At 41.2% G+C, this 72089-nt stretch overlaps 2 protein-coding genes across 2 annotated transcripts; one reads left to right on the top strand and one right to left on the bottom strand.

The window, feature by feature from the left end:
• Positions 1-22093: 22093 nt before the first annotated feature.
• trhra (thyrotropin-releasing hormone receptor a) lies at positions 22094-31676 on the bottom strand. The gene is made up of 2 exons (XM_040012655.1): positions 30134-31676; positions 22094-25917 (listed from the first exon to the last, which is right to left on the bottom strand). The coding sequence occupies exons 1-2, from the start codon at positions 30938-30940 to the stop codon at positions 25477-25479; spliced, it is 1248 nt and encodes a 415-aa protein (XP_039868589.1). The 5' UTR covers positions 30941-31676; the 3' UTR covers positions 22094-25476.
• A 14375-nt stretch (positions 31677-46051) lies between these two features.
• LOC120721983 (transmembrane protein 74) lies at positions 46052-49510 on the top strand. Its single transcript, XM_040012671.1, has 2 exons — positions 46052-46685; positions 47326-49510. Exon 2 carries the CDS (start codon positions 47393-47395, stop codon positions 48236-48238), a length of 846 nt encoding a protein of 281 aa, XP_039868605.1. The 5' UTR covers positions 46052-46685; positions 47326-47392; the 3' UTR covers positions 48239-49510.
• The last annotated feature ends 22579 nt before the right edge of the window (positions 49511-72089 follow it).

Here is a 72089-nt window from a genome sequence, read left to right as displayed (position 1 = left end):
AGCTTATATCAAAATCACCACTTGGAACAGTCAGATCTAGGAAGAACCTGCTTGTCATTTGAAAAACAAAGAAGCTTCCTTAATGAGAAAATAAATAATATCATAGTACAGTCTCACATTTTAAAAATGAAAATGAAAAGGATATTTATTTCATATCTTAGCTGTCAGTCTTCTCTATCTATAGCCCAGATGGGCTACCTGTACCGACTAGTAACCAGGCTGTCAAATCTGCTATGCTGCTCAGAAATATAAAGTATTGGATCCAGATCCTAAAATAGTTGTATATGGTGGACAGAAAAAAAAACCAACCTGAATTTAAACTGGTTATAGATTTGGTGACCTGTTGCTTCAGGCTCCAGCTCATTTGTTTAATTATAGGTGACTAGAGATTTTCTTTATTGGTGTGAGTGAGAACTATCAAGCAGATGGTAAATTTGTTATCCTTTAAGCACAGATCTACTTTCTTCAGGTAATGTTCAAGCCTGGATGTGCTATTTTTTATGTAACTGTTCATAAAATACTGCTATAAAAGCGTACTTTGTTCAGAGTACATTGGCCAATATGAGTGAGGAAATGCATGTCTTTAGTTCAGGCTGCACCACTGTATTTAAGACTTTTTTTCCCTTCATGTTGTAACTTTACTGCAGTTTGAAGAAAAAGTCCAAATCTGATCATTTATGTAATCTAATGTTTTTCCCACATTTAAATTATACAAAACAATAAAACCCCCGACATTTACCTGTGTTAATTTAAAATGCTTGAAATGTGCTTTCACCATTGTGCTTTTATGTAAAAGCACACATAAACAAGCACACATATCTATAAAATGATTTGATTATACGATGAATTCTTTCCTTATGCCACATAAAAGTGAAAGAGAATTTAAGCTTTTTGTTTTGTGCAAAATAGCTTTTTTGACATAGGATGATTTACAGTGTAGCTTTAACTGAACTGTGTGGTTTTTAAAATTCCTCTAAAAAAACCACAGTTACTGTGCTATCAAATGACTTCCCTACCCCCATCCAGATACTGAAAAAGAGCCAGTGCTGAGCAGCTGACAGGCGACTCCTCTGGGAAGCTGGAACAGAGAGAAAAGCGGTGATGCAGTGGCTGAATCCTTAAATTGAAAGGATTGCATTTTGCTTGTGTGAGAAGCTCTTAATCATTTCAAATGAAGTTTGGTAAAAAGGCGTGAATGCCTCATTTATCAAACAAAGAACTTCCGATGTCTCGGAGAAAGACAGTAACATAAAATGCCAGACGGTAAGTCACGAACTGAGGAGCACCATTTAAGACAGAAAAGCAATGTAAATAAGAGGCATTAAAAAAGTCAAAATAAAATGAAAAGGTTGTTAGAAAACAAAAAATGTAAATAAAAATAACTGAAATTAAAATAGCATATTGATGAGTTACGGCTGAATTAAGACACTTATGTTTGCCTGTTTTCCAGAAAAACATAGAAATTGGTGAGTATCTATTGTCCCCAGGCATCACCATAGTGATGGGGTGATGAGTATCATTAAATAAATTAGCTTTTGAAATAATAAAAAAGAGGAAAACGACTCCAAAGTTGCCTTGGCCAACCCACAGAAAAGCAGCGTGATTAGGAGAATCGTGTCCGGAGCTGCATACTTATATGACCTTTCCTCTGGCTTCTCCTTAGGTAATTATTACTTTGATGTCATTGAAAAAAAAAGGTCCTTAACACCAAAGGAAATGGCAGGGCCATATTCAGACATGGTAATAAGCCTACACCGGGCATGATTTTGTAGTGACACCATGCTGAATACGTAAATGCTATTGGAAGAATTGTTGGCAATTATTGTAATGTTGCGTAACATGTTTGTGAAATTACATTTTCAGTTACACATCATCTGTGAGGTTCAGTACAATGTTAGATGTTACACCTAATGTTTACAAAGTGACCACACAGGCCTTATGACTCATAAGGCTGCCCTAAAGGCAATGTTTGTAATAAAATTGCTCCTATTTACCATCAACGCGTAATTTTGGACCAAATTTGTTTTCTAATTAACTGCAGTTCTACACTCACTGGCCGCTTCATTAAGTATACCCTGTTAGTATCAGGTTGATCCCATTTACCAGTTGCCAGGGCTGTCTTGCTTCCTCATGGCACAGATTCCAAAAAGGTGATAGAAATATTTCTCAGTGATCCATATTGACATGACAAGATCATAGAGTTGGTGCACATTTGGCTAATATACAGCAACCCAAAGGCCTTTTGGTCTATTGGATTGATATGTGGTGACTGTAGAGGCTATCTGAGAACAAAGTGTAATGTGTACGAAACAAGCTTGAGATGATTTGAACTTCGTGACATGGCATCCTGCTGGAAACAGATATCAGAAGATTTGTATACTGTGGATATAATGGATAAAGGTCAGCACTGTGGAAGCTCGATGGTAAAGTGACACAAAGTTTTAATTAACCACAATATGAGATTATCTACTCTCAGTTTCCTGTTCTTAGCTAACAAGACTGGCATCTGGTGTGGTCTTCTACTTCTGTAGTCCATACGCTTCATGGCTTGGCATGCAGAGATGCTCTTCTGCATACCTTGGTTGTTGCCTTCCTGTCAAATCAAATCAAATCAAATCACTTTTATTGTCACATCACATGTGCAGGCACACTGGCACAGCACATGCGAGTGAAATTCTTGTGTGCGAGCCCCACAAGCAACAGAGATGTGCCAAACACAACAACACAAACGAGCAAAATACAAGAATGGCCGACCTGAAACTAATAAATATATGTACAATATATAATAGTGTATGCATTTCTGGATGTGTATACTAAATATTTTCGTGTGTGTGTGTGTGTGTGTGTGTGTGTGTGTGTGTGTGTGTGTGTGTGTGTATACACATTTTTACAAATTAAATAGTAAAAAAAAAAAAAAAACAATAATAATAATAATAATAATAATAAAATATATGAAATATACAGAGTTGAATATGTGCAAAACAAGTGGCATTTATATACAGTGTGGAGTGCATAATGTTGAAGTTCCAGTAGTGAAGCTGAGGTGTCTATGACGTGTTCAGCAGTCTGATGGCCTGGTGGAAGAAGCTGTCTCTCAGTCTGCTGGTACGGGACCGGATGCTGCAGAACCTCCTTCCTGATGGAAGCAGTCTGAACAGTTTATGGCTGGGGTGACTGGAGTCCTTGATGATCCTCCCCGCTTTCCTCAGGCACCGCTTCCTGTAGATGTCTTGGAGGGAGGGAAGCTCACCTCCAATTATCCGTTCAGAGCACCGCACTACTCGCTGGAGAGCTTTGCAGTTGTAGGCGGTGCTGTTGCCATACCAGGTGGTGATGCATCCAGTGAGGATGCTCTCAATGGCACAGTGATAGAAGGTCCTGAGGATGCGGGGGCTCATGCCGAATCTTTTCAGTCTCCTGAGAAAGAAGAGGCGCTGCTGCGCCTTCTTCACTGTTTTGTTTGTGTGTACTGACCATGTAAGATCCTCAGCCAGATGTACTCCAAGGAACCGGAAGCTGCTCACTCTCTCCACAGCAGCGCTGTTGATGGTGATGGGGGTGTGTACTTCTCTGCACCTCCGGAAGTCCACTATCAACTCCTTTGTCTTTGCGACGTTGAGGGTGAGATGGTTGTCTTGACACCAGTGGGTCAGGGCGCTGACCTCCTCCCTGTAAGCCGTCTCATCACCGTTGGTGATAAGACCCACCACTGTAGTGTCGTCCGCAAACTTCACAATGATGTTGGAGCTGTTAGTGGCTGTGCAGTCGTAGGTGTAGAGTGAGTACAGGAGAGGGCTCAGTACACACCCCTGTGGAGCACCAGTGTTCAGTGTGATGGGGGATGAGGTGATGCTGCCCAGTCTGACCACCTGGCGTCTGTCAGACAGGAAGCTAAGGATCCAGCTGCAGAGGGAGCTGCTCAGTCCTAGATCCTGCAGTTTCCTGTCCAGCTTCGAGGGAACGATGGTATTGAATGCTGAGCTGTAATCTACAAACAGCATCCTCACATACGTGTCTCTCTTCTCCAGGTGTGACAGGGCAGTGTGTAGTGTCAGGGCTATGGCATCATCAGTGGACCTGTTGTGGCGGTATGCAAACTGTAGAGGATCCAGTGAGTCGGGTAGTGCAGAGCAGATGAAGTCCCTGACCAGCTTCTCGAAGCATTTGCTTACGATGGGGGTCAGGGCTACAGGTCGCCAGTCGTTCAATGAGGAGATGGTGGAGGATTTGGGTACAGGGACGCAGGGACGATGGTGGCCATTTTGAAGCAGGCTGGGACTACAGACAGAGAGAGGGAAAGGTTGAAGATGTGCGTGAACACTCCAGCCAGCTGAGCCGCGCATGACCTGAGGACGCGGCCGGGAATCCCGTCCGGACCAGTAGCTTTGCATGCGTTCACCTTCCTGAAGCACTTCCGCACATCCTCCTCAGACACAGTGTACGCACTGACGTCATCCGCGGTGCGCACACTGTCCGGTCTCATGGTGTTCGCTGCGTCGAATCTAGCGTAGAATACGTTTAGATCCTCACACAGAGAGGCCGTGGTCTGCGGTGTGCTGGTTTTCCCTCTAAAGTCTGTGATCGTGTTTAGTCCCTGCCACATACTCCGAGGGTTGTCAAACTGTTGCTCCACCCTGTCCCTGTACTCACGTTTGGCTGCTTTGATCATCTTCCGGAGTTGGTAATGTGCGTGTTTGTAGTCCGATGTGTTCGCGGAGGCAAAGGCGGTGTTCCGTGCCGCCAGTGCCGCGCGAACATCTCCGTTAATCCAGGGTTTTTGATTTGGGAAGGATTTGACTGTTCTGGATGGGACGACATCTTCCACGCATTTCCTGATAAATCCACAGACTGAGTCTGTGTATTCATCAATGTCTCTGGCGGCCACGTGAAACATTTCCCAGTCCGCGTGATCAAAACAGTCCCGCAGCGCAGACTCCGATTGGTCCGTCCAACAGTGCACCGCCCTCCGGGTTGGAGCTTCCTGTTTCAGCTTCTGCCTGTAGGCGGGCAGGAGCAGGATGGAGCAGTGATCTGATTGGCCGAATGGGGCGCGGGGGAGGGCTTTGTACGCATCCCGGAAAGAGGTGTAACAGTGGTCGAGTAGCCGATCTCCACGTGTGTTAAAAAGGATATGTTGATGGAGTTTTGGTGAGACTTTCTTCAGGTTTCCCTTATTAAAGTCCCCGGCTGTGATAAACGCTGCCTCTGGGTGTGCGGTTTCCTCGCTGCTGATCGCGCTGTACAGTTCCCTGAGTGCACGGTCAGTGTCGGCTTGTGGGGGAATGTAAACAGCCGTAATAATCACTGCTGTAAATTCCCTCGGTAGCCAGAATGGCCGGCACTTAATCATCAGGTACTCCAGGTCCGGTGAGCAGAAGGATTTGACCGGGTGCACGTTCGCATAATCACACCAGCTGTTGTTGATCATGAAACACACACCACCGCCTCTGCTTTTCCCAGTAAGATCCCGTGACCTGTCCGCGCGATGCACGGAGAACCCCGGTAGTTGTATTGCGGAGTCCGGTACTTTGTCCGATAGCCAGGTTTCTGTGAGGCAGATCACGCAGCAGTCCCGCATCTCTCGCTGGAATGAGATCCGTGCCCGAAGCTCGCACAGCTTGTTCTCCAGAGACTGCATATTAGCCAGTAATAAACTGGGTAACGGTGGTCTGTAAGTGCGCCGTCTCAGTCGAACCAGAACGCCAGATCTTCTCCCTCTGCGTCGGCGTTTGCGGCCTCCAGGGCCAGAGAACAAAGGCGTCTCAGGTGAGATGAATGGGGGGTCTGCAAACGGAGCGTCCGTGTTGCAAAACTTGAACTCCGGAAAGTTATAAGAAAGACCGTCTTTTATGTCCAGTAAGGTTTGTCGGTCGTACACAAGGAGACAAGTGCTGCTCGTGAAAAAATAAAGGAAAAGTAAAATTAAACACAGAAGAAAGCCGTTGCTTGGGGGAGCTCGCGACGAGGCTGCCATACTCGGCGCCATCTTGGAGCAGAAGACAGCTCAACGCAGTCTGGCTATTCTTCTCTGACCTCTGACTTCAACAAGGCATTTTCGGCCTGAGAACTTCCGTTTCTTGGGTGTTTTTATTAGACCATTCTCTGTAAACCCATCAGTTGGTTGTTTGGAAAAATTCCAGTATATCAGCAGTTTCTGAAACACTCAGACCAGCCCATCTGCCAGCAACATCATGGCACATTCAAAGGCACTTAAATCACTATTCTTCCTGATTCTGATTCTCGGTTTGGACTTCATCAGGTCATCTGGACCATGTCTATTTGCAAAAATGCTGCCATGTGGCTGATTAGCTATTTGTCTAGCAAGTAGTACACTATTTTTTTTTTTTTTTTGGCAAACATTTTTAAAATTTTAAACAGATGTTTCAGGCCATGAGATGGATCCAAATCCTTTACACCCTCTCCTCTGTGCTCTATTTTAGACTTAAGAAACCTTACAGGGTATTTCCAGCTTGTGTTTTATTTAAAACATCTATTGGTGCAACTTTAAAGATCCATTGACTGTGCGAGTAGTTGAGTCCATGAGAATCCTATTAAAACAAATAGTTATTACAGCGTCTCCGTTGAAGCTGTCTAATTCATAATACTATGCAGAAAGCATGCAGTCTGCATTGGTAATGTATGCAATTATACAAGATATAGTTTGTGATTTATGGGCAAAGCCAGTTAGACAGACCAGTTCTCCCTTCAGCTTTAATTGCGCTCCATGGCAGGCAGAAGCTGCTACCCGCCAACTGTAACAAGGCTCACAAATCAGCCACTATTTCCCTTCACATCCTGTTTTACTGCTGAATAAGAAGGCAGCAGCTTATGGGAGAAGTGAATCTCTCCACAGACTAAGAGATGCCAGCTCTTTTATAAAGGTAATCAATTGTAGTCAAGGAAGAACTGTAAGTACTTTCTGAACAGATCGTGCTATAAATCCTATAAAAAAATGACAAAGATTTCAGCCAAAGTTCATGTTGGGAGCGTGACTAGGTCATTTCTGAGATGAGATTTCATCTGTTATGATGGTCCAACTACTGTAAATGTAATATTAGTGTTTAATAAGTTTTGCCTTACTCATGGCTCAGAGTGTGTTTTCTTTAAATTAACTCTATGTAGAGTACTGCTATGATAGTGTAAGGCTGATTCAATCACATATTAAAAATAGGGGATGGCTGTAGCTCAGGAGGTGGTGCAGGTCATCTTCTCATCATTATGTTGGTAGTTTGACTCCTGGATGCTCCAGTGGGCATGCCTTCAGCAAGATACTAACCCCAAGTTACTCTCTGATTCATGTATAGAACTGTGGATGTTAGATAGAAAGCACTTAAGCATAGAAAAAGTTCTTGCGATTGGGTGAATAAGCCATGCTGTAGAAGAGTACTATATACGACCAACTCCATTTACCATTTACATCTCACATGCAATGACAAACACTATGTGAATATCATGAAGTAACCCTATCAATGATTTGGTTTCAGGAGAGCTAGCCAAATTCACTTCTCAGTGCTATTTACATTACTCTGGATGAGACACCACCTGCCTGACTTCCAGGCATCCATGCAATTATCTGCCAATTCAGTGCATGATTGGAAGCTATTCTGGAAGTGTGTGTGTGTGTGTGTGTGTGCTTGCTGGTGGTGATGGTATATCAGGTTTAGTTTGTGTTGGACAGCATTCAGCATTTTAAAGGCTTGATCCAGCTCCTGTCCTTTTTAATAAAGTGTCCAGCGTGCAGGTTTTAGAAGATTTATGAAGAAACAAGTCTTTGTTTGACCATTAAGTACTACTGTTTGTGTTGTTACACACATACAGATATCAGGGTTTTGATAATGTTACAGCCTTGTAGAAGTATTGCAAATACTCCAAATGTCAGCTCAAATGTATTTGTGAAGAGGGAAAGGTAACAGTTTAACTGGTTTATACAAAATCAGGTTAAAATACACACACGTACAAATCATGAAAATTAGGTCTGTTTTCTGTCTGAAAACAGAAATGTTCTTTGGAAAAATGTTAATTTTAATTTCTGTATTAAAACTGAAAAAAAGAGAAGACTTTTGTATTCACTGAAATAAGATGTCCTGTAGCATTTGAATCCACCATTTGGCTGGGTTTTTTCTGCGTGGGCAGTTTGTGGGGTTAGATTAATATAGCGATTGTAAATTGCTCATGAGTGTGAGTGTGAATGGTTCTCTGTCTGTTTGGGTCAGCCCTGTGACAGACACATGACCTGTTCAGGGTTTACTCTTCCTCTTACTCTATGGTAGCTGGGATAGTCTCACAGCCACACACCTTGACCCTGAATTGGACAGATGGATGGATGGATGGATGGATGGATGGATGACTTTAAGTAGTGGGCTTGTGGGTGGAAGTTTTAACTGGATAATAATTTGCAGCTTTTAGCTGCTCCCTTGTCACAACGGTTGCCACAGCAGGTAGGCCCACATGTTTTGACTTGGCAGAGTTTTACATCAGATGCCCTTCCATATATAGGCCTCAAGGGATTTGTGTCTTCAGCAAAAACCCAACCAGCATCTCTTTGCTTGCCAAGCAAATGTGTAAGCTACTACACAATGAGCCACCTATTAGACCAACTTCCCAACTAAGTCTTAAAATGCTAAAGGCATGACCTTAGGACTTTCAGTTCTAGCCTCTGACCTGAAAGGTTTTCTATTCTTGATATTCAGTAGAATCCAAATATAAAACATAATCTCTTTTTTTCTTTTTCTTTTTTTTAGACAAGATTACCCTGAAAACAGTGGTAATACCACTTTCTACAATTGCAACGCATTTCCGACATTGTAATTGTAACCAGGATGGGGCTTTGCGTAGTCTTTATAATCTGCTTAGATGTGTGAGGCGCTTAGAAAAATCTACTGGTTTTGACTGTGAGGTTGTGTGAAGGTTGTCTCTTTGTTTTAAAAAGAAGCACTGCCTGACAACATTTTGGCTTCTTGATCATTTTTACTGACAGCGCCTAGATTTGAAGCACACTCTCTACTCCAAAGTTGATAAAAAAAAATACAATCCTACCAACACAAGTAGTGTAAAAATTAACCACAAAAAGGAAATGTCCCTCTCTTCCATAAATCCGTATGTCCAGGAGTGACTTCAAACCTTATCTTTAAAGTCCTTTTTATGTCAGCATGCACAAAAAGGTTTATTGAACCTGGTATGTGGTTTTGAATCTATAAAGATGCAGGGTGGAGGTCATATCTGTGTACCTGTTATTGGTCCAAGTTTTTTTTTCTTTCTTCCTTCAGCTCAGTGCTGGTGCTCTTCTGTGAAGGTGAGCCATGACAGGGTCATGATTCTCCTGTTGGTACTTTGATTCAGGCATGGACCGTAAACAACTGCTGTCTTTTCATTTTAAGAACCTATGCTGCTTGAAGTGGCTTCAACAACAGGGCAACTCAATATTATGGAAAAGTTTGTCTCTATCTGAGCTTTTACTGTGAATTTCACGAGGTAAGAATACAACAGAAATTAATCTGGAATATTTTAGACAACCTTGACTAATGAAATTACATTCCCTTTCCTTTTCTGTACACTCACTTAATTTTCACTCCTTTGGGGATACAATTTAACAGTGCTAGCTCAAGAGATATGCATAGTATGCAAACCTTCAGCTGGAACTGTAAACAAAATGCCATGCACAATCATCATAATTTATAAAAGAGATAGAAGCAATATGCTATAAATTTACAAAAACATTTACTGTTAGTTTCTGAATACTGGACGGTGCTTTGGAAAAAAGATGAAATAACCTTTGGATTAAATGGAAAGTTTATAAATAAGTTAGGGTAAATGTAATCTGCTTTATGCATTCACTGAGTTGGGATTCACAAAAAGTTATTCTGACAAGTTTAGAAAAAAATGTGTTCTTCATTAGCACGGTGTATAGGATATGAATACAAAGTTCAACAAAATGGTCATTTAAATTCCTAAAATCAGTTTTATGTCCTGGCTGGAAGGTACAGCTAGCCATTGTTGCTCAGCAACGTTGCTATCATCTGTCAGAAGAAGAAAGGCAGGACCAAGGTCAGCAAGGCTACATGTTGCTCACCTCGTCAGCAATGTGACGGGAATGCGAACTGGAAATTAAATGTGCTGCGCTTTACACACACACCTGACCTTGTTCCCATCAACTGACCAAAATATTTTCTCAGACTTTTTTTCTGTTCACATTGCTTTTTAAATCATTTATTCTTTGCCTTTCTTATGTTCAGTGATTGCTACAAAAAGTTAAATCAATTATCTTTCTTTGTTTAGCAAACTGGCTGATTTCCTTCAAACACTGTGTCTGTTAACACACAGTGTTAGCAACAATTTGAGCAAATAACTACAAAGCACTACATTCAGGTCTGTGGTGTTTGAATTGTACAACCCCCCACCCCACAGCAAACATGAGCTAAATGACCCTAAGCTCAATACGCATCCATATGGAACTTTTCACACACAAGAAAGAAGCTGGAGCACCAGCTGAGGAAACACTTCAGCCCTCTTTGTAAAAGAAAACCCATTTTAAAAAGCCAAAAATATAAGCATCTTATCTGCTGATTCATGCTGACTGTAAACATAATGTTGATGCATGTTGTCCAGCTATTGTTTAATTAGCACTCTGAGCTTTTCAGTATTTTGCATCACTGAAGATTGAATATATCCTTAAAAACACACACACACACACACGCACACGCACGCACGCACGCACGCACGCACACACACACACACACACACACACACACACACACACAGAGGGACAGGGATTTGGCTAAAAAGTTTGGCTAAAACAGACATCCCACCACCAGTTCCTGCAAGTCGCTTTGCAACCCACTTCCAACCCAACTCATCCTTTCATGCTTTTTCAGACTTAGCAAATATCACGTCTGGGTTCTCTGGTCACCAGCTCTGATGTTCCAAGTTTGCACATGGAAGTGCAGGAAGGTCTGTAACAGTGCAGTGCATATTAAAGCCATACAAATTATTGCACAACATATACATTTTCTTTTGACAATAGAGGCACTGACTGAAATGATGTTTTAGCCCTTGATGTTCAAACTGCAGACACTTCAGATGCCCTTCTTTCCATGATTCTTTTGATGGAAAAGTTTTGAGAGTCTTGCTGTATTGCTTTAATCCATTCCTTCCACAGTTTTGAATGTCTGGAGGTCACTGGCAATCACTTTAGCAAGCTCTCCATCTATCTTCTCCTCTCTCTCTCGGCGGGTTTATGATAATCGTGAGAAGATTTAGGCCTTATCATAGTGGCTCCATGAGATCTTGGTGCCTGGCGAGGTAATGATAGCAGTGATGTATGCTTGTTGCTAGTTCCACAGGTGGAGATTGACAGTGGATGGGAATGATCATTATTTAGTAAGTTGCTGGTTCAGTCCCAAGCTCCTTATTTAAATGTCGTAGTATCCATCTATCCATTTTGAACCCTAGATTACAATGTCTGTGATTAAAGAAAATTGCTAAAGAGCTGTATGAAAGCCTAAATGACTGAACGTGGCTCACAGTGTGTAGCTTGTCCAGTGATTAATCAGGCTAGAAATGTGTAATATAAATGCCATCAAACTGGAAATATTAGTACATTTCCAATTTAATGATGTGATGGTGAATTAGGCAGATTTTAGTCATCATTACTGCAATACTGTCATCTGTTATACAATTGGATTGTATGTTTTTACATGGCAGGAAACACTGTCAGTTGATCATGCTTGACAAACTGTATTTTGATTTGTAAATACTACACACACCTGTATGTTTTTGTTGTTAAAGTGTAACTTTTAGTCTAACAAATGCAGCTTTCTGTTCAAGTTTGGCTAACACGGTTTGTGTGTATGCCAGAAACAGCCCAATGGCAGGTCACAGCTGGCCCCAAAAACAGCTAATGCACACAAACAGGTGGCAGAAAGCACTATGTAGGGTCATCTCTGTAGAATTTCATTATAAAATAATAATTTAAATTGTAAAAAATATAGGAGGCCCCGGGGCCGACCTAGGACACACTGGAGAGATTATATCTCTCAGCTGGTCTGGGAATACCTTACCTTAGCTTTTAATCAATGCTCAGGTGGTACTAAGGGGCCCAAAGTGTGCTCAGAGCAGTCTAGCCATTTCGCTCTGACTTCTAGCTTCAACAAGACATTGTCATCCATGAACTGAATAGTTTCTCTCTTTTTTGGCTCATTCTCTCTACAGGGAGTGCAGAATTATTAGGCAAGTTGTATTTTTGAGGAATAATTTTATTATTGAACAACAACCATGTTCTCAATGAACCCAAAAAAACGCATTAATATCAAAGCTGAATGTTTTTGGAAGTAGTTTTTAGTTTGTTTTTAGTTTTAGCTATTTTAGGGGGATATCTGTGTGTGCAGGTGACTATTACTGTGCATAATTATTAGGCAACTTAACAAAAAACAAATATATACCCATTTCAATTATTTATTTTTACCAGTGAAACCAATATAACATCTCCACATTCACAAATATACATTTCTGACATTCAAAAACAAAACAAAAACAAATCAGCGACCAATATAGCCACCTTTCTTTGCAAGGACACTCAAAAGCCTGCCATCCATGGATTCTGTCAGTGTTTTGATCTGTTCACCATCAACATTGCGTGCAGCAGCAACCACAGCCTCCCAGACACTGTTCAGAGAGGTGTACTGTTTTCCCTCCTTGTAAATCTCACATTTGATGATGGACCACAGGTTCTCAATGGGGTTCAGATCAGGTGAACAAGGTGGCCATGTCATTAGTTTTTCTTCTTTTACACCCTTTCTTGCCAGCCACGCTGTGGAGTACTTGGACGCGTGTGATGGAGCATTGTCCTGCATGGAAATCATGTTTTTCTTGAAGGATGCAGACTTCTTCCTGTACCACTGCTTGAAGAAGGTGTCTTCCAGAAACTGGCAGTAGGACTGGGAGTTGAGCTTGACTCCATCCTTAACCCGAAAAGGCCCCACAAGCTCATCTTTGATGATACCAGCCCAAACCAGTACTCCACCTCCACCTTGCTGGCGTCTGAGTCGGACTGGAGCTCTCTGCCCTTTACCAATCCAGCCACGGGCCCATCCATCTGGCCCATCAAGACTCACTCTCATCTCATCAGTCCATAAAACCTTAGAAAAATCAGTCTTGAGATATTTCTTGGCCCAGTCTTGACGTTTCAGCTTGTGTGTCTTGTTCAGTGGTGGTCGTCTTTCAGCCTTTCTTACCTTGGCCATGTCTCTGAGTATTGCACACCTTGTGCTTTTGGGCACTCCGGTGATGTTGCAGCTCTGAAATATGGCCAAACTGGTGGCAAGTGGCATCTTATTTTGCGCCTTGGTTTTTCCACACGCTTCTTGCGACCCTGTTGACTATTTTGAATGAAACGCTTGATTGTTCGATGATCACGCTTCAGAAGCTTTGCAGTTTTGAGACTGCTGCATCCCTCTGCAAGATATCTCACTATTTTTGACTTTTCTGAGCCTGTCAAGTCCTTCTTTTGACCCATTTTGCCAAAGGAAAGGACGTTGCCTAATAATTATGCACACCTGATATAGAGTGTTGATGTCATTAGACCACACCCCTTCTCATTACAGAGTTGCACATCACCTAATATATGCTTAATTGGTAGTAGGCTTTCGAGCCTATACAGCTTGGAGTAAGACAACATGCATGAAGAGGATGATGTGGACAAAATACTCATTTGCCTAATAATTCTGCACTCCCTGTAGAGTCTAGAGAGGTTCTCTATGGTCTAGAGTCTAGACCATAGAGAACCTGATTGTGAAGGAAAATCCTAGTAGATAGCAGCAGCAGGTCAGCCCATCTGGCATCAACAACCATGCCATGTTCAAAGTCACTGAAATCACTTCTTGTCCACTCTTGAGGCTCATTTTGAACTTCAGGATGTTGTCTTGACTAGGTCTACATGCCTAAATGCATTGGGTTGCTTCCATGTGATTGGTTGATTGGCAGTTGAACAGGTTTACTTAAAAAGGTGGTCGGTGAGTGTATGACTAGCCAATTTGCAAACAAAAACAGTCACTTCAAAAGAAGCCTAATTCCACAGGGGGGGAAGCAAACCAAGAATCCTCCCTAGCTAGCTCTTGTGTGAGGTGCTCAGGGGATCCCGCCCTAATCCTCTGACTCTCTGCATGCAGATCAGTTAAACACCCAACACTACATTTTTAACCTGAGGAAACAGTTAAAACACAGGTAAAATTGGCTGACTTGACACAATATTGAAATTAGCAATTGAAGTAGAAAGGGTTCGTTAAATTTGAGGAAAGACTCCATATCCCAATGCTAATTTCACAGATATGTGTAAAAGTGCTGAATGACAGTGCGTAAAGTCGTCTTCTACGAAGTCTACCTTACAGGTGACCAGCTCATCTGTCGCAAATTGTTTTCAGCATCCTCCCTCTACTTTTATTGTCCACTGACTTGTTTCATAAAGGCTGCACTCCTGAGAGATTTCCTGAGGCGCCTAGCTGTGATTACACGGCTTCTTTCATACCACAGTCATTCTCTTTCTCTTCACATTTTGATTGGCTGAGGTAATGGAAACATTAGCCAGCATGGTCTTATTTTCCCCTCTTCAGTCCAGATTTTTCATGCCTCGCTTGATGCTTGTATGCACCATCAAGGTTTGTAGCTTACGCCTTAGAGCAGTTTTGCAGAAGCTGCGCTACTGACGAATAGGGAGCACTGAGATTCATTTTAACCACAGACAAATTCTACAGGATCTTAGCTCTCACAAAATGGCAACATGTATATTTTATTCACAACTTTATTATATCTTAATGTAATCTTATCTAATCTCTTTCCACTTTACACCAGCTTAGGAAATATTGTCTCAAAACTTGCTTCACATCAAAATACCATAAAGGTTTTTAGTAACAGCATATTGAGAAAGTTATAGTCTGTATGGCACCACTCCTTGCTTTACATCTGGTATCTGACTATAAATAAAACCACAGAAATCATAGAAAACATACATGGAAAGATGAAAACATGAAAGATGAAAAGAAGGATTTTTTGTAGTGTTGCAAATTGCTTTATTGTTCCAGCATATATGCCTTTCCATATTCTACTAATCTTTAACATTGGAGTTCAGGAGCTTAATGAAGGGACAAAATAAAAACAAACAAAAACAGCCTCTATAAGTGGTTATGTTCCTTCATTTCAATTACCTTTATTGCTGTTTTGTGCTGGTGGTCCTGCTTTTCATTTGCTTTGTCGGGTTACTTTCTCTGATGTCGCCCTCTAGGACTCTGCAACAGCACATCAACATGATGTGACTCCTAGCCCCATACAGCCTCAAGTGTCTTAAAACAAAATGAAACATTTTGTTGCATTTTTTGTGCATGCTGTGGATGTTTTTTTCTGAATGTCAGAGCATTAAGATGAGGACCACTAAATTTAAAAGCATGTTGTCTGTTTGGGGGTTTTTGTGCTCGTTTGTATCTTTATTCTAGTATTTGATTTGCAGGGAAAAAAAAACCCTCCTAAGGCTGTGTTTGTATCTCCCCCCCAACTCAAACAAATTATATCCTAATAATGAAAAAGACTAAAACACTGACGATACTAAAATCAAACATTTTCAAACAGTAAAAGCTAAACCGAAATGAGCAAACTCACTCTGGAAGCTAAGAAGAAATGATTAAAGGTTAAACAGCTCTGGGAACAGATGACCATACAGGTAAATCAGCTTCAGTAGAAAAGAAACATTAAAAAGGAGGAATTCAAAGCAGTCTGAAGCCTGAGCAATTTGAAACCTTACCAGTGTTTCGTATAATAATCCAACCCAGAACCTTAAACATACAATATGGCTAAAATAAGAAAAAAGCATTAGATGGGGTGGAGTTTGCATGTTATCTCCGTATAAGTGTGGATTATCTCGGGGCAATTTGTTTTTTTGATAACTTCTTGTCATAACTTCTTGCGTATAGTCAACGGCTTGCCCTGCATCAAGGAGCATTTCCTTTAGAGACATTCAGAGTGAGGCACTAAGTCTCACACTGTTTGATAAAGTTGCCCATCTTATTGTGGTGCTGAAAAGGTGTCTGCAAGGGCAAGGGTTGACTTTGCCCTTGCAGACTCCCATCAGAGAACATATTAACATAGGTTTTAGAATGTATTTGGTCATTTGCATGCAGGATAAAGACAGGTGACATTAATAAATACTTTGACATTAATAAATACTCCAAGAAGCAATGTGTGTTTTTAAAAGTCTTCAGAGAAAAACCAGAAAGACAAGAGGCAATCTGACGTTTGTTTATCAGCAATATCATAGATATGTGTCATGGTCCGCAGTGGCTGACCGTGTGGAGAGTGTTTGGAGGACCCAGGTGCGGACACAGATGAGCAGACAAATTAACTTTAAACCTGGAATCTGACATGACATAGGGCGTGGAACACAGACAACGCAACACAGATTGAATGAAACACAGAGACTAAATACACACAAGGGATGATCAAGGGAAGTGGCCAGACATGGGAGCACAGCTGACACACATGAACCTAAAGACAGGACAGGAGAAGTGAAACTAAATACACTGACACTGGACACAGACTTTCAAAGTAAAACAGGAAACATGGAGATTAGACATGACATGAACTTAACATAACCACACAGACATGACACATGACAGGTAGACGCACGAACCAGGGAGACTGAGTACAGGAGGAGATGACATAAACAACTAAGAAACAAAGGAGTAAACAGCAACCTAGAAATTAACTAGATGAACTAAACTAGGGCACAAATGAATACCAAAGATATACAAAAAAAACCCTCAAACACTGGGTCACAAAACCCAGGACCATGACACATATGGCCTTGGCAACAGATAAGCTCTTCCACTTTTTTAGCCTTTACTAATTTCCAAGATGATCATCAGAATCAGTAGGAGGCAAATGTGTGATGTCAGACAAAGTCAGTGTACGGACCAGTTAAAGTTTGTTTCTTAAAGTCAATTAGCAGATACATAATGACTGCCACTTGCGGAGTTACTGGATTGGAAAGAACAGCCATAATTCCAACCTCTTTGACCATCCTACTGCTGTCTGCTATTTTAGTTGTATAGTTCTCTTTTTTTTTCACTTTAACTTTGTATTTTTATGTTTTTGGAATTACTTCCTGGTTGTGATGTGATGAATCCCTATTTTTTTCAAAATGCCACCATAGTTGTTTTGCTAATCATTTGCACTCTGAAAATGAGAGGTAAATTAAAGTGAGAACAAATATTTATGTGCACATATCTCAAAATGTTGATACACACAAATTAGTGAATTTATAATTCTGCTTTTATTCTATTATATTAATATCCTTATTGACAGTTTGATCAGGATCACACAAGATGTAGCTTGTCTTGGCTAACTACTGTTGCTAGCTAGTTAGCAGTAGCATATACATCTCAGTGAATTCCTCTTTAAGTCAAAGCAACGCCTTTCTAGAAGCAAATGTTTCTGAAGTGCCTCAGGACACATATTTGCACAATTATTTTTAAATTATTATTAAGATGAAAATGAAAAAAAAACAACAACTTTCATTTCAATTAGAAATCAATCTGACTCTGACTCTCTCATATTGTCTGTGGTCAAAGCAATATTTCTATGTGCACACTTGTGCTGTTGTATTTCAACTATTTTTACTTTTACAATATTTCACATCCTTTCACATCCAGCCTACAATGGTAATTTCCTCTCTGCATCATTTGGTGCTAAAAAGGTATGTGAGGTGTTGTCTCACATATGCAAAATCCAGTGATAAAGGCAATAAAATGCCAAAAGGGAGGAGATGGTTGATATATTGAACAAGTATAGCAAATAGCTCCAAAACAAACATCACTCATTTTTATCACAGGCTGAGTGAAGTGTTGGGTCTATCAATTCAGTGAGCTAAAATCTTCAGCATGAAAAACAGCAGCAAAAATAAATATATTTTTTTAAAAGGTGACTATGTAGAGATATAAAATAACATAAATCACAGATGCATTGAAAGCTGAATTGTGTTGACATTTTTATCTCTTTCATTTTGGTCACTTTGGTGGTACTTTCTGTCTAGTGTAAGTGTAAACCTTAGTTCAACTTTGTTATTTTTATTTCTATTTTTTGCCATATTAAAGCCAACCCTTGATACAATAAAACTGTAAATGAGCTCTGGAGAATGAACATGAGCTGTAATTTACTTTTGGAGCAAGTAGTTGGAATTGGCACTACAACCTGGTTTGCCTCTTACCTGTAATTATTTTTTATTTAATTTAATAACTGTACAGTACTCTGTGTTTATAGTAACCATTGTCCTTAATGTAAATATGTAAGAAAAATTGTGTATGTTTCTGTTCCGTGTCCTGTGTACTGTTTGTTTGTATATTTGTCTTTTTGGCTGCTGTTACAACCAAATTTCCCCTTGTGGGACAATTAAAGGATTATTCTATTCTATTCTTCTAATTTGAATAAGAGCTAAATTATCACAACAGTGTTCTTTGCCCATTAAAATTTCTTTCTTGGCATTCTGCTCAGGGTTGAAACATAATTTCCCGTCTTGCTCCTCATATTCAAAATGGACATGAAAATTACGCGGCACTGAATATGTAATAGGGCTAGAAAGCTGAGCAGGGAATAAGCCAGGAACATGCCATCAGTGTAGCTGCCCACTGCTGAGGCGTATAATCCTCTTGGCTACTTCAGTCTGACTTCCTGTCTACTTTTCAATAGTTTGAAACTCTGTCAAAGCAACGTGGCTCTCCCAGGCCAGTGCATCTTTATTATCATTACTCCTTCTCGCTGAATAAATGTGTCTAGAAACAGTCGGTGGAAAAAGCTGGTACCTCTGTGGCTTTTCCTCCTATTTAGTATAGTGTAATACTCTGAAAGGAGTATAATCAAAGGCAGGTGTCTTGGCAAGCTTGAATTAGTTGCATGTCAGTATATCAACTGCTGGGGTTTACTCAGCTGTTTCTCTAATGAAGCTTTGATTTAGTGGTCACACATGAGAAATATGCTTAGGGACTAACTGTATAAAAGGTAGCACCAATTAAAGTCAGTTGATATTTCAATCACCGTAAGATTCATTCACATTTGAACTCCATGAATATGGAAATATTATCCTGACCTTCTTGTAACATAATTACTATTATTGTGATGTAAATGAGGTGGAAAGCACTCAAAGACAGCAGCATCTGGGTACTGGGGCACCGGATTTTATGTATTCTCATTAGAAACAATTTAATGCAGTTCAAAACTGTACACTGAGTTCACTGAGCAGAATAAGTCACTTTGCAGCTGGTGGTGCTACCTGCATGAGTTGCAAACTTGGCTGATCATCAGTTTTTGGTCTTTGTTTTGTAATGGAAAAGGTTTGAGCCACGGCAATTAAATGTCTGTCAGATAGACTCAGAATTAATACCTCACACTCTCATCGCATTGCCTGGCTTGGGGCTCTGCCACTGGACTCACCTCACAGACATCTAGGTTGTCCTCTATGCCAGAAAGCTTATTCTAAACTGGAAATTCACTTGCAAACTCCCCAAACTCTTTGAGTTTGAATGAGGGAATGAGAAGAAAAGACAAGTTCTTTAGCGCTTCATCCTTTTTGCATGGTAGTTATGTATGTGTTCCTTCTTTGAGGAGGTCACTGATTATGTGCATATATTCTTGGAATTATTTGTTTGCATGTTTCTTTGACTTTCCAGGTTTCACCTTGACCTGTGTTAGAGCCCTGAAGGTGCTGTTCAATGGTTTCTTCTTTTCAGCTGCAGCAATGGCTGAAATGGTTTTAGAAATGACAACTGAACCTTTCACCATCACTTGGCAGTGAAGGTGGGCTTTGCATTTTTATTCCAGTTCAAAGAAACTGGGCGAATGGGTGGGCAGTGTGAATATGTAATCAGCTCTGTTATAATACTCCCGACCCTCAAATCTGAACCTGACAGATGACGAACTCACTGAAATTTTGTGAAACATTCTGCTTTCCCATCACCGTGTTTTTGATTGCGCAAGAACAAGTTCTACAAGTGTCAAGCATAAAAAAAGAAGCAGGAATAAAGATTAAAGGTTGTGCTATGAAGCCGTACTTAGGTACAGACAACTGTTCAAATCTGTGTGGCATGTTCTCATCTTTAACATGCTAATGTTTGGCAATTATTTGCCATGTTCACTCATTGGAGTAGATCACGAGCTGAATTATTGAACAAGCTATAATTCTGAGCTGAAGTGCTAATAATTTATCCTAAGTAGGCATGAATGTCTGTTGGAAAGTTTATGGAAATTCATTCAATAGCTGTCAGGACATTTCACAAAGAGCCACATACTTGAACCTCAGGGCAGCACAAGATAAAAAAGACCAGTGATCATCAAAGCCATCTCAATTTATCCTCTGAGATTCATGCGCAAAATTTTAAGACAATCCACCCTTAGAGAAATATCAGCACTATGCAGTCTGGAACAGAGGCACTATCACTGTAAGGCCACAATGCTTACATTGCTAAAGTCATATGCATTTTTTTCTTTTGGACAGAGTGTGATAGGGGAAAATAATTGTTGCACATACATACTTTCCATAATCTGATCTCAGTATTAGTTTTAGGTAATCTTTCACACCTGTGAGCCTGTATACTAGCTGAAGTAGCAGATGACCTGGAAAGGAGCAGAGGTCAATCACAGATATATGCAATATTCAGAAACACAAGACTTTCCTTCTCCTTACTTACTGCCCCCAGATCATCTGAGCAATAAGCAGTGTGAACTTCTCACATGGTTTGCAGTGCTGCATTTTAGTTTGCTTGGGTTTTTTTTTTTTTTTTAGCATTAAAAGAAACTGAAGAAAGGAAAGAGTTATAGCTTTGAGACACACTTTGTTTGATTCTGTTTAGCTTATATTTATACTCCCGTTTCCAAAAATATTTAGTTGCAGTTTCTAGTTAGAACACGTTGCAGGTAACAATCAAAAAAGAAAAGCAGACAAGTCAGGCTAAAAAGGAATAGATCTGCATACTGAAGAACGTGAGCCTGAGTCCATAGTTTAAAACATTCTGTGGCAGACTGCCCAGCTGGAGCACTGGGACATTTACCAGTGGCCAGAGGGTCATTTTAGCCTGACAAGAACAGCCAGCTGGAGCAGTGATAAAATAACAAGCAGGGATGAGCTGGTAGACATCTCAAAATTCACGCATCAGTTGTCATCCTCCTGCTTGTCCAGTTAGAACACTCTCTGCTTCCACCCGAATGTAATTTTATTCATCAAAAAAGATACAATAATGAAAGCTACAGATGAATTTGATGGATAATATTATTCTTACTTTTAGTAGCTCCATGGTTTAGCATTTTTCACATTCACTTAAGATGTGAAAGATCGCTATTTTGAGAAGACGCAAATCCCTTTAAGGTTGCTTCAGGAATGGCATCCAGTATAAAACCTGCCAACTCAAATATGCAGAGCTTTCTGAATAAGGGAGTTGCTGAAAAGACCTTTTTTTTCATTATTCAAGTTCCACCACAAGCGGAAAGCTTTCCAAATAAGTTTACAAATTAGACACAGAGCAACAAACAGTAGGGGGATTAAAATAAAATCTGTGTCTTCACATGCATTTGTGAAAACAATTGTGTGCCAGTCAGATTACAGCTAGAGTGCGTGCAGCTGATGAAATGCAGTCGGCAAACAGTGCCTCCGTGTTCCAGGGACATCCTCTCCTGGCACATTAAGCTCTTTCCAGCTCCATCACAGTGCATGGGAAATTACTGTGTGACTCCAGTAGTGGCATTATCACTTAACAAAATTGAGGGAGCTTTGACGGATCAGATATTTAGTGACATTACCTACAGTAAACATAAATTTCACACGGGTGTCACATTATTTGTTTTGAGCACATTTGGGTTCTGATAGTTTTCAGCGAGAGGAGACGAGGCCACCGCATGCTGAGTGGTTTCAGAACGAAGCAATCAACACCTGTGATTGATGTCCTCGGTGTGATCGCAGCTCGCAGAGCTATCTGTGCCTGATTCATAAGGGCATCTTGGATGAGGCAGTTTCTTCAATGGCTGCTGGTAATAGATCAGAAGTGGTGGAGCTGTAGAGAATCGGGAACAAAAGAGCGTATATCGACGTAGCAATAATGCACCATCTCCAGCGTCGTGTAATTATCATCTGTGTTTATTATTGACAAAGAAGGCTACAAAATACAAAACAAGCCATCAAACTGATAAAGCAGAGAAAAGCCACCTGCAGAAAGAAAAGTGCACAAAAAACCCCACACTGCATCAGATGGAAACTCATCAGGTAGCACTTCACAAAAGCCTGAGTTCATGCTGCAGACAGTGCACCGCGCAGAACAAAAAATCTCCATCGCAGCTGTTCGTCAAAGAAATATGTTTCAACCGAGAACAAAGGAAGAAATTGAAACTTGTACGAATAAGAGGTACTTTACGCTACAACTACTACAAACCACGGTCTTTTTCTTCCACTTTGGAGTTCAGCCCCCACCCGCTGTTGTGAAATGATGGCAAACACACTGATGGAACAATAGATCAAAATGAGCTATTATTTAAAAAAAAAAAAAAAAATACAAATTCCATTTTGCTGCCACATGTTTGAAAACACAATACCAATTGAATTTCACATTGCACTGCACAATCAATTTCAAGCAACTTCACAATATTGACAGAAAAAAGCCTTTAGATTAACACAAAAAAGGCCCTTCTCACTGAGCTCCTTACTTATTTATCCCCTTGAGCCGTCTTCAGTTTACACACACTGTACACGTAGCTCAAAGTAACACTGGAAAATTCATCCTTTAATAGCGGGGTGTGAGCAATATACACAGTGTGGATTGCGCCAGCTCAAGTATGGCACGTCGTTGCGATCTATTTACACCTTCCATCATTGCTCTGTTGGGTTTTGCTGAGCGGATAAATCCCACAAAAGTGCTGCAATCTGCAGTTTCAGTGAATTACTGTCACGACTGTTACCAGACCCTTTAACAAACAGCCTCTCTTTCTGCACATCAGAGCTACACATTCTTCTCTTCTCGTTATGATACACCGGCCACTCACCCCCCCACGGGCTCTGATTCCACAGCAGTCATAGTCACAGTAGCCAACAGAAGACTTTAGTGTTTGTCACTGTTTAGTTTGAAATCCACAGAGAAATCGTTAGACATCAGTGGATTTTAAATTGAGAAAGCAAGATAAAGTTGTTCTCATATTTAGACCTATTTTTAAAAGGTCACATAATTCCACATCTGTGTTTTCCCTGTAGTGCTGTAGCAAGACTAAAATGTCATGTGCATTGGATTTATGTAAAATACAGGCCTTCTAGTGGTACATTAGCAATGGAAAAAGAGTTTTGTATTTGCTTTTGTGTATGGTAGGGTTGGTAAAACGATATCCTATGGGGCTGAGTAATGCAGACAATATAAATATTTATCATGGCAGAACATTTTAACGACTGAGAAATGAGAGGCTTTGATGTACAGGTTATACAGTGTATGCAGTCCAAGCACAGAAACAAAACAAAAGTCTAATATTGTACAGAACACTCAAAAATGTAAACATAAAAGAAAGTAAAATGTTACTTTACAGCAAAAGCACTTAGTTACATTACAGATAAACTTTATAAAATGCTTGATGATAAATAAAATGAAAACTTGAACCCAGGAATCTGCTGGGACGCATCTAAATGAACCTCATTTATAGGTTCACTGTAAACTCTTGAACACCTGTGCTAGCATCTAGTTGTCCACCCCACTGAAATAATTTATCTTTATTTTAGTGTGTTTAGTGTGTTGCTATTTCAACTATAGTCCAGTGTGACAGCATGTCATGGTAGAGGGTTCACATCCTCTTGGTCTACTCATGAATGTTGCCGTGTGCTGTGAATAAGATTAACAAAAGGAATAATACAACATGGGCACCTGCTCCATGCTAGCACACACCTGGCCAGAGAATGAAATTATATCAAAATGTCATTAGACTGACAGAAAGTCATCAACCGAACTGTCAATGTAACAGAATACTACTATGATTAGTTGTCAGTGAGCAATGTGGTATGCTTATGGCATACTTGTGGTGATAAAAGTAATCGTCTGACTGTTACTAACCACTTTAGGTCAAAGGAAAATAAGAGCTCCATTCCCAGAACAGGGAGAGGAAGCTGGGCAGAGTCAAGCGAATAGAAAGTGATCGCTCAACAGTCACATCAGCCATAAATATGAAGAACAGTTGTACATAAACAAGGTCTCACCACACAGCCAGTTCCTAGGTTTGAATCCACTGTATGTTCTCGCTGTGCCTCTATGGAGTCACTGTGGGTACTCCTCTAGGACGTGTGTTGTGCTAACAGGTGATTCTAAATTGCTCTTAGCTGTAAAGGTGAGCGTGGATGGTGGTCTGTCTCCGTGTGATTGCTTTGCAAGAGACTGGCGAACTTCCCAGGGTGCACCCTGCCTTTCACCATATGATAGCTGGGATAGGCGCCAGCTGCCTGCAAACCCGAGTTAACAAGCGCTTAAGAAAATGAAATGAAAATGAGTGAACGTCCATTTTAGATATATACTTCTGTCTGAAGCTGACTATTTAAGTATTGTTTGATAATGAGGGAATGGACTAGGGATTAAGCTGTGTTTCAGGCACACTCTGGAGTTTCTCCTTTTTTTGTTCACTTGCAGTGAAAATGTTTCTGATCAGCTGGCAAATGGAATTTAAATATGAAATGTTCGACCAAATGGGGACTCCCGGGGGAATATCTGATCTCCTCAACATCCACAGCAGTGTTTGCTAAATCTGTCTGTCTGCTGTTTCGTACTGGATGGAGCGAGAGCTGTTTGTTGAAAACAGCTGCCTGCTGTGGCTGAGAGTGGCACTATCAGACTAATGGGAACAAACAAAGAGTTAAGCGAGACAGCTAAATCATTTTAAACTTGCCGTAAAGGTCTCTAACGGCAAGGCTATTATCACAAAGACCTATGACATCCACTAATGAAATTTCCTTTTGAGTGTGACTACTACTTTAATATCTTATTCAACAGTCTGGTTTTGTTTAGTGGGAGAAAGATGAGATGAGAAGGCACCCTACTTCCGACAAATTTGTCATACAGCTATACAGCAACTTATAACAAATCGGTGCCATGCAAGTTTATACTATAAAGCTTATGGTAAAGTTAATAGAAAAGGTGATTTTGTATTACATCATAGGGCTGAGGAGGATCACTTCCTGCATTAATAATTAAGACTTCCTATTTTATGATATTTTCTCTCTTCTTGCATTTCACACAAAAATGCAAGAAAGCCTACAGCACGGGGCAGCTCATCCTATTTGTCTTCTGGCAAATGTTGTTGTCAAATAAAACAAACATTTACAAGAGGAAAAAATCTTGAGAAATAAAGCTGGAACCTGTATATTCAATACATGTCAGAATCAATACTGGAGCTGTCAGAATCTCTGATACCACCTTCAGGTGGAAAGGTTGTTTCTAGTCAGGCCTTGACATCCCTGCTCGACGGAGAAGGCTCTTCATATACCATCTTTTTGGCATTTGGTAGGATGCTGGCAGGTAGGTACTGAGCAGACGGTGTGTGGAGCTCATCCATAACTGTGGTGAAGTGGTCAGGACTTTCCCCGTTGGATGTTTCCTTGATGACACTGTAGGTGAGGGCCACGCTGTAGGAAGCAGGCTTCTCCATGCGCTGAGGGCCACAGTGACACAATTTCTTAAAAGCGGCACGAAACTTCTGAGACATGGCGTTGTAGATGATGGGGTTGATGGCGCTGTTTAGGTAGATGCAGAGACGGCAGAAGAGCAGGAACCAGGTGTCCAGGTAGGGCTTGTCCAGGAAAGAGTTGACCACCACCAAGGTACGATAGGGCATCCAAAGTAAGGCGAACAGGATCACCACCACAGCGAGCATCTTTGTCACCTGGGGAAAAAATTCATTCATGTGTTAAAGAAGCTTTTTTTTTTAATTGAACTTTTATTTTTACAGGTAATCTCACTGAGATTCAATGACTCATTTACAAGACAAACCTGTTTCGGACAGCATAATAAAAAGTTTTTAAATGCTCATCAGGTGTAAATGAAGCCCAACACATTGCACTACTGCACAGGGTTGTTCAACAGCTTTTTACCCAGTAAGCTATGAGCCAGCATGCACAAAACCAACACCCTATCATGCATCGACATTGTCTTTACATGCAGCTGCGCCTTCCCCACAGTTAAATGAAAAAACATCTTTATGTGGTGTATGAAATTTCACCCCTAACTTTTTTTTTGCTAATATTAGTTTTTGTCTGTAACTAACACTCTGCATAGTTTTGACTGTGATTCCTTTGGGATTTAATTTATTTAATGTATGCAACTCTGTAGTTCATCTACAAATTTGTTCTCAGTGTGGTCAGCCTATCAACATCCCTATTATACAGCTGCAGAACATCAAACACTTCTGCTTCTCATTGGAAACATTCAGCTGGTGAAGTGGCTTTTCCTGTGAAACAGCCCATTTGTTTCAGATGTCAGAGCACAGTACAATGTGTTAAAAATACCTCTACACAAAACAACAACAACAACAAAACAAGTCCTTATTAGTGACCACAGGTGTCACCAACTGACCAGAAAATCTAAGTTGTTTTTTTTTTTTAATTTCAAGGTTCATATGAAGGCACTGGAATAATTTGAAAATTGGTGGTGTTGCCAAATTGAATGGCAAAATGTAAAATTCTAAAGAAAAAAAAAAAGGTAAAATCAAATCCTGAGGCGGGGATAAGCAGTTTACCTCCTGACCTTATGAACCTTTGTTCTCCCTGCCTTTAAGCCACCTCCACCCAGCCACTGTGTTGGTTATTTAATCTCTTTACAATGGGTACAGCCTGAAATGGCAAACAAAAAGCTTAACATGTGCTTTGATGGCACAAAAAATGTCCTTAAAAACAGCACGCCATGATTTAAAAACTCATGACAAAACTTCTGACCAGGGTTCAAAGATTTAAAACTGCAGCATATATGGGGTCATCATTCCCCTGCTCCCACATGGTGGAGCGTTACTACAATATTTAAAGACAACACTATTGAGCTCAGAAGAGGAAAGCTGCCCCTCACTAAATTTCAAAAAACCTTGTTTTAAAATTTTTTTAATTTGTCAAGACCATTTATTTATATCAGTATCAATATGAGCTGATAACAGCTAAGCAAACAGCTGGTGGTTCAGCTGATACACTTCTGTGTTTCCAACTTGCAAATCTCATATACAACGTGACCCACCGCCAGCTCAGCTCCTCATTTTTATGCTGTGTCTGACTTCATCAATGTCATGCCATTGATGCCTGCTCTGATCTGTGTTCTTAGGGGTCATGCTGCACCTCTCAGCCTAAAGCTTTTCACGCATGCAAATGCAAAGGCAGGAAGGTGCCAGCGCTGAACCTTACTGTCAAACATGGATTACTGTGGACAGTAATAAGAGTTTCCTTTGACCATAGTGGTTATGAACAAAATTTGAATGTCAGAGCTGAGTAAATGTGTCCAAGTTATCAAGTGGGTGTTTTCTTCGACTTTTCCAGTTTGGTGATTGGAAATTCTGAGTCCCTATCAAATACAGAACTCTGCTTTTGTCTTTAGACCTTTGTGCTCAACTTTGATCATCTGGAACCAGCAAACCAAGACACTGTCACAACCTTTGGACATTTTCATGAAAAGGTTGCCAAAAATGGTCTAACTTATAATACAGCATGCTATAGTACCAGAAAATCACCTGTTTCAAGCCAAAAACTCTTCTTCGTTCACCTGATTGCACTTGTATATACTAGGGGTATAATTTGAATTGAGAACTTTGTTGATCTTAAAAGCTGTGAAAATGCCAGCAGGTCTGTTCGAACATTGCAACAAATAACATGGCTACACATACACCGAGGCGTGGATTGACCTTTTTACTGCTGCACTAGGGTTTTGCCAATTATTTATCTGGTAAGTGTTTTAGGGTGGAGTCACTCGCATTGTACAAAAATCACCTGAATTAGCAGCACACACCAGATGGGTGTACTGTGAAGCAAGCTTATTAGGTTTACATGTACAGTGTGTTCCTATGCCACCCGAGGATAATGACATCAGAAAAAACAATAGTGAAAATGGGTCCTTTTTACAGCGGATTTATAGAAAATTTGGGTGTGCTACATAAGCACACCCCTCAGGGACTGGATAGTTTTTATCATGATTCTAACATTGGAAAGAGGGACAAGTATATACTGCTGATCAGCTTGTTGCTCAATTGGTGCATCACTTAATCAAAGCAACATTGATGCTACACATCAGTGGCTCATACCAAACTATCCAGTTAAAAAAATGAAAAGATTTGATGAGATAAAAATCTTTCCAGCTTGAAAGTCTCTCGTCAATATTAGTGACCTATTTGAACACCTATTTAATGTTTATATAATTTATTGAGTAACTGGATCAAATCGTTAATCACAACTTTACAAAGATTGGATTTATTAATTTAGTTGCCGGGTAAAAATCTTGATGTTTAAACGTGCATGTAATCAAACCGTATCCATATTCATGACATGTTGTCTCAGCTGCAGTGAGGTGAGTCTAATTGACTTGGATAGGGGCAGAGCAAGTGCCATCAGCAAGTGGAGTGCCTAATCTTAGCTGCTGTTGACATTTAGGTAACTCGGTAAGGTATGTGGTAGGAGGGAGGGGTTGTTGGTTGTGTCTGTGTTGAGTTGTGAATGCTGACGATAACAAGCAAATGTGGCTGTGCTTTGGCAGAAATGTGTTAGAATAAAAACCCCACCGATGGAGAAAAGGCCTAAAAGTCTATTTGAGTTAGGGTTAACTGATCTGACTACCCAGCAGAGCATGGAGCTCCCTCAGGGTTACCACACCCCCTTGTCATTCCAGGAAGGCTTCTTCCCCTGATCTGATAAACAAACATCTCTCCCTGCAGCCTACCTAGGTGTCTGGCATGATGTCCTTACCTTTAGAGGATTCAGTTTTATTCATAAAACTGTTTTAAAATGTTAAAAAGAAAAAACTAAACAGAAGACGGATGGTGAAATTGTTTTACACTGTTTAGCAGTACTGCATGTAGCAGTGTGTTTAACAAAAGACATAGATAAGATAATTCATTTTTTGGCCTATATTTAGGATGGACTATCTCAAAATTTCTGCTTCTTCTTCAGTCCTAAACTATAGAATCTCCTCTGTTCCACAAAGAAAGAAAGAAAGAAAGAAAGAAAGAAAGAAAGAAAGAAAGAAAGAAAGGGAGGGAAATGAACTAGAGCTGGTTTTACACTCCACCAGGCTCAGTTACCAGTACTTTAGGGACTAAAGCTTAATGGAAAGTTTTCAGAAATAAAATAAGATTAACAGAAGCTGCGTTTAGGTATATGAATTTGTCCTAAACCCCTCCATAAACCCCCTTACTAAGACAAGCATGGTCTGCTTGGGTCCCAGTGAAAATTCGTCAGGAGAGGGTGAGGTCTCACCCTGCAGACGTGTCTGAAACGCAACAATCCACCAACTACTCATGCACCGTGACTGCAGACACGTGTGTGCCTGCAATGTCTGCCTGAAATACAACCATTAAGAATGTAGCCCCGCCTCTGATATGGGTGCAGCATTGATGGAATTGCAGTTGAGGATTTTTGAGATTTTTTTGTTTTTTGCAGGATTTTTTAAAATTTTACCCCCTCACACGGAGATAAGGACGAGAAGACATATTCTAATTTCTCTCAAATGTCTGTAATCCACGAAGCTGTGGATCTTTCACTAAAGAAACGGCTTTTTAAAAAGCGTTCTTTCTTTTTAAAGAAACGCTTATAAGCCAAGGAACCCAGGTTGGGTGTTCTCATTCTGTTTCATGCGGTACAAAATCTTCCAAACCCCAAACAGACGGGTTTTTTCCTGTCACTCTAAACTTAGACTAGCATAACTGAACGCAGGGCCACATTTCATTGTCAGAATATCTATCTGGATTTTTAAAAAAAGAAGAAGAAGAAGAAGAAGTAAAAGCAGAGAAGCAGAATAAATCTGCTGGAAATGAAACATTTAACTTGTTTTTAATTGGAACGAAATACAGTCCCTCTGCAACCCAACTCACGCAGAAAAGTGCTACAGGGATGATGGTGACGATAATGAGCTACCTGTCTGCGGGAGGCAGCCGTGGTGCTGCTGGAGGAGCTGGTGCTAATCATCCTCCCTCCCTGAGTCGTCTCCTTCTTCCACTTCTTGGTGCTGTCCTTCGGATCCGAAGGCAGTGGATTGATGAAAAGTATCCTGGCGATCAGTCCGTACAGAACCGTGGCCAGCATGAGAGGGAGCACGTAAAACACCGTGAAATCCGTGAAGTAGATGGGCAGGTAGTGACTCCTGGACACCTTGTAGGCGCAGGTGAGCAGCACCACGTTGTCATAGATCAACTTTTTAGTGTCTGACAGAAAGAGCCACATGATGCAGTAAACAGAGGTGAGCGCCCACACCAGCATGATGATTTTCTTAGCCCTGGATAGAGTGCACAAGAATTGCGCTTTAATAGGGTGGCAGATGGCGATGTAGCGCTCCACTGTGAAGGCGGTTATGGAGCAGGAGGACGCGTTTATCCCCAGGTACTGGAAATAAGTGATGCCCAAGCAGCCAGCGTAGCCGTACACCCACTGCCCGTGCAGGGCGTCGGTGATGTTGGGCAGCCCGGCGGCCGTAAGGACCATTAGGTCAGCCGCCGCCAGGCTCACAAGGTAACAGTTAGTGGGAGTCCGCATGTGTTTGGTGGTCAGGACTACCAGTATGACCATCACATTCCCCACGATCCCAACCCCACATATTAGAGTCACCAAAAACACGCTGGCCACCTTGTATTCAAATGAATAGTCAGTCCACACTCCAAGGGTCTGGTTGTCGTGCACCGAAGTGTCATTTTCCACAGTCATGTTATCCATGGTGAGATTTTTCATGACAAGAGGAAGCTGTCGCTCTTTGGAGTTTTAAGAAAATTACACCGAGCTTTCAGAAACATGCATTACACAGTGAAAAATCTCTGCAGGGCCACAGTACGAACTGCATCCACCAAGAGCCCCTTTCTATAAATCCTTTAAAAACTTAATTTCATCCGCACAGGATCCAGTCAAACTGTCTGTTCTTCTCAGCGAAATCCATTCCACTTTGTGATATCGAAAAGCCATCAAATCAAACTCCAGCGCGCTTTTCCATTCACACATCATAAAGAGGTTGTTGTCTGAAGTTTGCAGCCAGAGGAGAGGAGGTGCTGCGGGCACGCTCCACGCTTCGCTCTCGTCTCACCGCTCACACAGTCATGACTGGGAGCTTCCTGCAGAGCATCTCTGCTCCTTCCAGCCCAGTGAAGTCACAGGCTGACGCACCGGAGCCACGAACATTTTTTTTCAAACCAGGGACTCCCGTGGGGCCGTTCTAAAAATATATGCTAATTTTGAAAGTAATATTCCAAGAAAAAGTAAAACTAAGACAAAAGTTCTAATAAGAGGGAAAACCAATAAAGGTTTTAGAGTGATTTCCAGTTAAACTCGGATTTTGCTTTACTAGATCAGTTGCATCATCACCTCCACAATAAGTGTTCTGCTGTGTATGTGACGCAGTTATTTTTTGTTTTGTTTTTTAATTTGTTTTAATTATGCTATTTTAACATATCCAGAGTTTTAACCTGAGAGAAAAATCCCCATATTCTTAAGCCTAATTAATTATTCCCATCTATGTTGAACCTAATGTGGCAAACTTAGGCCCATCACACACACAAATCTCATGTAAATTTTCTTTTATATTTTTATTCTTTAGAGCCCAGAAGCCAATGATGCTTTTTCATCTTTGTTTAATGTATTTTCTGTTTATTATATGTTTGTACCGCTGATTAGCTAACAGCCAATCAATGCTCTACTCGCATATGAACAAATCATAGTGAAGAGTCAGATTTTTTAAAATAAAACACCTCATTCACGGGATACATTGAACTGAAATGTATTTATTATATCTAATAATAATAAAGATCAAGTTGTGTTAGGCACTCATTTGCTAGAGTTATTTATGCCGTCATATCTAATCGTAATATTATTGTACTGTGTTATAATTATGTACTCCTTAAAATGCATATAATAAAGAAAGTTAAACAAGTGAACAGATAACCCTGACTGTTAATGATTAGGAGGAAAACACACTTATAAGCCATTAATACATTAATACTCTAAAGCCTTGTTTCTTTCATAAATAGCTCATTTTCACCTTTAAACTCCCATTTTACACTGTAAGTGTTCTATATTGAATCAACCAGCAATTGCATAAAAATGAAAAGAAAACCGACAAATTTACTGTAATTAACAAATTGATTTCATTATTTCAGTGAGAAATGTGTCATTTTTGCATTTCACAATATTTTAATGCTTCTGCTAAGCCTTGTACAGAAACGTTGGAGGTTTTACATATTAAATATAAGTTTGCCAGGGACTTTATTGGGTATGCCTTGATAATTTGTGGGTTGAACCCCCTTTTTGCCTTCAGGACTGCCTTAATTAATGGTGTAGCTTAAGAAAGGTGCTGTAATCATTACTCCGAGATTTTGCTCCATATTGACATGACAGCATCAAATACTTGTTGCAGATTTGTTTCTCATTAAACACTCCCATTACACCACATCCCCAAAGGTGCACCTTTGGGATGTGGTGAGAGCTGGTGAGTGTGGGGATCATTTGAGTACAGTGAACAAACCGCAATGTTCAAGACACCAGCTTGAGATGATCTGAGCTGTGTGACATGGGATGTAAGCCTGCTGGAAGCAGCCAAAAAAGATGGGTATACTGTGGTCATAAAGGGATGGGCATAGTCAGGGACAATACTCTGATGACATCTTTAATTCTGAATACACTTTTTGCCCAAAGAATTGATTCCCATTGGGAAATATATTTTCTCTCTTAATCTTAGAGGTGTTTGTGCAGGAAAAACCCCAGTATATCATTCAACAAGCCAAGTGCCAATCAGTACCACCACCAGAAAACTGACACATACATGCAGCACATTATTCATTTATGCCTTACCTTTCCTTACGCCTAGTAATATTCATAAAGAGAGAGGGTAAAAAAAGCTACACAGAGTGTCAATATCCAGATACCTGGAACCACGTGAACATAGTAATGTAATAAAAGATAAAACATAATCCCATAAAGTGCAATAAGATAATACTAAACATGTTATTGAGTCCTGCAGGCACCAAAGAAAACCCGTTATGGCAGTATAAGGATATAAAATTTTCAAATATATAAAAGGTGACTTTAATATCTCCATAGTGCAATATTGTGCAATATTGTGTCATCTGTGGTAGTTCCAAAAATACTGGCAGCATGACTCGGAGCTATCTAATGTCTGACAGCAGCATATCTGTACCATATTACATGTTTTTAAGCTCATTTATGTCTCTGAGATTTGTATTACACAGTGTGTCTCTATTTAAATTGACTTGCAGGTGAACTCTGTGATCAGCGTAGCAGGGGAAATGGCTGTCGTTGCTTCCTTCTCACTCTCTGTTGTCTACCTGCATCAACATGATTTTCTCATCAAGAAGGAAAGGAGCTGAAGGTTCACGCTGTTCAGCATTGCTTTTCCATTATACCTCTCTGTCTACATTGCTACGTAGACAGAGAGAAAGGCGGGAACCCACCAGCAACAATTTTCCTAGGGGATAACACCTGTAACATGAGCTGAGGTAGAGTTGTATGTGCGTGTGTGTGAAGTGCCTCTCAGAGGGAGAGGAGGGGGGAAAAAGTCCTCTACTGTCTACTTCTATCTCCATCTGCATGGAAATCCACTGTGGATTATCAAACTGACGCAGGCATGATTTAACTCTTTTTGATTAGCGCTCTTCCTCTCATCCCTGTGGTGTTTTTAGGTCCCGCAGACAAAAAAGGATGAGCAAACCAGCTGAGGCAGTTGCTCATCACTAGTCCAGATTACAGTGATACTGATTGTTTTCCCAGGAAAGCTGCACAGGCTTGAGTAAAAGAAGGATGGATTACTCAGATATTAGCAGAGTAGGCAATGCAGCTGTTTATATCACTGTGTGGATAACCTTCCCAGAAGGCCTGTTCAGCAACAAGAGCTGAAAGGCGTGTAGGAAAAGAGCTACTTTCCACACCGTGGCTAGATTGTCCACAGGATGTATGGATAAAAAGCAAGACAGTGTAAAGGGATCAGCAGTTATCTTGGTTTTAGGCTTCCTGAGTTGTCGCAGTCTTTAGCCAGTTGGCTTTCTTGGGATAATCCCAGCATCCTTGCAAAGGTTTTATATCAGTGTCCACATAACTTATCCAGTGGCTTTAATTCACTGTCACCTCTGAATTGATTTTCTCTGTGCTATTACGCTGCACCACGGGGTAAGTGAAGTGTTTCGGTTCAGGTGGGAGACCGCGACAGATCATCACTCATCACGGCAGAGGGGTCAAGAGGTAAAATCACACAATTTGCAGGTGGGCAAAAAATTTTGTAATTACTCCCCTGAAGAACACATCCAGGCCTACAAGCTTGCATTTAACGAATATTGATTCTAGTAATGTGCAAGATCATGCTCGCTGTGATGTAGCTGCATTCTGCTGACTGCGTACCAAATCATCATTAGTCAGGCATGTGTGAATCAAATCTGATCATTGTTTTTGTTTTCTGTTGTAGGTATTTCAGGATCATAACTGGGAGATTATTTATTTATCACTGAAGTGGAAATGTTACTGTCAGTCCCTTTCTTATTTGCAACAACGGTTTGACATTTTAGAGAATTTGATTTCTGATGCAAAGAATGAGCTGGTGGCCATGGGAGAGAGAGTCTGAAGATAGCCATCCAACAACAACAACAATCCTCTCACGACCATAACATCATATTAGACACAAACAATAACAATAACTCATTACCAAACAAAATGTCAAACTATCCCTTCAAGTAAAAGCAGGCTAATGATGTTTGTTTTCTTTACTGCACAATGTCATAACAGTGTGAAGTTCATGTTCATCAGCTCTGTGCATCATATGATCATGTGATCATGATTCACATTCACTCAAAAATAAATCTAAGTCAAAGAGAAGAGTTTTTCTCTGAAAATAACATAAAGGCATAAATAGAAATAAACATTGTTCAGTACTTGAACAAACTGTACTTTTCACAGCTAACCAGTTCATAACTTTCACCTATGTCCTGATGCTGTTTCCGACTCTCACCATCATTTATTGTGGGTCTGCAATGCCACCTGGTGGTTAAGGTGTGCTACTGCCTTTAAAATGAACAAGATGAGCTAAGCTGCCAGAAATGTGTGATGACTGACTATTAACTAAAGATAAGAGAGATCTATGCACATGTACTTAGGGTCTGTGAGTGCATTTTGGATGCTTGAGAGTGTGAGCAAGTGGCTGCTATCTAGTTTTGTATTATTTGTTTGTTTTTTTAAAAGAAGTTCAAAGGCCCAATGTTGTTTGAATTTGATATCTATTCAGTTTTTGTGCTATAGAGTCCTTTAACAGTTTCCTTCGGGTTACATAGAAATGCTTTTCTTTCCTTTGTCTCCATAATTCATATTTATGAAACGCATCCCTTCAGTGTTTCTTTGGGTTGATGTTTCACCTCCAGGAATAGCCGGCTGTTGCTGAAAGATTACAGGACACAAAACAAATCGTGATGGAGAGCCAGCCATCTGATGCTGTAAAAGGGTCTCTCTATCTACTTTTGCCCAGGAGGTAAAAGAACTGTTATGCGAGTGGCTACGGATATCTGAATATCTTATCACTGGGCACATTCGCAAATTCACATCAGTCGCTTCTGTGTTAATGCAATCCATTATTCATGTGCTGCAGCTTTTAAGAAAGAGGTCCTTTTGTTCCAACTCGAAAATTCAAGGTAAACTTGAGAAGCAAAAATCTGTACTGATGGTAGTGGTGCCAGTAGACTACTCAGTGCTTGGCTCACTGTATTCACCAAATATAAATCAGTTCTTTGGCTCAAACACAAGGCTTTCCCATTTGCCCGATGAATAAAACTCATTCAATTTTCTCAAAAATGTTTGCCTTGCCCATACTAAATAGCAATTGTGACTTTGCCTTCACACAGAGATCCCAGAGCTTAACTGACGTTGACTATGTATTTGTTAAAAGAAATATGCGATCCACACGCTAAAACATGTGGTTTGTTGTGTTTTAATTAGGCCACAGCATAATAGCTGTGAGAGATAATCAGTGTCGCAGATGGAGACACAGAGGCAGAAGACAGGAGAGACCATTATCATCAAGAGCACTGAGAGCTTTATAATGCAAAAGCAGCTGTGGCGTGAAGGGATAACATCGCATTAATTATGATAAAGAGACGATAAAGAGAAGAGGGGTCGATGAAATGGTGGATTTAATGAATTATCTGAGTTGCCTTTCTTAATTACAAAGGCTGTTTGTGTGTGTGTGTGTGTGTGTGTGTGTGTGTGTGTGTGTGTGTGTGTGTGTGTGTGTGTGTGTGTGTGTATGAAGGCTAATCTTTGCATGTAGTATAAATCTTTGCCTACACACACACACAAACACATACAAGCCAGTAGGAAAGCCATTATTATCCTTCCATTATCCCACAGTGTCTGTCTTGAAACCAGACACACCGCATCATTTAAGAAAGTCACTGCAAATTTACTTTAAGGTCTAAAGTGCTAAATAATTCATAACAGTGTCTGCTGCCACCACTACATCGAGTATTCAAAATGAAAAAAAAAAAAAATCCCAACTAACCCAGTCGGCCTTCCACTTAATTCCCTCGTCAACCCGCTGTCTGCCAGCACTCTCCTCTCTGGAAGGCCTTTTAAGAGCTGCTCGAGGGTTTGCGTGCCAGATTTCCCAAACAAACTCCTGTGTACACCTGCTTATTAATAATCTACTGTTCCCTGCCGTGTGGCACACTTCATCATAAGAGACCTTAGCATGACCTCTAGCTGCAGGAAGCATATGGTACTCATGGCTTAGTTTGACCTACAACTTGACTGTACTTGTTATTTTCAAGCTGTGAGGCAGCTCCTAAAATCACCCACAATAACTGCGAAGATTTTCCTGCCATTTATATTTGAAATGTGTGGACATGGCTTGAAAGAGCTCTTCCTAAACTGGTTACTAAATGTACATGGACAATGAAACCAGTGATTTACTGAATGGGGTTGAAATACAAGAAAGAAAACAAAAAGTATGAACATTTTTTCAAACTTATGTCTTTCCTCTGTCATGGGTGAATTGTATTTCTGTCCACTGTTTCAGAAAATGTATTGTGAATCTTTCAAGGTTGTTATTCCAGCACCTTTAAAACCTACAAGCGCAGATCCAAAAAAAAAAAAAAAAAAAAGGGGGGGGGGGGGGGGACATTATATAAAATGAAAAAATTAATGCTATGATTTGCAAATCTCATAAACTCATTATTTGTCCATGCAAACATAGAAAGCATATCAAATGGTTAAACTTTTTTTTTTTTTAATAGACTTGGTGTTACGGCCCCAGCAGGGCCTCCTCCTGAAGTTGCCTGTGTGGGCGTGTCCTACCGTCTCTCCTGCCTTAGGTGCCACCTTTTTCTTTTGTACAGCTGACTCACATCAGCAGTTAAAGGTATTTAAGGCCAGAGAAAGGTGAGCTCTGGTGCCAGAGAGTCATGTTGGTGGTTGCAGCTAGTGAGCTGTGTTCGGTGATTGTTTACTCCTGCTCTGTGGAGATGAGTGTTTCTTGACTAAACTTTTTTTTAACTTACTTTTCAGTTTACTGACCGATGCCTGAGTCTTTGTTTGTTTCTTCAAATGGTGATAGCGGCTTGCCCGTCTCTTTTAGCTGAGTTATTAATAGAAACTTTAATAAAACTCTTTAATTTAACCCTTTTGCATCCCTGTCTCCTTTTTCTGACCTGGACACTTTTTGTTGCTTTCCCACATCGCCTGGACCCACTTGGCCATGTTTACCACTATGCAGCGTCCCTTCATTTTTAAACAACAGACCCTAAACATCTGGGAAATGAGGACACCAGCTGCTGGAATTTTGGGAGAGATATCTTGTCCCAGTCTTTCCTTGATATCAGATTCTCATTTGCCAACACTCCTATTTGTCATATTTTGCATTTTTCATGATTTATCAAATGTTTCCAACTGATGAAAGGTGTCGCCTGCAGCCAGGTCAGCTCAGCACCCGAGTCATCCACTACTAAGCCATGTTAGCAGTCTTGCTGAAATGTGCAAGGCCTTCTCTGAAAAAGCTGTAATCTGGATGAGAACGTGTTGCTTTAAAACCTGTAGATACCTTTCTATATGTACAAGCTGCCAGTTCCATACACACTGATGCACCCCCATGCCATCAGAGATGCAGACTTTGGAACTGAGAGCCAATAACAAGGCAAACATGTGGATAAACGTGCATGCCACACTGATTTTTGATGCTGCAGGTATTTATCAAAGTCAAAGGAAAAACCCAAGACCCATCCGGCTGTGGACAGCAAACATGCCTCAGTAGGTCTACTTACTTTCACTCATTCACTGACACAACAGTATTGCTGCATTCATGCATGAATGGAAGACACTTCAGTTCTGTGTGAGTCACATTAAGCTGCAGTTTCTATGATGGTCAATCTTTATGCAAAAATGTGATTAAATAACTGAAAACCTGCTCAGCATACTGCAAAAATGTAACTTACTGCATGTGATACGTGGATTACTTGAATATGTCTTGCATTGGGAAACTAGTCTTCCCCTCTATCAGATGCATCAACTCAACTTCTGTAACATTAATATAACAGTAGAAGCCCAGACATATGTGTGATCCTACGGTGAGATGACTCAGTGATAAGCTACAGGTTGGATTCATTGTCTTAGCACTTTGCTCAACGCTGTGAGACGTCCACCTGCAGCAATTACCAGTTGAGTGAAATACTCTCCCACTAGTGACGTCAGGTGCAGATGATTAAAGACATCCTTTTCTGTGAGTGCTAAATAATGGTGCAATTTGCAGAAGATTGTCTGCTGCAGAACCATATTGTGTGATTCATATACCGTAATATTCCCCACCTCAGTATTTGCTCTTTGATCTTTATTGTTCTCATGCATTCATGGGGCGATGAATCTACAAAAGAATATAAAATAATATACAATCGATGAGGGGAAAAAGTTCACAAATAAGTGCAGATAAACATCCATATTCCTTGTATGTAAATATGGTTTTTATGAGCAACGGCTCACTGAGCTGTATCGCTCTTACAGTTCAAACTGTCTCCACGAACAGTCAGTGAACATTCAGTGACAGACACATACCAAAAAGTAGAAATCATAATACAGTAAAGCATGTTGAATATTGTGGCTTTACAGATTACAGCTACTGATGACCAGCCTGACTACAATTTTGAAGCCACAGCCGGGAGGGATCAGTTCAACCAGCCCTGCACATGATGAGAGTGCTGACCAAGTGTCACAGTATCAACGCCTGCCTGCAGGACGAGTGTGTCAACCACATCAGATGTCGGGTAGCTCAGATAATGGAGCGACTCGTCATCTCCAAGAGCTATGGTCTGAACAAGAACTGCATTAAACAGGTCAGCGGAGGTGTGCCTGCAGAATATGTTCAATATGACAGAATACATTAGTGATTTTTGACTCTAGGAGCCGGAGTTTAGGGGCCCAATTCAGCGGTGTGACCAGCTTGTCTGATTATTAAATAGTGCAAGATTCTAATAAACTTAAAGATCGAATTGTAGGACGTTTGTAAGATCTTAGTTGCCGGATAGCTTTAGGCTGTAAATATACTTGTACTGCAAAGAACATGTTAGTTTCTGATTCTAAGGACAAGAGATTAGAAAACGAAAGATGTTGTTTAGGATCACGTGATCTGCATTTTTACATGGCTGAGAGAGGACACTGTAATTTAAAGACGACTTTGAGTTAAATACAATAAATACTGGAGTTTTACTTTAAGTGTAGGTCATACATTTATACGAAAGTTCTGCTTTCTTTAACATTTTTCAGAAGTTTCATTCAACAGTTATAAATCAGCCAACCAATTTCAAAAGGGTAATTTCATCTATGCCAAATCTGTTTTATGTTGCTCTACTCATTACCCCCTGGGATTTTATAAAGCATGGCTGTATGAAAGATGAGCTTAAAGGCTCTCAGCTCTAGCAGATCCCCCATGAGAGGGGAAAACATGTCTTCCACAGGATGTGGGATAGAGGGGGCCACTTGACTCTGAGAGCAGACACCTGCAAGTCCCTCTAGGTTTCCAGGAAAACTGTCTTTGCTTGAGGCTGGAGCAGCCCTCCAGTCCTCCAGGCCTTGCTGATATGAGAACAGAGACTTCAGTGCCTTTCTCTGCACTTACAGGAACAAAGTTTTCACTGCAGGCAGTGGAAGTGTGTTGCTGTCCTTGCTAATTTACTGGCAAATCCTCATGCAGTTAAAGAAAGTGTATTGAGCTTAAGAAATTCAGGACTTATATTCTATCTTAATAATCCATATCTCCAGATCTTTCTTCAGCTTATACTTCAATTACCCATCAGACTGAGAAGCAGTGTGACAAGTGCTTGATCACACATGTAACCATGATGCCTCATGCTGACTTGCTGTCTAAACCGAGTTGGGTTTTTTTTTATTACCAGTATTCACTGGTAACCAAAACAATGAACAACATCAACACTTAAACAGAAAACTTTGTAACTACAGACAACCCTAAATCTCACATCAGACACACTACAGGAGCTATCATGAAACACAAGCCCTTATCAGAGTACAATAGCTTAAAGCAGGAATAACTAAATCAGACATACTTCTCCGGTGAATTATATTATACATAATATTTGGAATATTTTGAATATGGGAGAAAAGTTGATTAAAAATGATGCAAATTAGTCAATTTTGTAATGTTACAGAGCTCTGTGTGTGTACTGCTGAGCGAAACACAGACAGGCTCTCGTGCTCTCTGCAGTTTTCATTATGGGCCGCTGTCTCTATAGAAACTTTACACTTAGATAAATGTTTTTAAAAAAAACACTGGAGATCACTCTGATCACTGTAAAAGGATCTTGTGTTGGGCAACTATCCTCGACTCCCCAAGTTAACCTCTGTTTTGTTAGATAAGAAATAGTAGCATAGCTTACCAGAATTTGTTCAGGGTGAGGACTCAGTGAAGAGCAGTAGGATTGGGCCAAAGATTTGGTGCTGCGCTCACAGCTGTGAGAAGTCCACCTGCACCAACAGTCGTTCTGCTAACAACTCCATCTGACATTTCAAATTAAATGAACACCACAAGTGACAGAAATCACAACTATGTTGGTCACAAAACAAGTTTTTTCAGCATTAAGAATGGCACAAATAGCAGTAAATAGCCTGTCACAGATCTTACAGTTCAAAGGTGTACTTAAACAATCTCCCACTCAAATTTTGCAGTCTGAAAGAGAAACACCTTCAAATACATATGCAGAAAGGCTAGAGCTAGTGGGAGAAGTTTCCTCTCTTCTAGATTTAGGTCCATAGGTATTTGGACAAAAACCAAAGACCACATGGCGTCAAACATTCATGGACGATCTGAGAACTGTCGACATTGCCTGGGACGAAGCTGAAGCAGTCGCTGCTGACCGACATCGATGGAGATCACTAGCTGCCCGATGCGCCGCCCGGCGTAGGAGGAACTAAGTGCTAAGTGTAAGGTATTTGGACAGAGACACATTTATTTTTTTGGTTTTGTTTTGATTATTTTGCCTCTGTGCATCATCAGAGATGATTTTAAACGAAACAATTAGGATGTGATTGAAGTGCAGACTTTCAGCTTTAATTCAAAGGGTTTAACAAAAGTATTATATTAGCTCAGATTTTCAGAAGCTCAAAAGTAATTGACAAATTCACTGGCAAAAGTTTCATGACCAAGATGATGATGAAAAAGAAGTAGTCTGAGATTCAACCTAATGACTATTAAGAATGAATCTACTCATGCTTAACCAGGGACAGCCCTAGCCCAAGTTACCCCTCTGCTGGTAGAATAAATTCCTGGTGGTATTGAACTTTCCATTGGATATCATGTGCAGAAAAAGTAAAACAAAAGATAAACCATGAATTAAGGAGTGCTCAAATCCCAGCAGAGAGCTGAGCATTTTGGTTTTCCAGTTCTTGTGATTCCGACCATTGAATCTGTTTTGAACTCTGGGAACAAACTCCTGTGATTTCACCTCCATAAACTGCACTAACTTCTCCTCTGTTCACAGTTTCTACATCTTTACTGTGCTTTTTCTTTCTTTTTTAGTATTATGTAGTAATACCAAAAACAAAAAATACTCAACTGCTGGTCAACATACAGCACTCATATTATTTCTTACAGTTAAGAGTAAGGAAGTACTACCATCATACAATAAAGCTAACAAATAAAAATGAACTTTACTCAGAAAAGGTAAAACATTTGTCAAACAGCTGAACGCTTCCCCATCACAAATGATTGCATGTTGAGCCAAACTGCTGTGCCCCACGGTAACACTCGAGCAGTTCAGTGGAAATAATTTAATGAGGCTGCATCAAATTAATAATATGTTTTTGTCCAGATGGATAGAACTAAAATACCCAGTTTGTTAGTCTTGACATTATATTTCCATAATCAGAACCATCTCTAAACATTTTATAGTTTTAACAATTTCTTTATACGACTGTGACTGTCACTGTTCCAAGACAACATCAGCCACAACATTTATGGAAAATATTTAAAGTCAAACAAAGCAGGAAAAATTTTCAGCCTGCAAAAGTAATTTATAAGGCAATCTTCTTTCCACCATTATTTGTGAGAAAGCCTACTTTTTTTTAAAGCATGCTAAAGCTAGCAAGCTAATGCTAGCAAATTGCTTTGTTTCACATATTTTATATGCACTTAATGGAGACTATATTATCGGTACACCTTAGTCAAAGCAATGCTGGAAATCAGAACATGGGCACACTGTGATCACAGAGAGATGAACATGGTCAGTAACAAAACTCAGGTAAGCTCTGGCATTTAAACAATGCTTAGATGGCACCAAGAGACCCAAAATGTGCCAAGAAAATATTTCCCACAACATTACACCACCAACAGCAATCTAAACTGTTGATACAAGGCAAGATGTTTCCATACTTTCGTGCTCTTTACACCAAATTCTGACCCTACCATCACCAGAAATCAAGGCACATCAGACCAGTCCACTGTCATCCCATTTGTGTTCAATATGTTCTTCTGCTGCTATGACTTGTCTGCTTCAAGGTTTGAAATGTTGTGTTTTGTACTGGGAAATTCCCAGTAGATCAACAGTTTTTGAAATACTCAGTCCAGTCCATCTGGCAGCTTTCTTTCCTATTCTGATGTTTACTTTGAACTTCAACAAGTCATCTTGTCTGAGCGTCTAAATGCGCTGATTTACTGTCACGTGATTGGCTGAGAAGATATATGCATTAAAAAGCAGCTGAAGTGGTGGGCCTTGCTCACAGCTCTCTCATACAAGATCCTAAATAATCAGACTTCATCTTTTCTTAAAGACCTCATTGTACCATATCACCCAAATAGAGCACTTCTTTGTCGGTCTGCAGGCTTGTGGTTCCTAGGATATTTAGAAGTAAAATGAGAGGCAGAGCCTTCGGCTCAGGCACCTCTTCTGTGGAACCAGCTCCATGTTTGGATTTAGGAGAGGGGCACCCTGTCTGTTTTTAAGATTAGGCTTAAAACTTTGTTTTATTGTTAGGGCTGGATCAGGTAACCCTGAACCCTCCCTTAGTTACGCTGCAATAGGTTTAGACTGCTGGGGGCTTCCTATGATGCACTATTTCTTCTTCACTCACCTTTTCCACTCCCTGTGTGTTTATGTACCACTCTGCATTTAATCATTAGTTAATATAATTTTCTGTCTCTCTTCTACACAGTGTCTTTTATCTTGTCTTCTTCTCCTCACCCCCAACCGGTCACAGCAGATGGCTGCCCGTCACTGAGCCTGGTTCTGCCAGACGTTTCTTACTTTCAACAGTTTTTTAAGAGTTTTTCCTTTCCATTGTCACCAAGTTCTTGCTCATAGGGGGTCATCTGATTGCTGGGGTTTTCTCTGTTTTCTCTGTATTATTGCATGGTAATAACCTTACAGTATAAAACGCCTTGTGGTTGTTGTTGTGATTTGGAGCTGTATAAATAATATCTAATTGAATTGAATCAAGTGGTGTGTAAAGATGAGTGTATTAGACTGATTGAATCTAATCATTTAATTATTATTAGGAATGTCATTTGGCTGAACATTTCTTGAAGAGTATGCCCGAGCTCAGCCCTGGACAACTCCTGATGACATGTACTGTGTTGGAGCGTAAACTACAAAAGCTGCACTACAGCCTATATCGTTATACAGCAATAAATGATTTCTCTTTAGGAACGTGTTTGTTTTTTAGTCTGTTTTAACTTCATTATGCAGAACGTTGTTAGATTAAACCTGCAAGAAGGTACAAAGACCCTCTGGGCATTTTTCCTGGTAGCAGCTTATTTCACATCTCATGCGATTTTGTTGACTATGTTGCTTTGCAGTCTGCTGCTCCTGGACACTAAATAACTCCAGGAGCTCCCGGAGCAGCTGCAAGTAAGGTGAACTCAGTTATTTTCTCATTCATGAATTCATTTCATAATTCACACACCCACATGTGTCTAGCTCTTCTTGTCCCTCTTGCTGCCCCCTCTATCCCAACCATGACATCCACTACTGACTAAAGGAAAAGAACATCCATCTTTCATAGTCTTTACTCTTGTGTGCGGGTCTGTGCCTTTGGTAGAAGAGGCTACAAGGATATATGGATATGCACCCTTTAGGAGCACTGAATCCCCTGCTGCCCCTCCTCTTGCAGGCCTGATGTCCTTGCCAGCAGGAAAAGTGGTGCACTGTTGCAGACAGATAGCATCTCATGTTGGCTGTTGTTACAGATTTCAGTTTGCTGCCTCTGATTCTCTGCACAGGACTGGCTCTGACTACCATTATGATAAACCATTATGATCTATCAGTCAGTGACCTGGGAGGATTTGTGCTTCACATCCGTCTGACAACTAATTTCTGGAACAAAAAGGGTAAAGTAAATCTTTGCCTCTCCCTGCCATTCTTTCTTCCCCCCCCCCCCTCCCACTCCTGTCCCTCTCTCCTTACTCATCTGTTAAATGGAAGTCTTGTTGGGAAATGAGCCAAAGCTATTCACCCAGCCACCAGGACTCAAGGAAAATGTGGCACCTATATTTATAGCTGCTGTCTGCTTGCACCAAATAAGGTGGAGCAGTCAGCAAATTAATATATTTTTTAAAATAGGATTAGGCACTTAAACGGTTGCTGGTAGTTTGTACTTAGCATTTAGTTTACAAAGTGACACTCTCAAAGAGTCATTTGATTAATATGAATCCTTGAGTATGGTACCCAGACGAGTACATGGAAGATGTAGAATGAATGACATAAACCTTTCAAAACATTTACATAGGGTCACAGATCAGAGGACCTATTATATGTCTAGATTAAACATGGATTAGGAGCGCTTTGAAATAGTGACCAGTAATCTTCTGAGAGAGCTCAAAAGAACAGATGGATATACAAAACACAGCTGGATAGCTTTTTCTGGCATGATGATGCCATTAATTGACATACAGAAGAGATTACTCTATGTTTGTCTATGATCTTCAGTTGTGTGGCTACAGAAATATTAAAATGCTGTACTGTATTTTTCCTGTAGAGTAGGCTATATGGGAACTAGAGTGACCAGGTGCCCCACCTTATGTGGGACTTATTCCCCCTCTTTCCATCCCACATTTCATCTGCCACTAGTTTAAAAAAGTCAACACATGAAATGTGTGGTTTAAAAAGAGATGTCCTGGCAAAAGGATGCATCACTGCTGGAAAGCAAAGATGATTAGCAGACAGAACAGCAGCTGAAATATCACTAAAGCCTTATTGCCAAAGCAAAGCAAACAGAAAAAACTTTTGTTTTTATATTAATCATTAGTGGTCACCCACAACATTAAAAGCACTGACAGGTGACGTGAATGACATCAATCATTGTTACAAAACACTTTGAAAAGTCTGACCCTCCCAGCCTTTTTTTGCAGAACAGTTATACACACATCACAGCAAAGGCTATTTCCAAAGACAGCAGCTCCCCTCAGCAGAACAACAACAAGAGTACTGACCCAGTGCCCAGACCTATCCTAGTAAGCCGAGGAGTCCCCACTGTAAACTAATTTAATTCCCTTATCTCTACTGCAATAGCATCTCTGTAATTGTCTCTGTGGGGGGTTAACATTGGCTTCATGAGACCTTAGGAATCTGAGCTTATACATTATTTACGATATTTCCCAGTATAGTGCGCTGGAGCTTTACAACTATTAACTGGCATTTCGGTGCCATTCATAAGGATTCCCCTCGGCCCTTCAAGTCTTGGTTTCTGTTGACGGACAGCGATCGCAATCGACTCACAGATAGCAGCGCTCCTTTCAGCGCCACATCGTGGGCGTCGCAGGCTGTGTGTGTGTGTGGGAGGGACTAAGGGGAGAGCTCCCCTCAGTGCAGCCGGTCTGCCAAAGCACTGAGCAAGCTCAGAATATATTCAAAGCATATCTACCGATAAGGCTTTTTTTGTCTGCCTCCGTTGTGTGGTATCATCCGCTGTGACGGAGAGAAGTCGGAAGGGATGCTTAAGTAACGCGGTGAGTTTATTTCTGTTTATTAATGCAGCTTGAGGAGGATTGAGGGGTTTTTTTGTGTGTGTTTTTTTAGTCAGGGATTAGAAAAAATATGCATCGCTGGTCCAACCCTTATGCAGAGGAGCATCTCATAGCTTACGCTGAATCCAAATTAAGTGTGCAGGACGATTAGGGTATATCTTAGTGGTGCTTTTATTTAAAGCTACTGATGCTTTTTTACTGGAAGTATATGCACTCGGGCTGATAGTGGTTATGAATCTCTCTGCTTGCAGGGATTAGTTATAGCTCAGTTTCACAAAGGTGTTTATTGATCAAGCACTGTATATTTTAAAACAGAATTAAAATAGATAGCTTAATCTCGATTTGTACGTTTTGCTTACCTAATTGGATTAAGAGTCATTTGGCTAATCACTGGCATATAAGCGCCTTTTAAGGTCCATTCTTAAACCATCTCATCAACTTTAAAGTGTTTTTTTCGTCAGCATTACTCTATTTTAACTATATGTGTATTCTTCATTTTACGCACAAGTTTTAGCGCATTCGTGAATTATGAAATGTGAGAAAAAGAAGAATGTTATCTACAATGACAGGAATCTCATTTATAAGCACCGTTAAACTTAGTCGTGGTGTGTGTTCTTATTAGGGATGCTGTGGAGTGAAAACATCGTGGGAGGAAGGCTCAGAGTGAACCAGCGGGTGGTGAAACACGAATGGCTTCCCCAGAGCTGCTTCCCGCAAAGGAGGGAGGAAAACAGCCCGACATTTCCGACGCCCTTGACCGCGTTTCGGCCAAGCTGCATGCCCGCAAGTCGAGTGGATCAACAGGAGGAGCGATCCCGGGGGAGGGCGCCTGTAACCCGGTCCGCAGCTGCCATGGCCGGTGTCTTTCAACACCAAGGACAGCGCAGCGCAAGGCGGGCGCGGAGATTAAACTTGGTCACCTCGGTGAGGAAAAAATTCGAGTTTGTTGCGACGAGGAATTAGAGACATCTTTCACCTATATCGACGAGAATGTCAACCTGCGACTGGCCAGCCCGGAGTCTAGTTGCAAAAGTACTCACAGAGCCGTGCGCAACGGCGAGCCCTGCTCTGAGACTCTCCCCGAGCTTTCTTTTATGTCCGAGGATGATCTCTCCTTCGGGGAGGGCTCCGGGAATTCTATAGACTACGGCTTTATCAGTGCAGTCACGTTCCTGGTTACCGGGATCTCGTTGGTGATCATCTCCTACGCTGTGCCCAGGGATGTGGTGGTGGACCGCGATAGCGTGTCGGCGAGAGAGATGGAGAAGCTGGAGATGGAAAGCGCCCGGATAGGTGCCCACCTGGATCGCTGCGTCATTGCGGGACTCTGCTTGCTCACGCTGGGCGGCGTGGTGCTCTCCACGCTGCTGATGATCTCCATGTGGAAGGGAGAGATGTATAGAAGAAAGGTCATCGCTTATTCCAAGCGTTCGGCCAAACTATACGGCTCGATCAACCTGAAAACTAGATCCAGTCCCAGCCACTCATCCGGGCAGTATTCCTTAGAAGATGAAGTGGAGGAAACTATTACCTAAGCTGCTGCTCTGCATATAAAAGAATTGTGATTAACTGGGATATAATACCATTCACATTGTCATTCTCTAACATATACTGTACTTATAATTTCAAACTGTAAGTTTGCAACATTTTTATCTAATAGTGTAGCAACAGATCAAGCCTCCAGTTACATTTCCACGTGGCAAAAAGAGTGAACAAGAAAAGCATCCAAAGCCAAGTTATTACCAGAAATCTATTATTTGGAATTAAATTATTCCCAAATGATCTTTTTATGACTAAACTATTAGAAAAAAGTGCAGGGAGAGCATTAAGAGCTTTGTGCCACAAACATTGTATTTATTTATTTATTTTTGGCTCAAGATACAATCCCTGAGAGCTTCCATTTATTACTAAGGTTATTCATATTTAATGCAAACACCAAAATTGCACATAGGCACATTTCAGGAAGTAGGGGGATGCTTGTGTCCCCAGAGCGGGAAAGTGGGAGTAAGACGGGATGTATCGTTGTCCCTGTTTACTGTCACATGGGCGAATAGGCTCAGCAGTCCACATGGTAATATCCAGTGACAGTCCCTCTCTGGTGCAGTGCTGAGGTAAGCCAGTAAGGCTGGCTTCATGCATCTAAGCCAAAGCTGCACATTGATTTGATAGTTATGACAAATTTGACTGCAGTTGACAGCCATCACATCCACTCTGCACCTTCCTCTGCTCTCTGTTGATCTGCCCTGCTCCTCTTTCTCAGCTTCTTGCCTCACCTTCTCGCTGCCACAGCAGATTTCCCCTCCCCCTGCAGACCTTCAGCATATTTTAGACTTACACGCCTGCGGGAGGGGTCCCAAAAGACCACAACCCAAGTGCCTGTTACGTTTCAAGGTTGAGCAAGCCTGTGCTTACCATCCTCTTCTGCTACCTGAGGATGGACTTAAGAACAGCTAATCACAGATGAAAGCGCTGCCCTATTTCCCAAATGGAAAGCTGTCACTACTTCAAAGAGCTAATTACCTCTCTTAAGTGATGTCTCACTCTTTTTTAAAAGGTTATGTTTGATGTTATCACACTGATTTGCTGAGTAAAAAAAGAGAGAGAGAAAAGAAATGCAGGTGAGCACAAAGAGCTTAGGAAAAGAGGTTTATCCTGTGCAGACTTGCTAAAAATGTTAATGCTCTAGTGACCTGACAAGGTGAAGACCTGCTTCTGTCTCTTGGTTAAGGAGGAATTCACTTTGGTCTAGGCTTAGTCTGAGTTAAAAGAACCTTATGTTTCTCCTTGATGGTTTTTAATGCAGGCTGGAAAAAAAACCTATTAAAAATCTCACACAATTGTCTTTAAAAAAAAGTCATTTTTTGCACTTAAGGCTCATAAATCATGCATGAAGCGCTAATTCTTATTTGCATATATTCTTATGAACAGCCAAATGTTGCATTCTGCAAGACGAGTTCAAGTGACTCTTACTGTTACCTTAGTTTCTTGTCCTTTCTTTTCTCGGGCTGTGTGACCCTATTTCAAGGCTTACATTCAAAACGACATGAGTCAGCCTCTATTAATGAGATGCGGAGGCTTATTAGTCGATGGTAAACAGCTCGGGGCTGTTGCTGTGCTTTTGTTCGGTTGTATTGCTTCTATATACTGTCAGAGCATATACATGCATTCTGAATGACATTCAGTTGATGGAAGATGGGAGATGATGGAAAAATGGCCTGAGATGGTAAGATTAAGCAAAAGACATTTATGTATGAGCCCGGATTTTGTCAACAATGGACTAATGCAAGTTTTTGTTATTAGAGCATTTAATTTCCTGTGTGTACATCCCTGAAGAGCAACCATTACATTTCAAAATTGCAATAAAACACTAAATGCAGACATTTCCAGGAAATGTAATAAAAATTAATGATCCAAATAAGGCAAATTGTCCTGTTCTCTTCATAGGAGCTGTAAATCTTAATCATATTTCAATGAGAGGGCTTTCCTGGTCTCGTTGGCTGAGGAGGTGAAGTGCAACATCCAAGTTGGGTTGCTAGATTCTCATTTCTTCCCACTTCCTCTTTCTTTCACACTCCCCAGTAATTCCACATAAAATTAAACCTGTTCATCACTGATAGGTCAACACCAACGGAGCCACTGCCAAAAATTCTGAATGATACTATTGAGCAATTGGATCAAATTCCAGAAATATAACACTGCACTGCCTTTAATTTACAAATGTTGCAACATCTGTGACAATGTCATTCTTGTAACACACAGAAGGCCATAAATCCCAGAGGGGGGCAATTAACACACATCAAAGAGCATCATGTGTGGTATATAATGCATTATGCTGTAGGTTTTCACATACTATTCTTTTCCTGCTCCCATTTTTCCTCTGTATCTCCCATTCTTCTTTCTGTCCTCCTCCTCACAGCCAACACCGGGCTTCCCCTCATACAGCCAACTAAATGTGTTCGGAGGATTTAATCAGGGGATTTGCTTGAAGCGACAGCATTTTACACGCCAAGCTCAAGCGTATTTCCAGAGGTTTCATGCATAAGCTCTTTATCCTTGAGCAGTGCACAGCTAAATCACCCTTATTGATATTTGGTTGGCTTCTCCGTAAGTCGATCCTTTCGGGTAAGGCTGAGGTGCAGTCAAACTGCTGCCATCAGCTAATTTCCCAAAGGTGATATTACACTCCCCATCCTGTCATTGCTAAGACTACACGTATGTGTGTGCGTATGGGTGTATTTATATGAGTTGGCATAGGTGTTACGTGTCACCTTTTCTAGATTAAAGAGTTGCTGACCTGAAAATTTCATTTCAAACTGTTTCTGTGGACACAGAGTCCAAAGATGGTCTACAGAGGTTTTAAATTCAGGCAGTGGGTGAGAAAGCTATATTATGTATATACATGTGTGTGTGTATATATATATATGTACGCATAGCGCCAATTCACAATAGTAACTTCAAAGAACATGACAGTTTTATGATTAATGCCTCAGTTTTTTAAAAGAGGGGGAAGATGTATTTTTATCTTAAAGTCCTGCATTCAGGGCAGGAAATCTGAGAACCCACCAGCTAGTCTGCTGACTGAGCCTCTAGAGATAATGGCTAAGTTTTGGGGGATGTAGCCAGCAGATATCTGGGCCAAGACTTTCGGTTATGTCTGTCCATCATTTTAGATTTTTTATTTTTTATTTTTGTAGAAAAAGAAATGGATAAGCCCAACCTCACTTGGGGGATTGGAGCTTGGCTAGCCGTTTTTCCATATTTTCCGTCTTAATGCTAATTTAAGCAAATGATATCAAAGTTTTACTCATAAAAGTCAAATCACATACGTTATTTAAATTTGCTGAGTCTCCCAAGTGTGGCTACTATTTTTACATTGCACCATGTAACTCCCATTTTGACAACGCAACTGCACTGTGCACGGGATCCCCTCCAGTGTATCAGAGGCTCTTAAACAAGTGGAAGCAACAAAGTTTGGTGAGTAGGATTTGTTAAGCAAAAACTGTGACTAGTTTTCTGGTGTTAACAAAAAACTCTTGCATTTACAATGTGCTTTGCGCACAGGTCTGCGTGTTTGCACGCACCATAGCTCTGTCATTTGCACCAAATGTTCTCCTTTAGATGTATCAGGATGTCATAGTGGAAATACATTTTACCAGTCTGAACTGCAGGGTCAAATTCATGCTGCACAACACCATAAAACATCGTAAATGTCAACAAAATGACAAGCATGCACCCGCTGCCTCGATGCCCCCTCTCTAGCTTCCAGTATTGGAGACTTTTCCATTGAAGACTGCTCTTTGGCCTCGCCACACATCAGATTCTCCACACAGAACGTGCACGAGAGGTCAGTTAGAAAATTTTTGTGTGCAAGTTTGAGCAATCAGAACATACCCACCGCACTGGAAGCGGACCAGAGGGCCACAAGGACAAGGGGAGATTAGCCAACTTTAAATTGGATATGATTTGGGATTTTTATGGGCAAAGTCGCAGAACTTTGTGATCAAACTGCTAATTCCTAAAACGTTTAATTCTTCTTCAATTGTTGGCTGTGTAAATTTTTGTGGTTTCTGTGTCTTTTAACAAAAAAACAGAAACAACTGGCTCTCATTGGTCATACATATTAGATAGTGTACATTCATGGCTATCCTGTGTCTGCTCTCTGTCTATCAGTGGAGAGTGAGGCCCACAAAAAAAGTTTCCATTCTGATTGATTGCTTTGGAGGAGAAAGCTAAAGCCAAACTCTTCGGGGATATGACTTCATTCTTGGTTCTTCCCTCCACCACTGTACTAAGACAGGATATTTTTAGTCAATATGCATATTGGAGTTTTTGGAAAGCTCACTGCTATGGATGCACTTAGCTGGGCTGTTTTACATTTAGACTCCAAGAACATCCTTGTTCAGGCTCATCCAAGCCCCTTCCCGCGGTTTCACTTTTAGATGACATCAAAGCTTTTGAAAAATACTTTTATGCTGCCTGTGTGTGTTTTTTCTTCAGCTAACTTTATTACCATATGGTCCCTCCTACTCAGTACTGTCTTGTCTTTCTTTTGCCTGTGCCATACCATTTTGTAAGCCTCAGCGGTTCAGCAGTTTCCTATGCTGTGTAGTAAGACTGAACAAAACCCTATTCTTACAAGAAAATACCACAACTACTGCTCCATGTCAAATCGATTTACGTCTCTGGTCAGCCGTGTTCTGCATGGCTGACACTGAAACAGTCCTCAGAATTGCTCTGTCACTCCCTCGCTGGCAAACCTCAGTGATGCCTCTTTAGCTGCCTCATCCCACAGCCGGCAATAAGGCTTGCCATAACCAGATACAAGAACGTCTGCAGGGCCATTTCCTGTGTTGTACTTGGCACCTTAAAATCACTTTCTCAGACGGATAAACTATCAGTGCTTTGGCTGCTATGGTGGATGAGAGAGGAAATGAGGTGATCGGTTAGATCAATCTTACAGTAAAACCACTCAGCCGCTGCAAGGAGGCAATGCAGGTTACATCTCTCTCCCTGTGTCTCTCTCAGCCTCTCTGATCATCCACTACAGTGAATTTTTAATGCGCTGTTTGCAATGGCAGAGGCTGTGCCCCTACCAGTGATGTGGTTACACAGTGGCTGCTTTAACAATACCATTACCATGAGATTTGCATTGCGCTCAATGCCTCCTCAGCTTAGCAGATGCCTGTAATGCAGACGTATTGCACAACAAATCATAGGATTTGTTCACCTCTTGATCACCTCGCTGTTTAGCCCCTTCTGTTGTAAATCACACAGTACTGCTGGGATCTATTGATTTAATTTGTATCAAATTACTAATGTGGTTATTTGTCATGCATGGCCTCCATGTATGCTTGTTTCCCCCTATTATGCCTATGCATTTACCTCTAATTATAGAAAATAATGATTGCTTGCAAGTTTGCTGCAGTAAATTTTCTAGGTGGTGCAGAGTGTGTCCTTGAGAACAATTTCACCAAGCCAAGAAAGCGGTTTGTTTTTCTTCTGCGACGTTGGAACAATGCAATGGAAATATTCAGCACATTTACATCTATACTGCCTCGAATGATTGTGTGTTTCTATTTTTTCAGCTGTGCTTTAAGCTAAATGCCAGTTCTAGCATGTGCACAGTTACTATGTATGCTGATGTGTAACTAGTATCATGTTTATTATACTTATGATAGCATGCATTCTGCTTGGGTTAAACATAAAACGCAACTCAAGAAGATATGGAAATAGGATCTGGTGAGCATGTGTATGTGCATAAAATCAGTCTATCCCTAGAGCATAGTGACTAGTATCGCAAGAAAAAAAAATCAGGAAGCTGACCTTTCAAGATCAAATCAGCAAGCTTGTTGTCTTTGCTTCTACTGACAGCAAAACTATTGCCATAAAAGCCTGCCAATATAATTACATTTCCATGTTTGGATGAAAACTGCAGCTTGCTGATACATCCACAGATGTTTAACTCAAAGAATAATACTGTTTCCACCTCCAGGAATAAATCCAGTCTCCTTGTGTTCATTTGTTCATTTGCAGTTTCAGCTCTTCCTACATGCCGCTTGAAAAACAGAAATAAGCATTATCTGGAATTCAGCAGCAGATAGAGGATAGACTCTGGAGGGAGTCAGCAGCAGTGTTTGGTCTGAGGCCCAGACCAAAAGCAGGCGATGCAAAGCTGACTGCAGCACTGCATTTCATTTTCCCTGCAGTGTTGTGTTACTGATTGGTATCAGTCTGCTGAGAGATGATACTGACTGGTGGAGAGAGGGAGGTTGTCGATAGGGTGAATACACCTTGAAATCTTAAAATAAGACCTCTTTTATTGATTATGTTGTGCAAAGTCGGTCATTTCAACAGCAAATAGATCGGGTCCAGAAAAAAAGTGAGAATCTAAATAATAAAAAGAGCTCCCTTTTTTTTCAAGAGGTATTCAGAGTCTTTACTTTAAGTGAATTTGCAATAACATAAATGTGAAGCTACAAATTTGTAAGTAAATATATTACATTAAAAACTAAAAAGCGTTATGTGAAAATGCCTTACTCTGGGTTAATTATGCATTACAAGCTTTCAAAGAATTATAAAACAAATATTGCATGAGTGGTAGCTTTCCAATGAATTGAGCCTTAGCTTGAATCCACAGCCAACAAGCTCTCCAAAGCTGAACAAAATGTAAAGAAAGGACGGCTAGATAAAGTGAAACACAGAGGACCAAATAACGAGCTTGTTGTTTTCATTTATTTCTTGTGAGGACAAAACAAATGAAAACAGTTAAAAAGGCAAAAAAGGGGGGGTTGTGGGGGGGAGAACAGACATTACCATATTACCATTATTGAATGGCAATGTCTCGGTGCAGTGACTCCCAAGCAAGGCGAGTGGCTCCAGCAGATCACAGGAACAACATCAGAGATCTCTGTCCAGAAGAGCGCAGTCCTAGGAATAGCAAAGTTACCGCGCAGGACCCTCAAGCTCCCAGGCCTCTGGTAGAGGACCCGAGCTTGAAAGAGAAAAATTGCCTGCAGTGGCGGGTGAGAGGAGAATATATATATAGTTTGACACTCCAAATCCACAATCGATCTTTCTGTCTTCAAATTGAGATTGATACTATACTTTAAGACATTAGAGGGGATATCTTGTGTCATATAACTTCAGTAGTTGGCTGCAAGCTCAATGCTAATTCTTTACTAATATATAACCTTCACTAATATATAACCTTTACTAAGATATAACTTTTGTGGTATCACTTTTTTCCACCAGGTCACCAATGCCCCAAGTAGTACGTTTAGATTTTTTAACCACATGCATGGTGAAAATTATATATATGGGCATGGTAATTGAACTCCAAATTCCAATATTCCAATATCCCAAACATGTGTGCATGTGTGGAAGTTAAGAAGTTACACATTTCTTTTTATTTATTATATGTTTATTTATTTTAAACATTTATCCTAAAAGGCTGAAGAAGGCCAGAGCTGGGACTTCACGAGCAGATCTGATTTGATGTGAGCGCTTTAGGCTGAACCTGTTCAAACTCAAAAAAGGTTTGGAGAAACCTGTGAACAGTAACATTTTTGTGCAACCTATTGAAACTGGACATCATGAAAAAAATATACAGCTGGTTTGAAAGCCAATGCTCAACAGTGAACCAATTTACCAATAATATTATTAACATTATGATGGGGAAATCGTTGGAGGATGTTACAGCAGAGGAAACGTTTATCTTCATGAACAGTCACTTCTGCTTATCTTGTTCATTTGTACCAGTATAAGTATAGAGTCCTCAGAGCGATATCAGTTACATGCACCAAGAAAAGGATCGCTGTGCTAGAATTACAATCACCCATATACAGTAATATTGCCGTCAGTGATGATGATGCTTCACCTTATTGCCTGAAGATGGCAGCATTGGACCTCTCAATGCAATCCAAAGCCCATGCACTTATTGCCCTGTCAGCACCGAAGGTCTGACTTTCTGAGGATAGGCTGTGTGAAATCCCTGGATTACAACGCTGAGCTCTGCAAATCACTGCTGTTCTGTAAAAATAAATAAATAAATAAATAAAAAGTGACGTGAAAATTGAATGCGAGCCATCCTACCTTTTCTCACAGCGCTACAATCTACTGGCATGCCCCTCGGTACATTTATAAATGCAGGCACACAACTTCCTCTGGAGGATTCCTCTTAGAAACCTTCCTTCCCTGCCGAGGTATTGTGCAACATCTGGCTCCGGCTGCGTATTGATCTTGGCTGAGGTCAAGACGGGGGGGTGAGTGTGTGTGTGTGTGTTGTGCGGGAGGAGGGTTGCTGTAGTGTGAGTTAAGTGCATAGGTCTTTTTTTTAAGGACCTCTTGTTTGTCCCAGCGAGCATTTACCGTCAAGTGGTGCTCTAACGTTAGAGGAGAGCTAACGGCAGTCCCAGAGGATATCCTCCAGCCAGAAACTGAATAATTCATCCAGGCCTGTGGCTCCTCAGAACACCACGAGTCTGAAATGGTGAGAGGTTATAAAATGCTCCTTTACCTCCCAAAGATCTTACACTTTTTTTATTGTCTTTCCCATTTTAAGCTCATGGCTTTTTGCTACCTCATTGTAAGGATTCCAACCCCTTTGCACTTCCTCACTTTAATCCACCTTTTTCCTTCCTCTATCTCCCGCGTCTCTCATTTTTCAATTTCAAAGTTTGATGCAACTGATACACAGATGAAGATGCCTTGGATCTGATGTCTTAACGCAATAATACCTCCACCCTCCTAACCTCCCTCCCCCCTCCCCACCTCCCTCAATGCTCTGCTGTGAAGGGGGCTCTTTGCGGGAAACTCTAGCATTCAATCGTATCTGCTCGCATCTCGAGTTTCTCAGTGGCACATCGCACCGATGTGAGTCAGTGCATTCTCATCATCCTAACCTTCAAATTTGCTTTTCTCCTCTACATTCACCGCCACTGCAATCTCATCCTCCCCCTCTTTTTCTGGAACTCTCCTCTCTCTTCCTCTCATGTTTCCCTTCCCTGTATTTGTCTACTTCATGGTCCACCTTGCAATGATGCAGCTGAAATGGTGAAAAGTGACAGGCAGAGTTTGAAATCATGCATGCGCAGGTCTGACCTAAGAAACGGCCAGTAAATGCATTAAAAACTGGTATATAAACCTAGGAGTGGTTCCTAGGTGCTTATGACTTTGGAATTTTGCTTTTACAAAGTTTTCATCCTTTGCTAATTAATGCTTCATCCTCTCTTTTACTCTTGTCAATTCAAAACATGTGGGTTTAGTGAGAAGCAGATGTTAGTCCTGTTTTACATAACAGAAAATATCTCACTGACAAAGTTTAATACTGAAATGCCTCAACATCCAAAGTTCCTGTAACAATCAATTTGTGATTCAAGTAAAAGCAACTATTCAGGGGAAGACTGAGTGTAACACTGAAGAAGAAATGTGATTTTGATTATTAGTATGATGACTAATAAGCTTCCAGTCAACCATTGGGAACATCCGTAGGCCAACCGCTAGCTTATCCCAGCAAGGCCTGTACTTCTTTAGCACTCCTGCCTTTAACTGTCAGGAGCAGGTTTACACGCATTCACACTGCAGAGTTCTGAATTTACCAGGGGTTTGCTAGATGAAAAGAACAACTTACTGTAAGATAGACTGATCTCTATTGACAAATGAACTATGTTGCCAAAAGTATTTGCTCGTCTGCCTTCATGCGCATTGACATCCCATTTTTAATCCACAGGGTTTAATATGATGTCGGCCGGCTTCTTTTGCGGTGGAGGGACACCAAAGTAATTGCTTACGGAGCTTGCTTCTTCGACATCTTTAAGAGTTCTGAACAAATGTCTGTCCTCCTCCAGAACAACTTATGTACGCAAACTCGCGTTCCAACTTTTTATCTGGTGCGCGTCTTTTATTTTGACAGTAAATGTTCACCTGCGGACCACTTATGTGCAGCCCTGGCTATAACAGCTTCAAATCTCTGGGAAAGCTTTCCACAGGTTTAGGTTTAAGTGTTTATGGGAATTTTTGACCATTCTTCCAGAAGCACATTTTTGAGGTCATTCACTGATGTTAGATGAGAAGGTCTGTCTCACAGGCTCTGCTTTAATTCCTCTTGAAGGTGCTCTGTCAGGTTGAGCTCAGGACTCTGTGCAGGCCAGTCAAGTTCTTCCACACCAAGCTGACTGTTTTTATGGAGCTTGCTTTGTGAACTGGTGCACAGCCATGTGGGAACAAGAAGATGACATCTGCAAAGTTATTCCACAAAGTTGGGAGCATGAAATTGTCCAAAATGTCTTCATATGCTGAAACATTAAGAGTTCCTTACACCATAATCCCTCCTCCACCAAACTTTACACTTGGCACAGTGCAGTCAGACATGTATTGTTGTCTTGGGAACCTACAAACCCAGATTCCTCCATTGGATTGCCAGACGGAGAAGCGTTCTAGAGTCCAGTGTTGGCGTGCTTTGCGCCACTGCATCCAACACTTTGCATTGTGGTTGGTGATGTTAGGCTTGGATGCTTGATTTTATGCACCTGTGACCATGGAAATTATTGGAACACCTGAAATCAATTATCTGTCTGTCAGGTAATGTTTGGCCCAAACTGGGTCATGCACAGCACCAAATCTACAACAGAGTGGCTGAAAAAGAAAAGAATCAGTTAAAACCAGACCTCAACCCGATCGAATTCCTGAAGCAGGACCCTAAGAGAGCTGTGCATGAACGAAAACCTCAATGAATTTAAACGAGGTTCTAAAGAAGAGGGGGCCAAAATTCCTCCACAACAATGTGAGAGACTGATAAAGTCATACAGAAAACCATTACTTCAAGTAATTGCTGCTAAAGGTGGAGCTACATGTTACTGAATATTAGGGTGTGCTTAGTTTTTCCTGCACTGTTTCTGCTTTTTGATTAGTTTTTGTTAAAAAAAAAAATGACACAATTCCCCTCACATACCCTCTACTATGAAAAGACAAGGCAACAGACTGGTTGTTTCAAACAGGACAGATTTATCAAGTTTGGACACTAACAACATTAGCCTAGAATAAAGCGCAAGGCATGGTGATACACAAATATATGCAGAATTAGTTCCGTCGGGAAGGGCAGTCACTTACTTACCTTGCTAATGGCTACATAAAGGAGGGGATGCTTGCTGGACTGAGGGGGGGTTGGAAAATTATTGGAATTAGTCCATTGTAATTATAGGAAGCAGCCTATCCAGATCAAATTTTGGAGTGGTTTGGGGGTGAGGGTTCCAGACGCTGTTTGATAATCTGCCAAACGCTGAATCTAAAACAAACTCATGTCTTTAAAAGTTATAAGTCTGTTTGTGTATTGTGCATACAGAGGTTGATATCAGCTCTGCCGCTGAGGTCCCAGTACTAAAGTTGCAAAAACTGTTGGATGCTGCCCTTCTAGTTGTGACTCTTCGGAGGCGTGGGCAGAGGAGGTATCCAACAAGCACTTGCCTGAATCACCTTCACGCAACAATATATTCATCATCTTTGTTTATAGTGGACACCAAATTCTGCTCATTTAAGTCTGCTGTCGCTCCATTATTGGATTAAAAAAAGTTTCTTTCTTGTGTTCTGCTGAAGACAGACTGTGGATGATGTAATAAGGGTTTTGGAGTCAACAATGCATCGAGACCGATATAGATTAAAAGTCTAAATTCAGTGGCTGCACACAGGGCCGATGCATTACATCATCCCTTGTGTGCTGTTATTCATTTCTTGCAGCGTAATTGAAGCAGCCACAGATGATGTCATCTAAACAGAGGACTTCCATTCAGAAGTTGTTTTGTTGCTCCCGTACACGATCGGGTAGACTAGCCCCATCACCATAACTCTAATAAATGGACTGGATATGGCAAGCTGAGAGTGTACTTGGCCTTTACTGAGGAGATTGGCAGGTGTTTGATATTCACGGAAGGCTTACCCCATGCATCTCTGTCCCCTACCACCACCACCCATCCCATCTCCCTAACACAGTTGCACTTCAGAGTCTAAATGATAGACTACAGTACTTGTAACTTGTTAGAAACAGCAAATAAGACATCTTGCACCGGGAGTTAGGGAGGTGAATACCTCTAACCCATGCCACTCATGAGATTGATGACCTATCAGCCTGTGAACTGACACAAATGAAATCACTCCTCTTCGCTTACGCCAAGGGTCTTTCTCTCACTTTGTCTTTCCATTTCTGTGTTTCTCTCCAGCTCCATCACCCCCCTCCTCCACCACTCCCACCACCACTCTCTCTGTCGCGGTGGCAAGGTTAGAAAGGTGCAATGAGAAAAGGGTGGGGAGTTAGGAAAGAGAGGGAGACGAGGTCTAAACAAATCTCTGTCCTGCCAGGACGTCCTCCTGCCAAGGTTTGTCTGGGAAGGCGGGGCCGCTGGGTGGGGAGGGCGGTGTGGAGGTGGGAGGGAGGGGGGGCAACAGGGAATGACGTGATCCCCTTTATTCCGGCCAATAAAACAGAGTGGCCGGTGAGATCCGGATCCGTACGTGCCGTCAAATTCAATAAGGTAGTGCTTTAATGTTTTCTTTTAATCAACCAAATTGCATTACACACTGCCTCCTCCACGAGGCTCCGCGGCACAGAAGAAAGGGGGACTGGAGGGTGGCTGATCTGGGGTGGTGGAACTACCAAGAGGGGGCATTCCCAAAATCTAAAGGAATTTTAGAGAAAACCTTCTGATGCATGTATGTTAAAGAATTGGTGCAGCACAGGCCCAGGCAGTGTCGGTTCCCACTCAGTGAGAGGAGGAAGGGGCCAGTGTGAATTCAGGGTCAGACTGGGGACAGACATAGCGCACAGACAGACTACGTCATTCTGGTAATGAATGCCAGCTCAACATTGAGAGCATCGGCTGCTTTAAAGGCAGAGCACTCTCCTTCCTGGACGATTTTGTCTCTTGTCATGTGCAATGCCCTCGGCAGTGCCTTCCTCCCCTCTTTCTCTTCCTCCTTTCCTACTCCAACAACTTCCTCCTCATCATTCTCGTCTCCCCATCCTCACTGACCTTACTCCTCCTCCCGCCGTTCGTCCTGCCCAACACGAGTCAACCTTTCACGAAGGTACATCACGAATGCTCTTCGAAACACTTAATCATCAACCTGCGCCCCCCCCCAGCTTGTTTTTTTTCTCCATTGTTGGACAGAGTAGCACAGGGCCCAGTCAAATGGGGAGGGATTGTACATCTGCGTCACCGGCTGCAAGATCAGCTTGCTGCCCCCAACCTGCTGATTGGAGTTTTACGATTGGATGTTTCATTCCACCTTAGATCAGGCACTGCTGTTGTGGCCCAAAGGATTACAGCCTGCTGCCGCTGTTGGCCACTCATCCGCGGATAGATGAAACTTCAGAGAGCAGTAATCCACCGAAGTAGGGTGGCTTTGCTGCTCAGCTGCCACAGCCACAACTTTAGAGCCAGCTGACATTTAACATAATGATCAGTCAGAGTGGCCGAGCGTTTACACACAGGAAAGGTTTCCCGGACACAATTAGACCACAGTCCTTGCATGGGCTAAAAATGAATCACAATGCACAATACCATAGTGTAGTCCTTCTATCCATCTAATGGTAAACTGTGAGTGGAGTGACTGGAAGAAAAGCCTCAGTCTCAGCTGTGATATTACAGTGGTCTATCCACAGAGTTTGAAAAGATGACCACAGCTACAATCTACTGTACAGTGTATAGTCTAGGAAACAGGCTGCATTTTGGTTTTAGCCATCCATCCTGGTGTGAGTCATTTACGGTATGCTATTAGAGAGAGGGTTACCCAAGTTTTCCAAATGCTAAAACAGGAATGATTGCAGGATGATTACAGGAATGTACTTCATCCTACCTTATCTATTTTGAGGAAACAGTTTAATAATTTAGTACTCAGCTTCTCTCCCTCCATATACAATGCACTTACGTGCATCCCTACAAATATTTGTAAATGTGGTCAAATATAGGCGAATTAAACACCTTCTAACTGTGTTCTCGCACTTGCCTCTAAACTATAAACTGATCTGAAAGTTTGTTAAGTGTATTTGTAGCCAGTGAGTGGGCAGCCAGGATTCCTGCCTTGTAAAGAAGCAGGAATGAGAAGAATTAGATTTCTTGCAGTATTTGGCTCACACATGAGCATTAAACTTCATGGTATATAGGTTGGATTGTAAAGTTTGGTAAAATTCCCATCGGTATTCACATCAAGGCAGTACAGTAAAGTTGTTTCCTGACATGAATAATGCGCAATAATACTGCTCTGTCTATTAGATTTGTGTTTAATTACCTCATACGACAGGATTTGGCTGATGTGAGACATCATCTGCTTTTTCGGGCACTTCTGCATTGTTACTATATCATTAAGTCAGAAAAGTGGAACTTTCAGAAGAATTTTCTGCTCATGATTTCAACTCACATGATGTGTATGCTATTTACAAGTCAGAAAACTGGTGATTATGGTCACTTCAAGATGCCATTGATGCAGCATAAGAGTGGATGTTTGAAACATCAATTTTTCTTTTCACTTTGCGAAAAAGAATATTTTCATGTCTGTAAATGATAAGTGATTTTAAAGTATGGTTGTGTTAATTTAATCAAAATTTGCTCTGATAAGCTCTAACAAGCATTAAGCTAACCATCAGCTTTCACTATGAATGATTCATGTCGCCTGCAGATATGCAGGTCTGCCCGCTGCTCTACACCAAAAAGAACAGGAGGATACAAACTGAAACAACAACAACAACAGCATGCTGCCTGGTTCACGCTGAACTCATCCCCGAGGTCTCTGATGGGTGGATGACTTCAGCTGCAAAGTCACTTTGACTCAGTGAATCAGGAATCAGGTAACGGGATCAGGCTTCATTAGGTGACTTCAGCCGAGCTGGCAGACGGCCAGGTGAGCTGGACGCACAAATGGACATTGATTTTTCAATAAGGGCCCTGAAACTGTCAGCCAACCAGGCTATGGTGATATCTTCTCTCGCGGGGATGGCCTTCTCTCGATGATGGCCTGACTGGCACACGACCACAGGCCACCACACCAGCCCCATACATTCCCCTGGCTCTGTCTCATGACCCTACACTGGTGTTAATGTGCATTATCCTGGAGTACAGCTAATGGTATGAAGCGAGAAAATATTGTCATGTTTATTTAAAAGAGAAAAAAGTTTTGTGTTGGTGGTTGTGTGTGTCTTTGTTCTTCTTTTTACAAATCTTTGCTTAAGTATCACATTTTTTGCCCTGTATTGTGGCAAAAAAATGTGTAATGAGTCCAAAATATCAGAAGGCGATATCATGTTTTCCTCTCCTGTCACCCATATATATCTATTCTGATAGTCAGATAGGCTTTATGACACAGGCCTCAAGGAGCGCTTGACCCATAATAGTTTCCATCCATCTTGCCTCCCTCTAGCCTGTCAGCAGCCTCAGCTCTCAGTACCTGTAAGAGCGCCATATGTTGGCCCTATGCTGAACCCTGAGGTCAGGAGGGCATCCTACTGTGAATGAGGTACAGGAGATATAGCCTGGAGTTAATCTATTGTATGATTGTACAAAATGCAAATGATAGATGTTAGACAGCACTGATATTAGGAGGGCAGCAGGAATGAAAGTGAGAGCAGAGAATAAATGAGACAGTCACAGCAATAAAAAATAAGTTGTTTTCCCACATCCACAGCAGTCCTGAAGTCTTGGTTTCATTTCCCAAAGGGGTTTCATGTGAGAACGCAAATGTCTGATGCAGCACAGTTGGAAATTCAGCTGCGTCTAACCAGCCAAGTATAAACTGGATGTGATGGCCATTAGCGACAAGCTAAGGATAGCATGGTTGGGATGCTGCATAAAGTGTAGGAAAAAACATCTAAGTGAGGCGTTTAGGCACTCAGTTTCTCGAAAGTAAAGATGTGAAGAAGCAGACAAATCTACAAAATAAACTGTGTCTACAAATTGTGTGACATTATCAGATGTTTCTCAGGGTAAAAGACTTTGAATATCTCATCAGCTACAAAGTATCATCAAAAAACTGTCTGTGTGCAAGGGACAAGGCAGAAAAGTAATATTGCCCTTGATCTCATCCCTGTTTTCACTGCTTGGGTTCAAGAATGTTTTCAGAAAACACTGCATATAAGGGAAATTGCCAGAGAGTCCCTAAATCCAGGTTAAAGCTCTATTATGTAAAGAAGAAGCTGTATGTGAGCATGATCCAGGAACGCTGCCGGCTACTCTGGACCAAACTCATTTCAAATGTACTGAGACAAAGTGGGCACTGCATCACCTAAACTAAGGAAGGGAGGGACTATCCAGCTTGTTACCAGTGTTATCAAAAGTCTGCATCTCTGATGGTGTGGTGGTGCCTAAAGAATGGGCACTTGCACACCTAGAAAGGTGCTACTGGTGCTGAAAGGAATACACAGATTTTGGAGCAACATATGCTCCCATCCAGACAACAGCGCTTTCAGGGGTGGCCTTGGACACTGCATCTATTAAAACAACACGGCTTCATAATGGAACAGTCCAGGTACTGAATTGACCTGCCTTCAGTGTAGACCATTCATCAGCTGAAACATTTGGAGCATTGTGAAATGGAAAACATGGCAAGGAAGACCCAGGACTGTTGAGCAACGAGAATGGGACAATATTCCTCTCCCAAAAGTCCAACAGATGGTCTCCCAGGTATTTAGGGACTGTCAAGGGGGGCATGCTACAGAGTAGTAAACATGTTCCTCTCCCAACTTCATTGAAATGTGTTACTGACATTACACTCAAAATGAGTCACTGTTTTTCCTGAAATAGTAAAATGACTCAGTTTAAACATTTGATATATTTTCTATGTTTTATTGTGAATGAGATATGTGTTTGAGACATTTGCAAATCTTTGCACTTTGTTGTTATTTTACAGTGGGGCAAAAAAGTATTTAGTCAGCCACCGATTGTGCAAGTTCCCCCACCTAAAATGATGACAGAGGTCAGTAATTTGCACCAGAGGTACACTTCAACTGTGAGAGACAGAATGTGAAAAAAAAATCCATGAATTCACATGGTAGGATTTGTAAAGAATTTATTCGTAAATCAGGGTGGAAAATAAGTATTTGGTCAATAACAAAAATACAACTCAATACTTTGTAACATAACCTTTGTTGGCAATAACGGAGGTCAAACGTTTACTATAGGTCTTTACCAGGTTTGCACACACAGTAGCTGGTATTTTGGCCCATTCCTCCATGCAGATCTTCTCGAGAGCAGTGATGTTTTGGGCTGTCGCCGAGCAACACGGACTTTCAACTCCCGCCACAGATTTTCTATGGGGTTGAGGTCTGGAGACTGGCTAGGCCACTCCAGGACTTTCAAATGCTTCTTACGGAGCCACTCCTTTGTTGCCCGGGCGGTGTGTTTTGGATCATTGTCATGTTGGAAGACCCAGCCTCGTTTCATCTTCAAAGTTCTCACTGATGGAAGGAGGTTTTGGCTCAAAATCTCACGATACATGGCCCCATTCATTCTGTCCTTAACACGGATCAGTCGTCCTGTCCCCTTGGCAGAAAAACAGCCCCATAGCATGATGTTTCCACCCCCATGCTTCACAGTAGGTATGGTGTTCTTGGGATGCAACTCAGTATTCTTCTTCCTCCAAACACGACGAGTTGAGTTTATACCAAAAAGTTCTACTTTGGTTTCATCTGACCACATGACATTCTCCCAATCCTCTGCTGTATCATCCATGTGCTCTCTGGCAAACTTCAGACGGGCCTGGACATGCACTGGCTTCAGCAGCGGAACACGTCTGGCACTGCGGGATTTGATTCCCTGCCGTTGTAGTGTGTTACTGATGGTGACCTTTGTTACTTTGGTCCCAGCTCTCTGCAGGTCATTCACCAGGTCCCCCCGTGTGGTTCTGGGATCTTTGCTCGCCGTTCTCATGATCATTTTGACCCCACGGGATGAGATCTTGCGTGGAGCCCCAGATCGAGGGAGATTATCAGTGGTCTTGTATGTCTTCCATTTTCTGATGATTGCTCCCACAGTTGATTTTTTCACACCAAGCTGCTTGCCTATTGTAGATTCACTCTTCCCAGTCTGGTGCAGGTCTACAATACTTTTCCTGGTGTCCTTCGAAAGCTCTTTGGTCTTGGCCATGGCGGAGTTTGGAGTCTGACTGTTTGAGGCTGTGGACAGGTGTCTTTTATACAGATGATGAGTTCAAACAGGTGCCATTCATACAGGTAATGAGTGGGGGACAGAAAAGCTTCTTACAGAAGACGTTACAGGTCTGTGAGAGCCAGAGATTTTCCTTGTTTGAGGTGACCAAATACTTATTTTCCACCCTAATTTACGAATAAATTCTTTACAAATCCTACCATGTGAATTCATGGATTTTTTTTTCACATTCTGTCTCTCACAGTTGAAGTGTACCTCTGGTGCAAATTACTGACCTCTGTCATCATTTTAAGTGGGGGAACTTGCACAATCGGTGGCTGACTAAATACTTTTTTGCCCCACTGTATATGTTACATAGAGGCCCAACTTTTTTGATTTGTGGTTGTAAACCAAAGGAGGTTAAATCAAAGGACAAGGACACATGTTTAGTTGAAAGTGTACCATTTTCAGTTGTTTGCTACATATAAGAAAGGGCAACTTCAGAAAACGCTGCAACATATCCTCCCATTACTGTCTGAAGTTCACCCGTTAAAACAGCTATAGAGTGAGAATCTCTAAAATTCTTCTGCTGGAGAATTGCCCTCAGAGATTCTGCACAATGGCAAGAGATAATTTCTTCACTCAGAGATGTCTGATTTTTCAAACTATCAAAGTATAAAAACAAAGCTTTCTCTTTGTGAAAAGCTCGAGTCCTTGGAACGAAGTCCTGTTTGGTTAGACCCAACTTGTAGCTCCAGTCCCACAATGGTATTTTTACATTCTCCCTGTTGAAGTGTCTCTCAATTTCTCTGAACTGTGTGAACTCTGTGAGGGGAAAAAATGTTATTTGACTGCAGTGATCTAGAATAAGAAACTGTTTCATTTTCCTCAAAAGCACGTCGGGATTTCGGTTTGTATGACTGACTCAATCTCAAGTAACAGCATAAAAGAATTGTAATAGGTAGCCAAAAGGAAGCTCTGAATATGATCCTTAGTGCAGGTTGTTGGACTCATTTTACTTGAATTATTGGTTTTAAACAAAGAATAAGGAGTTCTAATTAAATGTCCAGCAATGAAATGTTCAACCAGGTCATTATAAATCTTTCTCTCTGACAGGCACGCACAGATGAGCTGCATTTCATTTAGGAAATGAGCATCCCTGTATCAACAATCGTCCGCTAATAAAAACCCCTGCGTTTGGATTGGATGTCTGGGCTGTAAAAGAATCACCTGCAGATTTTTTGGAACTACTTTTAGCCTCATGCATCAATCAAGTGGCAGTTTAGTGCTCGCACTGGCCAGATTTTAATTTTTCTTTAAGCTTTATTGGAATTTGATTTGCCAAGATAAAGCTGAAGCCATTAATCTTGTTCTCCCCATGCGTCCACTCCAATAAACTCACTAAAATGGGCCTAAACGTGTCTTTGCTCCAAACCTCTCCAAAGTGAACTGTGTGTGTGTTGGTATTTGATGACACAATTTTGGGCTTTATTTAAATATTTTCTGTCAGGATCAAACACTGAATTAAACTGCCGGAGATGTTTGAAATGCAGACAGAAACCGCAGCGCTGATCACTTTCACAGTTCTAAGCATCAGGCCAAAGCAATGGGCTCGAAGAAGCTTTACACATATCCACAGAAATGACTAATAGCTACTGTGTGAACAAATTTTCCAATATCGGGAAATAGTAGAGGTATTTCAGAAAAATCTCAAATCGATGAAAAAACATATGTCAGAATTGCAGTTGTTATCAGCCAGCTGCAAAGTGTGGACTTGGGGACCGCCCATGCTCAGTCATCTTTCCTCAGTTGTTTCCCTTTGCATCTTGAACATGTCGACCCATTCCGCATCTGTCAACATCTATTACCCATGGCTTTCCCCTACATCGCTATAACCACTACCACCTCTGTTGCTGTGACAAACACAACCCTCCCCTAACCCCACCCACCCAGCCGCACTTTTAAAATTGCTCATGACTCTTCAGCCGTTGTCCCAGCCGGGCCAAAACCAAGAGCATCTGCCACACAAGTTGCAGAACAGGAAGTGGAGCAAATTCGAGTCCGCTGAATCGCACCGCCACTTTTCGCCTGTCTTATTAACCACACATTTCTCAAGGAAATTCTCCCAAACTGTCTAGATTCTTGCAGCAATTAAAGCATTTCTCTCATTCCCCCTTTCTTTCTTTTCTGTCCTCTTGGCAAGGGGCTTGACCATGTTGGTCAGGTCGTCTCAGTGTTCCTGGGCCAAAGCTGACACAACCAATCAGAGGAGGCAACCGTGATCTGACGAATAAAAGAAACAGAGGATTACAGCAGGGAGGACGTCTTAGGTTCGAGGAGCAGCGAGAATCACACAGGGCGTGCCATTGTTTCTCAACCACCGATGGTTGTTGGCAGCTGTCAGGCCTTTTCTTTCCTAAACCCAAAGAGCCGTCCTGCTCTGGCAAAAGCCTCACAAAAAGAGACAGAGAGAGGGTTGCAGTGAAAATAAGAAGCATTTGTGTGGCTAGAGGGCTGCTGGCATGTTGCTGTAAACAAGAATATAAACTCTCTTCTGGGGTGAAAGGGTGAGAGGCAGGAGAGGAGGACTCTGACGTTTGCAGGGGATGCTTTCCATAAAAATGATGAGTCAGTCACAACTACTGCAAAATGCATGTGATAAAGAGAATGTGTAACTTTATATGAAGATAATGGGGTAGCTGGTTGCAGCTTTGGCATGTTTTATTTTGAAAAACACAGCAATATTGTGATCTCTGGGAGTCCGGTCTAGCACTTATTTCCATTGGCCCTCCAAAATCTGGCCAGAGAGTTTGCAGAAAATGATACCAAAGACAGCACATTTTCCACTGCACCTCTCAAAGTTGTTATTGGAAATTTGCTTTATTTGTCCTTTATTTCCTTTATTTTCTTTAGTTTGTTCCCATTATTATTTTCTCTTCATCTCTTAAATTTGGCTGATCTCCTGTTGAAGCTCATCTTCTCATGCATGTCTGGATGGTTTCCAGCGAGGCTATTTTTGAGATCACTCACTGGTCTAAACATTGACTACTCCAGAACCGATTCTACTGCAGACCTGATGCAAAGCCTTTGAGCTTGGAAACTGCAGACTCTTCAACTAAAATCTGCTGCATTATAGTTGAAGACACAGCTCTGATCCTCCATACAAGAACCAGAAACAGAGGAAAGCAGAAGGAAAAAAATCTGCCATCCAGTACAGTTAAAATTCACTAAGTGTTGGTTAAATCTACAAAAACAACCAACATGTAAAAGTGATTTATTATGGCTTTTATAGTAGGTCAGAGGGGTTTATGTATGACTATAACTTGGAAGGATGCAGGGTCTTTCCCTTTTACCTCAGAGTTATAGAACAAAGTTTCTACATAACCAGCATAAAACTCTTCAGGGTGTATAAATATACACAGTTATTGTGCAACTTAAGAGATAATATATTAAATGGTGATTAGCATTGTTTACTTATCTCTGGACAGGATTAGGTTCACTGTTCCACTTTCGATGGATCATGGTAATCCCTAGAAAGTGGCGATATGCCATGACAAGTAGCTGTATGCATGTATCATGAAATGCCAAAGGGCTTTTTTAATAAATAAAATGTGACAAATACATAGGTGCACTGCTTTCTGTACATACAGCAGACATTTGCCATGAACTTTAGAATCAAGAGCCGATGAAATGCTGCAATGTTACACATATGTGCCCTCGACTCTGATGGAGACAAATGAAGGAGGGTGCATGAAACTGCTCTCTGGCTACTCTACAGTGACAGCAGCGGTGTAATTGGAAAACGACCTGCTTTATCACTGAAACCAATGGGTCGGACGAAGCAGGAGACTGAGGTATAGGGCACCGAAGATAGCCAATGTTGGACTCCTTTTAATATTATTAACTATGTGTCCATTTTCATTTGTTCCTAGAAGAGGATAGTACAGTGTGTGTGTGCATGTGCATGCACTATGTGTACGGGGAAAAGGGTAGGAAAAGGAGACAGAGGACAAACACAAATTAATCTGACAGCTCTGAACAATGTCAAATCCATCCACATGAGAGCGTGCATACTTTGGACGAGATCTGCTCATTATTTATTACTTTACTACTACTTTCATGACCATAACATACTTCCAAACATCATTAACAAGCCCAGCACAAATCCCATCTTATTTACACAGCCAGGTGCACTGAGGGCAAGGCAGGGCAAATATAAAATATCCTGGCGAGCAAAGGCTGAGAGATTATGACAGTGTCCAGGTCGGAAAGTCCTTAATATTCCCACCTCTGCTTCAGGTCAATAAAGTAAATCACAAAAGGCTATTTATTTTAGGGCTTTAATGTTTGGTTTCCATTTCCATTTCTCATGGGAAAACTTTAAGCTTTAAAAAAAAAAGAAACACATGCTGCTTTTGCTTGATCCTCAAATGTAAATTGTCTTAATGATGTTGTTGAAGGGCCTTTTTAACGGACCTTTCGAGGGTACTGAAACACACTAATATTACCACTGAAAAGGATACCAGGTCGCTGATGACTCTTACGGCAGTGCGGCTCCTGAGAGGGATTCGTGTAAATCGAGTGAGAGCTTATTGCGAGTAATTAGGGAGAGATGAAATTGAATGCGATTCCTACAGCAGCGCTGCATGCTGTGCTAATGTAACAGAGCACTCATCAACTCCACGCCACAAAGCCAATATGAAAAACATGTGTTTCAACATCTCCCACTTCCCAAAGCAATGCGCTTGAGAGGATTGTGGCACTGTGACCTTGACGGTGTTCAGTTTTTATTCAACGTCAGTGGCTGTGTTCGTGCCAGTGACTCCGTTGCCTCTGAGGCAGAATTATGACTGCGGAGGTTTGCTCTTGTTCTGTTATGACTGCTAACCATGACTGTTTTCACAGTCAGGCAGTCAAAAATGTGGTAATTCCCATTATATCATTACTGGGTGGAATGTGAGGTCTATCAACGGTGTTGTGGTCCAAATGAGTGACTTCTTTTCTTTTTTACAACGAATAAGCAATTCCTAATTAGCCTGCATTAACAGAAAATTGACTGAAAATATGTTAAAATATTCAGGAGCTTACTGTTGGCTCCAGTCATGGATGTATTCATGCTCTCCAAGACCTGGATTGTTCTCTAGGATTCAAAGTAGAAGGCATTAAAAATGTACATCTTACTGGCAGCTTCAGACTTTCTACCAGAAATTTTCATCAAAACTGAAGCTATAATTAAAGGGAAACGGCTCAGACATCTGATTTAACCACTGATTCTAACAGTCTTTGGCTCTCTTTAGAGTGCACTTTGTTACACCTTTGTGAATTAGGGCTGCCACAAACGATTATTTTGATAGTCGACTAGTCACTGATTATTTTTGTGATTAGTCGGCTAATCAGATCATGCATCCATTGGACGTAAAACATACAGCTTATTGCACCAGCATGCACCTGCTCTTCTATAACTATAATTAGCTTACAGCTTTAAGTGTTTAAGGTATGTGCTAACTAAAAATAAAGACAAGATGATAGTTTATTAAATTTTAATGAAATTTGCAGATTGTTTCGGTGAAGTAAACTCAGCCGTCTGCTCCTTGCTATCTAAAATATAACAGGACACCGGAGTATATTCTTGAGCAGCTCACACTTCTGATAATCAGTTGTCTGTTTGACGTTTATTCAGCTGTGTAAAAACGATAACTTTAATTTCAGCCAAACCGATTTACTCAGGAACAAATAAAACACTAAAAAAAAGCCAAACAATATA

The sequence above is a fragment of the Simochromis diagramma genome, unplaced genomic scaffold, assembly GCF_900408965.1.
Source record: "Simochromis diagramma unplaced genomic scaffold, fSimDia1.1 OVJJ01000618.1, whole genome shotgun sequence".
Lineage (NCBI taxonomy): Eukaryota > Metazoa > Chordata > Actinopteri > Cichliformes > Cichlidae > Simochromis > Simochromis diagramma.
The sequence above is the reverse complement of the archived record's forward strand: the minus strand, read 5'-3'. Positions and strand labels throughout refer to the sequence as shown.

What these genes read in the sequence shown, in the direction of transcription:
- trhra (XM_040012655.1), bottom strand. Translation starts at nt 30,940, where the DNA reads ATGAAAAATCTCACCATGGATAACATGACTGTGGAAAATGACACTTCG. An exon ending in CGGCTGCCTCCCGCAGACAG is followed by an intron (nt 25,918 to 30,133) that starts GTAGCTCATTAT and finishes TTTTTTCCCCAG; the next exon opens with GTGACAAAGATGCTCGCTGT.
- LOC120721983 (XM_040012671.1), top strand. Translation starts at nt 47,393, where the DNA reads ATGGCTTCCCCAGAGCTGCTTCCCGCAAAGGAGGGAGGAAAACAGCCC.